Raw genomic sequence first — 72,089 nt, forward strand, 5'->3', positions numbered from 1 at the left:
AGTTAATTATATCGCAGGCGACTTCGTAGGTGGTGGATACTCCAACTCTGCAAGGAAGAAACATCTGAGGGCGATTCAGTCCGTCCATTCAACTTCGACACATAAACGTCCACACATACCTCCAATTACCTTTACTGATGACGACTTCACCGCAATTGATCCAGCCCAAGATGACCCCATGGTCATCACGGTGGACATAGACAAATTTGCAATAGCGAAGGTCTTGGTGGACCACGTTAGCTCGGTCGACATTCTGTATTGGGAAACCTTTAAGAAGATGCGCATTTTGGAAACATAGATACAACCTTATGATGAACAGATAGTGGGATTTTCAGGAGAACGTGTGGACACCAAGGGATACATTGATCTGTTCACCACTTTCGGCGATGACTCTCTCAGGAAGACAATTAACATCCTATACCTATTGGTTAATGCCAATACCTCCTACAACATACTGCTCGGACGTCCTTTTATCAACAGATTAAAAGCTATTGTTTCTACCCCTCATTTGGCCATGAAGTTTCCTTCCATTAATGGAGATATTGCAACGGTGCATGTTGATCAAAAGACTGCGCGGGAGTGCTATGTGGCTAGCCTAAAAGTTGAGCCGACTAGACAGTTGTACACAATAACGAACGAACGATCGCCCAGCAGGAGAGGGCGGTCGCCAGAGAGGCGTTCTAGGGGTCAAAACTTCAGAAGGCACTTAGTTTTCCTTGTAGACCTAGATCCACAGCTGGAGGACCCTCGGATGGAGGTTGGAGAAGACCTTCAACCTATATTCCTCCACAACGACCGTAAGACGTATATAGGAACATCCCTAAAGTTGGACGACCGAGAAGTGATAAGTACGACATTGGTCAAGAATGCAGATCTTTTTGCCTGGACCGCCGCGGACATTCTCGGGGTTAACCATAATGTTATTACTCATAGTCTGTCTGTATATAAAGAGGCTAGACCGATAGCCCAGAAGAAAAGGAAACTAGGCGAGGAGAGGCGTAAGGCCGCCCGAGAAAGACTGATAAATTAGTACAAGCCGATTTCATCCAGAAAGCCCACTATATCACGTGGTTAGCTAATGTGGTAATGGTTAATAAGTCTAACGGTAAGTGGCGAATATGCGTAGACTACACAGACCTCAACAAGGCATGCCCAAAGGACTCTTATCCCCTGCCGACTATCGATCGGCTGGTCGACGGAGCAGTTGGACATTAGATTCTCAGTTTTCTTGATGCATACTCGAGATACAATCAAATCCAGATGCACCCACAGGATAGAGAGAAAACAACATTTATGACAGGCTTCAACAACTTCTATTATGAAGTTATGTCGTTCGGCCTCAAAAACGCCAGAGCTACTTATCAGCGTTTGATGGACTGTCTTCCACGACATGATTGGAAGGAACGTCGAAGTATATGTTGACGACATTATTGTCAAATCTAACTCATGCGAGCAACATGTCTTAAATCTGAAAGAAGTTTTTCAAGCTTTATGCAAGTATCACATGCGCCTAAATCCCGACAAGTGCGCGTTCGGTGTAGAAGGAGGAAAGTTCTTAGGTTTTATGCTCACCCATCTGGGCATAGAAGCAAACCCTGAGAAATGCAAAGCCATCACATAGACGCGGAGTCCCAACAGTATTAAAGAAATCCAAAGGTTAGTCGGATGGCTCACCACCTTGTCTCAATTCGTGCAGAAACTTGCGGAACGAACGAGACCAATCATCCAGTTGTTAAAAAAGGCGTCCGGGTTTGAGTGGACCGCTGAGTGTGAACATATTTTTCTTCAGTTGTAAGCATTTCTACCATCCCCGCCTGTTATCCAAAAGTTGAACGCAAGAGAACCAATCATTGTTTATCTCGCTGTTTCAAACGAAGCAGTGAGTTCGGTCCTAGTGCAAGAGATAGAAGCAGAAGAAAGGCCAGTGTACTTTGTCAGCCGAGTACTCCACGGCGCGGAAGTGAGATATCAAACGATCAAAAAGGTTGTGTTGGCCTTAATTATAACCGCACGACGGATGCGGATGTATTTTCAGAATCACCAGGTCATAGTTAAGACTAACTATCCTATTATGAAGATTCTCACGAAACCATATTTGGCAGGACGAATGATAGGATGGGACATTGAATTATCAGAATTTCATATCCAGTACCAACCCAGGAGTGCAATCAAATCCCAAGCCCTTGTCGCAGCTGACCTTGCTCCACAACCAGTTGAAGAAGAACATTCTCGGTGGATACTATACGTTAACGGTTCTTCAAACAGCCGGTCGTGCGGAGCAGGAGTGGTATTGGAAGGACCGGGTGAGATTTTCGTGGAACAAGCTTTAAAATTTGAGTTTAAGACCTCGAATAATCAAACCGAGTATGAGGCTATCATAGCCGGTCGTTATCTGGCTACTGAGTTAGAAGTAACTAAGTTAACTTGCAAATGTGATTCACGGGTAGTGTCGGGCAGCTCACAGAGGAATACAAAGTTCGAGAAACATTACTTCAGCAGTACTTTCACTTTGTACGGAATCTGTTAACCAAGTTTGAAGAGGTATCATTCCAACACGTCCGACGAGAAAATAACACTCGTGCGAACGCGCTTTCTCGATTGGCAACCACCAAACAAAAAGGAGTTCACCGATCGGTCGTACATGTAACTTTGACTAAACCCATTGTTGGTAAAGAGGAGTGCATGACGACTGGCGCCTAACCCAATTGGATGACCCCCCATCAAACAATATTTGACTGACAGAATATGTGACCCACACTTATAGAAAGCAATGAAGAAACATGTTGCCCGGTTCGTACTCATTGACCAAGACCTTTACAGGCGAGGGTACACTCGCCCACTCTTAAAATGCCTCACTCCAAAACAGGTCACCTACGTCATGAAGGAATTACATGAAGGAGTATGCGAAACTCATTATGGAGCACAAACCATGGCTGCCAAAGTATTACGGACCGAATATTATTGGTCGACCGTACATGGAGATTGCACCGAGTTTGTTCGGAAATGCATAAAATGCCAAGAGTATGGCACCTTGTCACACCAAAATCCTGAGAATTTGCATTACATCTTGTCTCCATGGTCGTTCGTGAAGTGGGGAATGGATATAATTGGACCATTTGCGCTCGGCAAAGGGCAATGTAAATTTCTGCTAGTCGGCATCGATTCTTTCACTAAATGGATTGAATTTGAACCTTTGAGAGCGATAACCGCACAAAATGTCCAAAAATTTCGTGTGGAAGAATATTGTGTGTCAATTCGGCCTACCTTAGATTATTATCACTGATAACGGTCAGCAATTTGCCGAACAAGGATTAGCGGAATTCTACGAGAAACTCAATATTAAGCACATTGCAAGTTCAGTCGAACTTCCGCAAACCAACAGTTAGGCAGAGGCTGCCAATAAGGCCATCCTCAACAAGCTCAAAAAGAGACTTGGTCCAGCCAAAGGAAATTGGATTGAAGAGCTTCTTGAAGTCCTATGGGCCTACCGATGCACCCCGCAGTCCACGACTCAAGAAACACCCTATAGTCTGACGTACGTCACTGAAGCCATGATTCCTGTTGAAATAGGCGAACCCTCACTGCGGTGGCAAATGCTGGATTTAGACTTAAATAAAGAAAGTCTACTAGTCGGCCTCGACCTTATCAATAAGCTAAGGGACAAATGCAGAATACGGGAGGAAGCATGTCAGATACGGGGGGCAAGAAGATATAACTCAAAGGTAAAGCCACGCATCTTCCACAAAGGAGATTTAGTCTGGCGCATGCGTAGCGATGCCCGAAAGGATAGCGGAAAGTTTTCAAGTAACTGGGAAAGACCATTTCGTATTACCGACGCAACGGTCGGAGGAGCGTATCGTTTAGAATATTTGTCAGGGAAAACTGTACCGAGAACGTGGAATGCCACACATCTCAAATTTTATTACAGCTGATAAATAAAATTTATGCACTCTTTCCTCGCTCGGTTGTTTTATCCCTAAGGAGGGTTTTCGACCGAGAAGATTTTAACGAGGCACTTTAAAAATTCATCAGTATAAATTACCGAATCGTTCGGCCAGCGCTTCATAACTTAGTTGTTATTCACCAAACCCTTGGTCTGAAATTTATTAATAACGTAATTGTTATTTACTGAATCATTCGGCCAACACTTAATAACTTAGTTGTTATTCACCAAACTCTTGGTCTGAAACTTATTAATAACGTAATGTTATTTACCGAATCATTCGGCCAACACTTAATAACTTAGTTGTTATTCACCAAACTCTTAGTCTGAAACTTATTAACAACGTAATTGTTATTTACCGAAGCGTTCGGCCAGCACTTAATAACTTAGCTGTTATTCACCAAACTCTTGGTCTGAAACTTACTAATAATTTAATTGTTATTTACTGAATCATTCGGTCAGCACTTAATAACTTATTTGTTATTCACCAAACTCCTGGTCTAAAACTTATTAACAACATAATTGTTATTTACTGAAGCGTTTGACCAGCACTTAATAACTTAACTGTTATTCACCAAACTCTTGGTCTGAAACTTACTAATAATTTAATTTTTACTCACCGAAGCGTTCAGCCAGCACCTTGTAATGTAAAAGCTATTTACCAAAATTCTTGGTCTGAAATCCATTAATAGCTTAATTATTATTCACCGAGCGTCCGGCCAGCACTTTATAACTTAAGTTTATTTGCCAAGTTCTTGGTCTAGAATTTCATCAGGACATTAATTACTGTCTATCAGTTGTTCAGTCAGGAACATATCAAAACTTAATAACACTTATCACATTTATGGTTATAATATTCGTTCGGTCGGATATTAATGATAAAGTTTGTATGAATTACTTAACAAAAACACATATATAAAAAGGCAAAGTCGTCAAGCACAATTGTTCGAGATAGTTGAAAGTAAAGCATAAAGATGCAACACATTGTTTAAAGCCCACAACCCGGGTCCAGGTATTTTCCTCATTTAAATAATCTCGACCGAATGATCTGGTTGATTGGCTTCGGTCTGTTGGTCTTCCATCACGTGGTCGGCACCACCTCCAAGTGACACCAGCTGACCGTTAACCACATCTTTCTCCAAATCATACCACCAATCTTCACTCGGTACGCCATGAAAAAAGGAGGTTTGTCGAACACCTTGGTAAAAGTTTTGCAACATAAACTCTTGGCATTTCTCCACCTCGGCAGCCAGAGATTCTCCTTTAGCTTCGGCATCAGCTTTTTCTTTCACCAGCAGATCCCGTTCGGCCATTACCTTGGTGAGTGTTGCCTTCAATGTTTCTTGTTCCTCTTTGGCCAGCCGGTCCTTTTTTTGCATCTCTTCTCTGCAAGTTTCCAAAGTCTCTATGGCGTTCTTTAAAGAGAGGGTCGACTCCTCCAATTCGGCTTTCAACTTCAGGACCACCACCGTTTGGGTCCTACTTAGCTCATCACCAATAGCTCTACCCACGACGGTCGCCCGACTTTGCAACTCTACCAGTTCTTCTATTAAGTCCTTGGTAGGGATGGCCGCCAACACACCTTCATCTTCGGGACGAAGCTCGAATTACATGGCGGAGGCCACTCTCATTGAAGAACCCAACATAGTGAGCGGCCTGTCGGACAATGGACCTACTTCAGAGCCAGCTTGAGCCTTGGGTGGACGTCCTCTCTTCCAGTTAACAGTTAGGGCGGCCACTGCCACGGGCGGTGCTATTTCTTCCATATCAGCTTTCTCTTTCTCAATCCCGGCGAGATTGTTGAGTTTTCGTTCGACAGCTTGCCGTTTCAGATTGTTCATGAAGCTACTAAGGGCGGGGTCCATCTTTATGACAATATCTGCAAGGTACGAACACAATTAAACCACATTAACATAACGAGTAGCACAGTCGGATGTAAAAAATCCACATACCATTAAAATCCTCCCACTTCTTGGTCGACCCATACAAAGCTATCAGTTCGGGTTGGCAACTTATAAGGCAGCTGGTCGATAACGACTAAAATTTCTTTATCAAAAGGTGAAAGAGCCGACCACAACCGGTTATCAAGTTGCGTTAGTTTTTCTGTCCAATGAAAGGGAAATTTGGTGGTCCCATTGGTGCTATAAAAATAGTTTTGGTCATTCGGCTCCACAAAATTTTTAAAGTATCTCTCTTTGAAATTTTTATACGAAGTTGTAAAAGCAGCAAATCAAATGTTCCCCGGTCGGTTAGACAAAGATAACCAACTCACAGGAGTGCTTGGACGTGTATTGTAATAATATAAAAAAAGGCTTTGGGGGTAGGCTCTAATTTAAACAAGCGACACAATACTCGGAAAACCTGAAGGGCTGCCCACGAGTTGGGATGTAGTTGTGTCGGTGCTACATTGAGGGTCTCAAGGACCCCCATGGTAAAATTATCAAAAGGAAGGGTTACATGCAAGTCAACAAATAAGGTACTATACACAAAGAAAAAGTCGACTGGAGCATTCTCCCAGTCGTGACATACACGGTCGGTCACACCGCATATATCAGCCATTATGGCTCCAGACGGACAATGGAGAGCTAGAAATGAATTTTCAGGCAACAACACATCTAATTTATCAGAATCCGTTAACCTAGTGGGAATTTTCAAAACAACGGGGTCAACCCAATCGTAACTTGGGTCGTCCGACAACCGACTCGCACTACCAGATGCAGTGTGAGTTGAGGATGACTCGTTATCTACAACATTACCAGAGGAATCTACAGAAGAAGACATTACTAACCTCAACCTGACAATTCAAGCAATGAACTCGGCACTCAGAGCAAATGGCACAAAACTCAAAAGGCAGAAAAAGTATGTAAACCTTTTTACCCACCAATGAAGCGCTATTTATAGCCAACATAGTAGGAGAGAGAATTCCCTACCATTCGTCCAACACCGTTGGATCTAATGTAATCTAACGGTCAAGCCCACTCGGCATACGAACGACACGAAATCTCCACCGTTGAGGACATCTGGTGAAATAGTGCATCATGAAATGGCGGCTCTGCTAAACGTCACATCTCTGCCATGCATTCGAAATTGCCAGCTATCGCACACTATCTTGGAATCCCCAACCATCCTATACAACTCTTCGGAGATAAATCTCCTCGAGCTTAGGGGGCAAGTGTACTGGTCAGACACCGGACGACCAAGTCAAATGATATTTAAAATATAACAAATACGTAATAAAGAAGTAGTTGTAAATGGCGTTGAATGAGTCAAAGACACACTTCAAGATACACCCCCGTGATACCAGAAAGCCACTACACACGTTCTGGTGACCATTACACACGTTTTAGCAAACTGATTACCTGTCACCACACACGTTTTGGTGAACGGATCACTTAGCCCACACAAAGGGAGGCTCATGTCAACCTATAAAGAGAATTCCAAGAGGGAGAAAGGTATGTTTTTCATATCCTAAGAGAACAAACCAAATACTAACACTGACTTGAGCGTCGGAGTGCAATCGCAGGTACCCCGACCGACAGAACACACACAGCGATCTGATTTTTTTAATATGAAATAATGAAAATACTCTTAAAGAAAAGGAGGTGGATATAAAACTACATTTCAGAATTTTTTTTTAGAATATTTTTTATTTGGATTTTCATAACACTTTTATAGATTTCATAAGTCTTCTTCTAAAATACATTTTTAAATTTCAGAAGTCTTTTTCTGGAATACATTTTTAAATTTTATTTTATGGAATTTTTTTCCAATGCGTAGTTTTTTAACTCTGGAATTACTTTATCATAATAAGATTTTGATTTTCGAATTGTGTTATGAAATTTCATTTCTAAAACACAATAATCTATTTTAGATTTGATTTTTCAGAATATATTTTTTTAATTCCAGATTTTTATTTCTGGAAGAAAAGGTATTTTTGGAAATTTAAAAGTGTATAGTGCTTATGTTAAAAAAAGTTGGGTGTAGGAAGAATTTGTCTTCTAACACGTAAAATGTTTCAAAAGTTGAGGGATCATGGATCAATTAAATGGTATCCTTCTCCTTGCAACATATCAATTTCAATTTGCACCAATATGTTATTGAAAATAACAAAATATTCTTATGACCTGACGAAAATAACTTTAAATAAAAAGGTGTGAGAAAAAAATTACTTCTGAAACCCTTTTTTTCTGGAAATATTTTGGATTTGGATTTCCATAACACATTTTTAAATTCTGAAAATTCTTACCTAGAATGCATTTTCAATTTTGTGTTATGGATTTTTTTTTTCATAATTTATTTTTTTACTTTGAATTATATTTATTAAATTCCATATTTTCAAATCTAAAATAAGGATAATTTTAAAATTTTCAAAAAATAATAGAGTGCATGTTAAAATTGATATGGTGCAGGAAGAACTTGCCTCCCGATTAATAACCATTAATTCAATTGGGCTAATCTCCAAGGGTAAAGGTTTTAGGCTAGTTCATATACATTGATTTTTCCACTCCAATATTTTCTTTATGCACCACCCTACCCTTAGATTGTAACGATGAAAATGAGTTTTCAAATTTGTTACAATTTCTGAAAAATATTTTATTCATTCTATTAAAATTTTTCTGAAGTATATGTTTCAAAAGTATTTTTAAATATAGATTCTAAAAATCATCCAAAATATATAATTATAAATATTTTTTTATCTATTTTAGATTGATTATTCTGTAACTATTCACAATAATTTTTTTATTATGAAATAATATTTTCAGAAAAATTTAAAATATTTGTTCTAGTATCACAAAAAACTGAAATCTTCTAAATTATCCTTTCTCGAAGTTTTCAAAAAATTTCTACAATTCTCTTTTTAGAGTTTTGGGTTTATTTTGTTATCAAATAATCAACATGGGATGAATTATTAACTACAACTAGTTTCTAGCTTGTTTTTTTTCATTGTCACTTTATATTTTAATACATTCACTTATTATTCTTGTTTTCTTTTTTCCTATTAATATATATGTTAATTTATAAAAATAATTATTTATTACACAATTTTTGGTGAATTTTTCAATTTAACTACTAAAGAAAAGTTGGTTGTGCATCACTATCACAGGCATGCTATCATATGCCATACATCACACATATTTCCAACATTTAAACAAATTTAACTGATTGTCTACAAATGGATGCCATACATCACACCTATTTCCAACATTCAAACAAAAATTTAATTGTTTGTGTGCAAATGGAGTGGAGGTAGAGCACTAAAATATTTAGGTTGGAATATTCATAACGCCTAATTGGATATACAACAAGTATAAATAACAAGAAAAAAGTTACAAAATATAACAAAGTTACCCGAGATTTTTTTTTTTTTTTGTCTTTAACATTATCTTTAGTTATAACTTTCAAAATAAGCGTCATTTTATTATATTTTTATGAGTTCCATAATAAGACTTGGATGGATTATTCAAGCTTATATGAATGCTCAATTCCAAACTTGTGTACTCTTATAATTTGTTTTGCAATTGATGAATGACAACAAACTAACAAAATGAAGTTAGAGTTTTGTATCTTAGAGGAAGTTCCTTTCCCTTTGAACAATTTTGACAAACTACATAAAATTGTCATGAGAGGTCGAATTAATGATAATTAAGTCACAAAATATGTGTGATTGATCAATATGTAGAACAACAAACATGAACTAATATTGATTGGTAATCTAATGCAAGCACCATTATTCCACACACACAAGAATACATGTTATATTGCCAATTCCATCTATATTTTGTATGTGTCGCAACTACTTCAAGATCTAAGAAAGCAATATCAAACTCCATCTCCCATATTCAAAACAAATACCTCTTCCACTAAGTCTTATCCAGTTCATCTAAAGCATCCATACCCAATTCCTGAGAACATGATGTCTCCACCATAGTCAACTATGAATGACAAATGAAATTCATTTACGTCAAACTGGTTTTTTGTCAAATTTATTTACAACAAATGTTAGAACACAAACTTCGACCCATGTTTGCATGCAATCCCATTACTCATGAGACTTTCATATTGAAGGTAATAATTTTAGTGTTCCATTTGCAAATTATGGAGCATACCAACTTATGAATGTACAAAATTCATGAGTGTCCAATAATAACTCATATCAACCTCTACTCAAAATACAAAACCATAAAAAAAACTAAACACATAATAAATAATAAATATCATTCTTATTGAGATATTAAACACTATTATAGAAAAAAAAACTTCAAAAATATATTATAGTGTTAATGTAGTTAAATATAATTTTTTTAATTAATAAAAAACTTGAGTAATATTTCTTAAAATTAACTTTACTACTAAGTATAATCCTCAAAATTTCTTTTTAATCATAAACTTATACCTATAATATTATTTTCACACCACCTAAATATTTATAAAACAATCAAATATATGCATTAATAATACTGATAATAATAATAACTTCAACATTAGTACTTGTTAAATAACATAAACTACAACTTAAAAATTATAATAATATAAAAAATAATATTTAAAATACTAAAGATTTATTTTAAATATTAAATTTAAATTATTATAAAATAAAATAATTTTTTGTTAATTATTATTATTTTAAATATTACTTGTTTTTTAATATTAATGATTAATTTAATTATTTAAAAATTTGTGAATATAAATTAAAATTAAATTAATTATTAATTACACAATTATATTATTAATAAAAAAATTATAGTCTACATAATTTATTAGAGTAGTAGTTTTTAATAATTAATATAAAATTAGATCATTCATTCTTATTAATAATGTAAGCATAATGTGAAAATAAATATTAATTTTTTATCATTAATAATTATACTTTATAATATTTTATAAAATATTAAATAATTTAAATTAAATATTAATGATATTATTAATTTTCACATTTTAAATTTAGTTATTAATTTTATATTAAAATAATTTGAAATATTTCCATATTATTATTATTAATTGTAATTTATATATTTTTTTATATTATTAACAAATCTAAAATATTTTTAATATTAAAAATAGTTTCTACTTTTAAAATTCATACAAATTTTTTTAAATCGTAAAAAAATATTAAAGGTAATGTTTAATAGAATTTATGTATTATATTATAAATATTAATTCATCAAAGATAATTTATTTTTATAATTCTTATTATAATGTTATTTTATGAATTGAAAAAATACATAAAAAAAGCCTGCGTGAAAGTCAATTTACAGTAGAAGTTTTGTCCATGTCAAATCGTATAGTTGGAAATCAATTTTCTTTCAAAGATGATGTTTTTATCTGAAAGAAACGTGACTCTTCCTTGGTGAGTCTATTCTTTCTATAGATAAAAGATTTTCTTATTCTTACAATCTAGCAAATTAATAGGAATATGAAAATTAAAGAAATTATAGATAGAGAAATCATAAAGTTCTGATCATAAAATGAATAATATTTTAGATAAGGTGAATAATCATAATAATATTATCTAAAGGAATTTGAGGTCTATAAATTCACATGATTTTTGAGGATGAAAAAACATACCAAATACAAATTCTCATTGTTTTAGTCTTCAAGAAAAAATGAAAAACGATTTCAAGACGAACCTTTGTTACCTTTAACCTTGACTTGACTGTGAAACTCGTTTTGATATACTACTTACAAGTTAAAACTAAAAATAATTTAACTACACTTTCCTCATTTTATTTTTTAAAACACCACAAAATCATAATAATAAAACTGTAAGCTCGAAAACGAAAATATATTACATACTGAAATTACGTTTATCCAACATACTTTGGATTATGCTATTTTGATATATATTTTTAGTTCTGGTTAATTTCTTAAAGAAAAAAAAAATCATTTCTTCCTTGGTGGTGGGGTTCTATAATAAATGCAAAAGAATAAAAGAACAGGGATGTGTGTGCGATATCCATGTGAAATTCTCAGCCAGAAAAAAAAAATAGCAATAAAAATGAATAAATAAATAACGTCTTCAGACTGAAATCAGAAGTGTGTCCGATCGCGCGGTGAGTTCAATAAATTGAATAATCAAAACCGGCTTTGATCAATCACCGAACCGTTGTACCATTCTCTAACGTAGCGTGTGTTTCACTCCGTTCCGTTCCAATGGCGGAAACCTCTGCTCTATGCTTCTCCACATTCAGATTCTCTTTCGTTCCGTTCCGTTCTCCTTCCAAGACCTTCAACTACTCCTTCCCTTTCTCTCCTCCTTCTGCTCCTCATCCTCGCCTTCTCCATTTCGCTCCCAAGGCCTCCCCCGCCGGTAACTTCTCCGGCGACGATTCCTTCGCTTTTTTCCCCTGGTCCGATTCGGTTAACGGTACGCTCTCCCTTTAACATCGCTGATTCTGAATTTCAAAATTTGAGGTTCCTTTTCAATGTTTTCACTTTAAGCATGGCAATTGGAATTGATTCTGCCAATAAGTCAAAGCAAAGAGCTGTAGCCTTTTTTAAATGTTTATAATTAGAGATTTTTGTGAGTGTGGATTCATTTCACTTGTGATTTTATCCCAATGTTTGCATTTTAAAGCAATTAGTTGAGGTGATCAATATCAGATTCAGGAATTATTATATATGTATTAATTAATTGATGAGTTGTTTTCCTTTATGTTTGCGACTTCTCAGAAATTCAATGGGTTCCTGAGGAGAGAATTACGTTGTTCACTGCTGATGGACTGATCCAGATCGGTGGCTCCATGGTTCCTCGCCGTGTCCGCTCTTCTGATGTATGAATTGTAAAATTTTATTCTTTTCAGTTTACAAGTTAACAATTAGAACGTAGATGAAATCTTGAATGTGCTGCTGGTTATGTTTAGTCCACCACATCTATTTAGCTCCAAAATCTTGATTCATGTTGAGAAAATCCTAACAGTCATTTTTATTGATGATTGATAACTTTAACAAACATTTTAAAATTCACACAAAAGCTCTTGGGGTTGAAGTTTGACCAAACAAAGCACGTGTCTACCTAAAACTCATGTTGAACGTTTAATTCAGTAAGAACAGGGAAAGGTCTGCATTATTGAAGAGGCTTGGAAACTATTTCAAGAAATTAGCTATCTTAAAAGCTTAGACGGTTATAGGTGGAAGTCCAATTTGCTTCTTATCATGTTTATAAGGTTTTCATTCTCTGCTTGCTAATTTTAGTATACTACATCTACACAGTTAGGCTCGTTGCCCTTTTACTCCTCATGCTGAAAGGTATCTTGGTGTTTCATATTGAATACTTGGCCATAGAATCAGCTTTTTAACCCAAGACAGTACAGACACAACATTCACTTTTTTTAACCTTTCTCATCTTTGACCCATGCTTGTTTACAGTACATTTCAATGCTTAATCTTCTTTTCGATTGGCTAATATATTGTTATGCTTCACAGAAGAAGCAATGGAAATCAAAAACTACACAAAAATTCCAACGGTTTCAAGAAAGTAATTACATGGATCCAAATCAAGGCCTTTGTCTGGGTGCACTCTTTGATATTGCTGCTACTAATGTGAGCACTCGATCTTTTAACTAAACCTCCTACTCAAGAGTATAAGTCATCCTTTGCCATCTCATAATATGAACTGCCCTCTTTCTAGGGACTTGATATGGGCAGAAAACTTTGTATTTTTGGTTTCTGCCGTTCCATTGAGATGCTTAGTGACGTTGTGGAAGACACTGTTTTAGAGCATGGTGGGGAGGTATGCTATAGTTTTTTCTTTCAATAAAGCTCTTGCATTCTGGTTCTTAGATATGTTGAAGAAAGTTTAGTCAAAATTGCAAACCATTGTTAAAATTTGACGAGACTACCTTGTCTGAGGATAATCTCTAAAAAATAATGCTATAGAGAAAAAATAGGGATAAAAAACCCTCATCTTGCTGCACCATTTCATTTAACTCTATGGAGGTATTTGGAAGAGCTTTAATGGAACTTATTTAGTTATTTGAGCCTGTGAAAATAGCTTATGACTCCTGTAAACTCTTTTTAACTTTATTCCATAAGCATCTTAGTAAAACTTATTAGAATAAGTTATTTTCAACTTCTTCTTTCTATAATTTATTGGCTAAAATTTCTCATAAACTCTTGTGTGATAAGAACTTGATAAATTGTTAGCGATTCCACGTCAAGGAGAGATATGACCAAATTATATTATACAAGTGGATATAAAACTTCATCTTATGAATAAGTTTTGTAAGGTTAAATAAACTTAGTATCAAAACATATCCTAATGATATTTATTGGACCTATATTGTGGCATTTGCTATCAAGCTGCTATTGGACCATACAAAAATATTTAGTTTTATATTTGGGATGTCCAGTCCTTGAGTTGAGGGGACATGCTAGTTTAATAAAGTTTAGTCAGGCTTAAATCCACTTTATAAGATAAATAATCACTTGAGGAAGTTATTTGCTCCAATGTAACCTATTTCCGGGCTCACATTAATATAATTTTGCAAATGTACACAAGCAAGCCAACGGCTGTGCATAATGATTGTATTCTTTTGTTTTCCAACAAATTTCTACCTACAATATTTCGTGTCTTTAAATATACCAGTCTTTTTCGGATCAACTTTCAATTCTTGTTATCTTGTTGAATTGAAAAGTACATGTTAGACAATTGTAGAAGTTGGAATTGGAAGACCATTCTCCTGCCAGTATCGATCATTAACTAGATTTAGACTGGGTGCTTGTGAATGAAAATTGTATTCAGCCATTTTCGCTTGGTTTTATCAACTTACCTATTAATGTGTAACTGGATTTTTATGGGGAATTACATGTCTGGTAATCCTGGAAGCATTTTACGAAGCAACTTTTCCATTGATGTATAGATGTTTTCTTCTAATATAGTTTCAACCCAAATTCTCAGAACATTAGAACCCGTTTACATGGCAGGTTATTGCTGCAGAGAAGGCAAGCAAAGGTGATTTACATGAAAAGCTAACCATGACTGTTGCAGTGCCATTATTGTGGGGGGTTCCACCAGCTTCTGAGACACTTCACCTAGCTGTTAAAAGTGGTGGAGGGATTGTAGATAAGGTCTATTGGCAATGGGACTTTCTGTAAATACATATTTGAGGTCCCCTAACCATTCTTTCCGTGCTCTGTACATAAAATTGTATCTCTGTATATGTACACAAAATTAATGTCATGGTATATCTCTACTTGTACAATAAATGATTGTCATGACAGTATCGAGTGTCCGTTCATTGGACCATAATGAACAGTACTTCTTGACATTCTAAACCTTGAACTTGAAATTTGACTCTAAAAAGTTATTTGCAATACATCTGCCCATAATTGAAAGGTCCGATGGACTCCAAGAGTAGACGAAAACCAGGGCAATCAACTAGCAATGCAAATGGGTTATGGAATTATAGAACTAAATGCTTAAGCTGTTGGAAAGAAATGGAAGTGCTGTAATTCATCTCTTGATAGTGTAAGATTTTGTTTTTCTCTCTCATGTTATTATTGGGCTTGTGAACATATAAATGGGATAAATTTTTATGGCAAATGCTCATTGCACCATATCAATTTCAACATGCACCCAACCTGGTAAGGGTGGGCAAAAAATCCAAATTACAAAATCCATAATTATCCAAATCCATATTTTTGGATTTTAAATCCAATCCATTTAATTGGATATGGATTAGATATAGATTAGATACATTTTTGGATTATCCAAATTGCATTTTGGGTTGGATTTTGAGTCAAGACAATTCGGGCCCAGGTTGAGCAAAGTCGGCCCAAGTCCACGTCAAGTGAAGTCGTCCGGACCTAAGTCGAATCGAGTCGGTATGGGCCAAAGTCGACCAAGTTGTTATGGGCCAAAGTCGAGCCGAGTCAACCCTGGGCCAAGTCGAGCTGAGTGGTCAATATTAAGTCGAGCCGAGCAGGCCCGAGCCAATGTCGAGCAAAGCGGGCCCGGGTTGATATCGAGTCGTTCGGGCCCGATCCGTTGTCGAGTGTTTGGGCCTGGGCCGATGTCGAGAAGAGCAGGCCTGGGCCGATGTCGAGTGTTTGGGCCTGGGCCGATGTCGAGAAGAGCAGGCCTGGGCCGATGTCGAGACGAGCAAGCCTGGGCCGATGTCGAGTTGAGCAGGCCCGAGTCGATGTCGAGTCGAGCGGGATTGGGCCGATGTCGATCCGAGCAGGCCTGGGTCGTTCCGAGCGGGTCCGGGCCAATGTCGAGTCGAATGTCGAGTCGTACGAACCCAGGCAGATGTCGAGTCGTACAGGCCCAGGACGATGTCGAGTTGTACGGGCCTGGACCGATGTAGAGTCGTCTGGGTCCGGGCCCGGGCTGATGTCTAACCGTCCGGGCCCGGGTTAATGTCGAGCCGTTCGGGCCTATGCCGATGTCGAGATCAGCAATCCCAGCCATTGGTGAGTCGAGCAGTCCCGAGCCAATGTCGAGTCGTCCGGGCTCTGGCCGATTTTGGGTCGTCTGGGCCCGGGCTAATGTCGAGTCGTTCGAGTCCAGGCTCTGGATGTCGAGTGGTCTGGGCCAAGGTCGATGTTGAGCCGAGTTGGTCCACGTCCAAGTTGAGTCGGCTTAGGCCCAATTCGAGCCAAATTAGTCTGTATCCATATCAGGATTTAGATATCTGGAGCACATTTTTTAACTCCACAAATTTTTATCTGGAATGCATTTTTAATTGTGTTTCGGATTTTTCTATTCGAAATGTATTTTTTTATTTTTGAATTATTTTTACTTGATAGGGTAATTTTGGAAATTTTGAAAAATGATAGGGTGAATGTTCAAATTGATATCGTGCAGGAAGAAATTGCCAATTTTTATTCGAGATATATTTATGAAGTTAAAATAGAAGTTATTAAAAATCATTAAAAAAATTCATTTATCTATGATTCCATTAATAAAAACTATGTAACCCATCGATTAATAAGTTTTATGAATAAGCATCTAGTATATCTATAAAATTATTTTAAAAATTAAATTACTTATCTCTTTCTCAGTCCCATTAGTTTATTTGAAGTTATATTTTTTAGTCATATATGTGTTAAGATTCTCACTTGTTACTGAAGACCTGCAAGGAAATATATTTAATAGATACTCTTAATTAGCCAAAAGAAAATAATTGATGATTTTAATTGCATTTTTATTTGAACTTCCTCATAGGCCGCATAATAGACTAAGAAGCATATAAGTAAATGAACAAGAATTTTAAATAAGAATTGAAACTCCTCGATAAATGATATTATCAAATAGTTTTAGCTTCATCTTAAGTTAACGATTACAATCATTATAGTAACATTATCATAAAAATATAGAAAGAAAAACAACAATAATAAGACATTATAAAATAGATGGATGGCTAGAAGTAAAGAAAAATAAAAGTAGGGAAGATTTAAGATATTACGAAGAAAGATACATCACTTATAAAAGTTAAAGATGAATTTTGTGTTTTTTCAAAGATTAGACTCGAAAAAACTCTTCAGATACTCATAGGTGATGAGAACCATTCTCTAATTTAATATCTTCAAAAATTATTTTACAAGAGTCAATCATTACTATTTATAAGACAAATCATCATCAAATTAAAATGGACTAAATGAATTGTATACCCTAACATGTATTGGTTCATTTTTTAAAAAAAAACTTCTTTCATAGACCTTTTGAAATTCTATCTACGAGTTCATAGTCTTTAGTGCTAACAACTTTTTGTGAGCAAAATAACCTCTTGTTTTTTTAATAATTACTAAGTTTCTTCTCTTATAAAGTACTATGACACTTAAACGTTGATCAAACTCCTTCACTCCCACTATGAACACTATTGATTGCTTTCCCATAAACTTTATTCATCAAAGACACTTTGTTAACTTCGTCGAGATGGAGAAGGTTGGATGCCTTGTTCATAGGGTTTTTGACCAATTGATTGGGTTAAGTTCTTGAGTCTATGCAACTCTTGAAACTATGACATCTATAGTTAGTTATAGGTATTAGTTAAGCCCAACAAAGATAGATTCACTATTAAGATGGAGGGGAAGAGAGTGAAAGTGTCTCCTTACTTTGTTGTCAAGGGGACACTTGAAGGAGGAAGGTGTTGTGTCTTCACCAACTAGTAGGATGAAGACTTAGATGTCGCAATTGTGGATTATGTTGTGTGATATGGCTAGATCCAAGTTTGGTGATGTTGTTGTCGTGAGAAGCTTTATCGAAGCTTCAAAACTCCCTCCCTTAAGTAGAATGGTGTAGAATATTTTGTTGAACATTATGCTCCATCATACTAGATCAAAACATCATGTAACAAAGAATGACAAGTTCGTGTTATATCATGTATTGAGATTAGAAAATATGATCTCAAATATGTTGCAATGATATCCACACATTCAAGTCAACAAGAGGTATATAAAAGATAATAAATGCACAATAAATATAAAAGTCTTTGTCTATTGTGACTTTTTTTTATCTATATAAACCTAATTAACTATCCAACTTTGTTCTAATATTAAATTAATATTTGATTTAGTAATTAATCATGTAATTTTCATCATGTTAGTTAATTTAATATAATATATCATTGTATATAAGAGTACAGTAAGTATAAAAAAAATATAAGAATGGCGATAATTATAAGGAGACAGAGATAATTATTATCGAACAATAATAATTAAACTTTCTAATGAGAATGTAAATATTTTATAACTATTATGATTTTTTTTCAATGATATTTGTTGGATAAATTTTTGTGTTTGGCGGAGAGAGAATGCTATATTCTTCATTTCTCCAGAGAGATAACACAGTTAAATAATATATTTTTATAAATAAATTAATTTTTTTTTTGTTATTAAATAAAAATAATTTAATTAACTCTATTTCATTTTTATTTTAAAATTTACGGTTAAAAGTTAAACAATAAAGGCTATGCCTTTGACTTTTGGTACGTACTTTTAAGAATAATGTTTATGCTGAAGTAAAACCACATGTTTATGTGAATTCAAATATTAAAAAGTGAAGAATATAATAATTGACATATTCAAGGAAATAATCAAATCATCGTGGCTTACTTTGTACAACAACTATTAGAAGAAGAAGAAAACTATATTTTTCTTTTCAACACCTCTTAATCCTCGTGTTCATAAAATTAGAAACATGAAAGTTGAATTTATAGAAAAAAGAGAAAGAAATATGAAATCAGGAAAACATTTTGGAAACTAATTTCATAAAAGAAGATCTTAGTCCAAAAAGATCAAGATTTTCTTGAAACTAGAAAGGTTAGGAATTCAAGAATAGGAAACTTCATATTAAATAAAATAATAATAAATTGAATAATATAAAAAATAAAAAATATTACTTTAGAAATATTAAGTTAAAAACGAAATTTTGATATTTTATATAAATTTTTTTATAATTCATCATTATCAAATCTGTTCTCTCAAAATAGCTATTAAGAAAATTAAAAAAAAAATTGATATATCGATCACTTTTATTGAAATATAAATTTTAGATGAAGAGATACACTACAAGAAAATTCAGAAATAGAAACCAATTTTTAGAGACAAAATTTAATTAGTTATTATAGTGACTAAATTAGATATTATTTTAGAGATTAAAAAAAATTTGGTTTCTAAATTAGTTTCTATTATTTTTAAATAGTTTCTAAATTGGTGTCTAATAAGCAACCAAAATTTTTCTACCAAATTTATAATTTAAATAATTGGTAGCAAAAACCTTATTGCTATTTAAACACTAATTTAGAAACCATTTAACAATAATAAAAACTAATTTAAAAATCAAAATTTTTGTAGTCTCTAAAATAGTCTTTAATTTAGTTCCTATAACAATTAATTATTTTTTATCTCTAAAAATTAGTTTTTATTTTATGATTTTTTTTAATAATAATTTTTTTATTACAACAGACTATGTTAATATACACTTGTTAAAATAATATCTTTTAAAAAAATGTTTTTTTTATAATATTTTGACTTTTGTTATAGTATATCAAACACTATTCAACTTTAGATGTAAAACGAATTCTCAAAATTTACATGTAAAACCATATACTAAATTTTCTTGGTCATATCTCGTGTGAATGCAAACAAAAATGGTGAAGAAGTCAATGCATGTTTTTGGCTTGAACTTTTCCATCACTAATTTCCTTGGAAACCAAACTATTTATTTTTTTATTCTGAACAAATAAGTAGCAGCCACCAACCAATGACTTATCCAAGGCACCATTATCTTATGCTCATATATTTTGGAGCCTTTTGGGTAATTTTCCATAACTATTCCTTCTTCATGGGATGCATGCTTTAATTAAATACTATCTTTTAAATCTCTGTCCCCCTTCTTTGATTTCTTTATTATTGCCTCACTTTCAACTCAATATTTATGGACATTTTGTTTGCTATTATATCCAAAGGGTATTTTTAATCATTTAAAACAGGATTATGTGTGTCTTAAATTCATAAGCTAACCCTAAATAATTTGGAATGTATCTGTACCGGTAAAGAATAAGGAATAAGAAATACGCATTTAAAGAAGATATGTTTCCCGGGTATTCCGGAGTACGACTGGCAAGACTTATCCATAACCACCCTGAGTCCAAGGGATAGAAAGCCCATTAGACAATCCTATAAATATTGTGCTTAAGCCAGAGAAAGGTACATTTTCATTCACTTACTAAATCACACTTAGAATCTCATACTTACTTGAGCGTCGGAGTGCCTTCGCAGGTACCCTCTCCCGCTCGACCGAAGGAGGCACCAAGAAGGAACGACCGACCGAAGGAAAAGAAGATCGACACATAAGCAATTATACTACGTCAACCGACCATGCCTGACCCCATCTCTCCACTCAGGTACAATATCAAACAAAGGACAGGAAACATTTCTCAACAAACCAATTGTATAAACACTAAACTTTTTTTAAATATTGAATACTCTTTTCAGTCCTTTATTTATATATATATATATATTTTCTTCTAATCGTCAAAAATATTTTTTAAAGATAAAATTATGATTAAACTGATATTCAAATTCAAAATAATGATTAACTCTAATTATATTATTATTTATCAAAACTTAAATTTAAAACTTCTGCATATGTATAGTATAAGTAATCTAATATTCTATTGTTTTTCACCATGTAAATATATCAAATCAACATAAATTACAGTACTATGAAAAAAGATTAGTTTTTATAGTTTAAAAAATTTGACAAACTCAAGATGTAAAAAAAAAAAAAAAATTAATTAAATTGATTTATTTATACTTTGATTTCAATTATATATATAAAAAAGAATAAATGAAAATAACGTGGGAAAAGAAGTCTTACGTAAATTCTAATAATATAAAAAAGCTATGATTTTTAAAATATAGATTATATTTCAATTTGCATTAAATTAATTAGTATTTTTTGCATTTAAATATACAAATCAATTCAATTTTTTTGTTCTTTTTAAATTAGTCAACTATCATTTTTTACTTGGTCATTTTATAAGCAAGTTTGACATGGCTACTAGCCAGTGATTTTCTACTTATATTGTTTTGCTAGGTTAATTAATTATAAATTAATTTCATGAAACAGTTCAAAGGATTTAGACAGCATCATTCAATAATTGTTGAGTGATTTGTTTTAGGAGACCCAATTTTAGTCTCACAAAAGATCTAAGATTACATTTTCTTGGAGACTTTCTATTTTGTTTAAGTTTTACTGAAATTGTTTGTATATATTTTTACTTTACTTTATTATTTTAAATAAATTTAACTAAAACGAGTATTGAAAAATATGTTAAAAAACATGTTTCTTTTAGTTGTTGAAACGTGTAGAGTATTGTCCTAATAGGTTTTGAAATAAAAAATTTAAATAAACTTTTTAAACTTAAGTCACTATATTTTTTTAATCAAAACAAATCAGTAAAATACATAATTTATTATTATTGTTTCTAAATTTTATATTTATTATCATTACACTCTATAACAAAACCAACAATAAGGTTATCCCGACTAACAAATTCAACTTTCACTAAACAAAATAAACTAATTTTAGAGACAAAAAAATAATTAGTTGTTATAGTGACCAAATTAGAGACCATTTTGAAAACTAAAAAAAAATTTGGTTTCTAAATTAGTTTTTATTATTGTTAAATGGTTTCTAAATTGGTATCTAATTAGATAACAATGTTTTAACTACCAATTATTTAGATTCTAAATTTGGTAGCTAAAACTTTGGTAGTTAATTGGATACTAATTTAAAAACTATTTAACAATAATAGAAATTAAATTAGAAACAATTTTTTTTAATCTCCAAAATGGTCACTAATTTGATCATTATAGCAACTAATTATTTTTAATTTCTAAAATTGGTTTTCGATCAATGATTTTCTTGTAGTGTCAATGGAGTTATTTATCATTTTTCTAATTTAAGAAACTTATATGATATTGTCTTATAAATTCAAGGATTAAAATCAGGTTTACTTTTTTATAAAATATAAAATTAACAAATAATTATTAAGGTACATAATATTATCTCAATAATTATAACCATGTAAAAATTATCTAATTAAGAGTATATTCTTGCTTGAACCCAATTTTTAGAAGTCAACAAAATATCGAACCTCTTTTTTAATATACAAAATATATGACAATAGACAATAATGGAAACAAAGGAGCACAATTTTTATTCTGAGTAGCTATTACTATTATTTATTTTCGAATTAATTAATTATATTAAATGAATGTAAAATTATTCTTTAATTTTTTTGTGAATTATCCATACATTCTTTCAATTAAAAACTAATAATTATTTAGCTCCTAGGTTTAACCTTAATTCTATAAGTTTTAGTTTTATCATATAAAAATATGGTATTCAATTCTAAAACCCTAAGTAAACTACTAAAATTTCGTGAGATTAATCAACAAATAAGTAAACTATTAAGAAGTAAATTTTTAAGTTTATTCAATCTTATAAAATAATTAATTTATAAGATGAAATTTGTATTTATTTATATACTCTAAAATATTATAATATTTAATTGATATGTGATTTTTAATATAAACAATCTATGGTGATAGAGGATGAAGTAAATGAAATAAAATGGGGGAAATAATAACAATAATAAAACGATGATGAATAAGCTAAAGCAAAAGTGCTTTTAGGTGCATGATTGGAAGCCAAAATTGTTACATAATATTAAACAATAGAAGTAGTGGATTGGTGGTGCAATCCTCTTACTAAATGTGGTGGAAGAAGGATTCATAGGAACTCTACTTTACAAGGCTTTCTCATTTCCTTTCTGATTCATCTGTTATTGGACACATCCATGGTGATGGTGGGGTTAATAATACCTGCACCAAGGAAATGATACAAAGGAAACTTCCAACATGTACTGTAAAAAAAGTAAGTGGGCCAATCAAACACCACCTTTCCCACAAAAACACACACCAACTCCAATTCTCAATCTTCCCATTCTACTACTCATCCCCTTCATTACCCTTCAAATATTCTTCATTTTTGCTTGTCACCATCAGTAGTACATCACCATTTCCCCTGTCTTGCTGTCATCAAACATAAAGTTGTTGCAACTACCTGTGCTCATTAGCTGTTTAATTTCTTCTAAACCATAGTCTAATGGACTTTCTTCACCTGTCCACCCACTAGCCCTACCAGCATTGGAGGACACCAACTTTTGGGTATCTTCCACCCCACTAGAGAGGTAACTAAGGCCACCTATTTGGTCACCAAAACCTCCAACACCAACATATCCAACTTCTCCTTCTTTCACATCACTCATCTGATTCTTCTTGCAGCTTCCATCTGAAGAAGAGCTGCAACTTGTTTCACCCCCTAACATAAAACCACAATTAACTTGGTAAAGTCTCTCAAAACTGGAACAAGCTGGAGTAGAAGAAGAATTGCCACTCAGAAGACTTGCGTATGAAATGGCCTCAGAGCCTGTGAAAGGCACATAGGGTTGTTGATAGTTCGAGTTGTGATTGTTTTTTAATGAGAATGAAGATGAGGAGGAGGATGAAGAGGGTGTTGAGTTTTGAAGCATGGATGAAAGGGTAACTTGGTGAGGCTTCTTCAGTGCTGAAGGGTTCATTGTCCCCACCATTTTTTTCTTAAGCTTTGTGTTCCAGTAGTTCTTGATATCATTGTCAGTTCTGCCTGGCAGCTGAGATGCTATTATGGACCACCTACAGTTGTCACAATGAGTTCCCAAAAAAGAAACATGTAGCAGATCTAAAAGTACAAGTAATCAATATCATGTCGATACACCATCTTTCATCATTTAGTCTGTGAAGTATATCCAAGGTTGGTATGAAAAAAAAGTGGAAATTAAGTGAAATAAAGAATACCTGCTTCCAATGCTACCAAAGAGAGTACATATTATTCTATCTTCATCTTCAGAAAACTCTCCATGCTTAAGGTTCGGCCTCAGATAATTAAGCCATCTCAGTCTGCAACTTTTCCCACATCTTTTCAAACCTTTTTGAGACAAATTAACATAAGCCATCAGGAACACAGGATACAAGAAAGAAATTGACCATCTAAGAACCCTGTATGTCAACATATATTATAATTACTCTCATCAGCCTGAAGAGAGCAATCAAAGGTTTTAAACTGTGATCACACTTGCGATTTCAACGTGTTCTTTGATATCACTGGAAATTATGCACAAATGTGGCAATAGACATTCCAAAAACCTTAGTGTTTGGTCGGAATACCAGACCATTTTAAAACCTTAGGCCTAATTTCTGCAAGCTTCATAGATTAGAAACTAAAACAATAAACTTGTGAATAAGGGGGAAAAGGGTTGAAAGAAAATCTTACCAGCTTTATGTGGGAGGGAAATCCAGTTTCCTCCGGTACCATGTTTCTCTATGAACCCTCTTAGCTTTTCGTCTTCTTCAGGACTCCATGGCCCTTTCTTTACATTGGCCTTGTCACAGCAAGGAGCTCTTCCCATCTCTCTCTCTCTTTTTCTCTCCCCACACACTCACACACTTAGACTTAGGAGGGTGGATAGGACACAAGAGAAGAAATTTATATAGCTTGAGTCAACGGAGGAACAGGGTTGATTGATCAAATTTTCAGCACTATGATGCTTCTAAACCCATATATAATTGAGTGACAGAAGTTTCCATCACTATATATTGGACCCTCTTGCAGAGTTTAAATTGGCACTGCTATCACAATTTGTATATAAAGTACAAAGCCTGCTCCTCGAGTTGTGTATAGAATAATTCATCGAAAACAATTATATATTGATGGGCCAAGCCTTCCAAAACAAATGTCAACTTGGAAGTCCAATTATAACAACCTCTTTGTTCTCATCACCTCATAACAATAGCCTCCTGGTGCTTCCAACTCAAAGTATAACCATGCTTTTAATCAAGCCTTGCTTAGTTTGTAGTATAATTTCTTCAATCAAGTTAAAAAAATAACTTACAACAGGAGTTATAAATAAGTCATGCTTTTATAAACTTAATCAAATAAATGTTTTATGGGTTCATAATAAAATGAGTTTAAACAAACTTAATGATAAAAGTAAGCGGTAAACTGCAATTGGTCTCTCTTAAAAGATACTTAAATTATATTTACTTCTCCTCTGATTTTATTCTTCTAGATATGAATAGATATTATATTTGAGATTTTTTTTTATACAAATGAGCTTTTAAGAGATTTTCTTCTCCGTGTATCTTAATTGTTGACATAATTGACAACTAATTTTTAATATTTAATATATATATATATATATATATATATTATGCTTTTAAAAGATAAAATAAAAACATTAGATAAAGTTCCAAGGTCAGCATAAGAGGTATTTTAAATTTTATTCTAACGTAAAAAATATTAAAATAAAATATATCATATTCAAAATTAGCTGTATCCACTTGTTTATATTAAAGTAAACAATATAAATATTTAATAACATAATTGTTTAACCAAAAAACCTTATATGATAATTGTTTTTTAAAAAAAAATACCTTAACACAACCAAATAACAATCAAATACAATTAAAAAAAAGAGCGAGAAATATATACAACCACGAGTTCCATTTCTCTTCTTAAGCTTTCATTCTCTCACACTTCTTTTCACTAAAAATTAAAATATCTCAATTCATGAGTTTTCCCCTTCTACTCCAGGTTTTTCAATTTTCCACTACTAGTCACCAATCGTCCTAGCTCCACCAGTAGCAACGTCACACTATCGATCCCGTGCATATTGTCAATCACCCCATGTAACATTTGGAATTATCATTTAGTATTTATGTTTTGTATGTATAATAAGAATAGTTATTTGAATGTTGTGTGTCTAATGCATACCACACATAATGTATTTATACTAATTTACATAATCAAGTACAATAAATTTGTGCATTATAATCACGGACCAACAATATTAATTGCTTTTGACACATAACAAAGAACTTCATAAGTAGATTCAGTAATACACCATTAAGAAAGATGTTGTGAATATGGATAAAATTCCTTTATCTCTTTTCTTATTAATTTCATAATTTGCTTTACCGATTTTTCTAATTTTTTAAATGTATTTGTAACACATTCACAACGTATGGAATTACAAAACATACTAAAAGCGGGGAACAACAAAGTCACACAATGGTTGGATGACTCCTCGAGAGTGAAGTTGACTATTGCATGAGACAACGACCAATGATAGGGATATATGACAACAAATTTTTTCAAGTCGATCAACTTCGTGCTTAAGAAAATAAGGACCTTCCAATCTTTTCATTGGACATGACAGTATACATCCGTTGTACCAAATTCTTCATACATATAGGTAAGGATGTGACAACCATGATTGTAGCTAGTCATATCTACTCTGAAGTGCCAACAAAGGCATTTGAAGATGCAAACAAAGACATTGGAAGATGCAAACAAAGATAAAACTCATAGTGTGCTTACCTTTGATAGGAGGAACACGGGATTTATAGTTGAGGAAATAGAACATTCGATAGAAATCCAACCAATAGGGCGATTCTTAGTCCGGTTAGATCAATTGTGGTGTGAATGTAGCAAATTTCAAAAGCTTCACTTGATATGCTCTCATGTGCTTGTTGCATGCAATCACGCACACCATGATTTTGACATGTGCATTGCTCCCGTGTACACATTGGAACACGTTTCCCATGGGTATGAAGGACTCTTTGTAGAACTTAGAAATGAAAGAGTATGAGCCTTTTTACATTGAATCAATACTTTGTTCAAATCTTAAAATGAAAATAACTTCAAAGGACAGACCTAAGTTAAGCCAAATAAGAACTGAAATGGACATTAGAGAACACAATAGTCATTCAAACAAAATGTTCCTATGTCACACACCTGAACACGCAAGAAAAAACATATCCCAACCTTGCTTGGGCATCGACTTCACACCATTGATTATGTTAGTTAATCAAGTAGTATTCCATGTATTATGTTCTCAATTTTTAAATGAATGCAAATTTTATCTATTTTTCTTCCTAATTTATAATTCATTATTTAACTATTTATGATATAACAAATACAATATGGTAATTACAAATAACATTTTAATAAGAAATTTTAACATATAAGTGATAATAATGATAGTGATGTGAGTTGATTTTATGTTGATTCATTAGGTGACACTTTTTAGAATTAGAATCAGTAATTCTTAAGCAATTAAGGTGAGAAGTGCAAGGAAAATTTGTTGAATCAAGTGTGTTCAAGCTTTGAAGAATCCAAACCCTTTGAAGGTTGATGGAAGACTGGTTGTGCTTGTTGTTGCTGAGCTGTCTTTAGATAGGATCTGTGATAGATTTTATGTGTTAAATCCACTATTGATTGAATCCAAAGCTTAAGCATTCTCAAACCTTTTAATTGAAAAGTGTTTTTCAAACTAAGTGAAAAACAACCCGTTGTTTTGTCGAAACAACCGATTGTTTTATACTTAGGTGTTTTTAGAAAGGTTGAAAACTATTTTTGATGGTTGACTTGCTGTCAAATCAAAACAACCGATTGATTCGAGCATTCAACCGATTATTTGTTTTGGGACCATAACATAAAACTTTTTTGTGCTTTGACTGAGCATTAAATGATTTTATAACTGATTACGCTCCAGTTTTAAATGCTTTGACCAGTCTTTGAATGCAATAAATAGTTTGTTCAGATTTTGTAACAAACAAGAACTGAGTTTTAATCAAAGAAAAACAGATTTGAGTTTTTCACTGATTTTGCTTTTGAAGAGTTGAAGATTGCTTTTGAGATTGCTTGGATCAAAAAGAGTGTGATATAGGATTTTCATCTTGTATTGATTTCAGATCTTTTCTGTAACAAGTGTAATCCTTTGTACCTTTGAAGAAACTCTGTGTGTGAAGCTGAGAAGTGTTGTGTGTTCTTGGGGTTGTCAAGATCAACATTCTTAGTGGTGTTTGTGCTGAGTCAAAGGAAGTGTGTGTCTTGAGGGGATCAAGGTCACTTCTTTGGTGGTGTTGTAAGTAATCTAGGGTTGATTGCTTAGTGGATTCCCTAGTGGTTTCTGGGAAGACCGGATGTAGCTCTTGGTTAAGAGTGAACCAGTATAAACCTGTGTGTTCAATCTCTCTATCCCTTGAACTCTTTAAATTTAGTTTTATATTTGTGAACTGGTATAAACAACCGATTGTTTCTGTGAAACAACCGATTGTTTTTCTGATGTTGTGCTTATTTGCTTTGTGTTTTTGGCAAACTGATTTCTTAATCAAGTTCTCTCGAAGTAATTTCATTCTAGACTTAAAAGTTTGTGAAAACCCTCTTTAAACCATTCACACCCCCTCTAGTTTAAAGCCATACATTCTAACAATTGGCATCAAGAGCTTGGTACTTGAAAGATAATCAAGTTTGATCCGAAAATCTTTTTCTATGGCTGGAAAACTATCTTTTGAGGAAGGTGCTTCAATCTACAAACCACCTTTATTCTGTGGATTGAATTACAAATATTGGGAGGCTAGAATGAAAATATTTGTGGAATCTATTGATCAAGGAATTTGGGATTCAATCGAGAATGGCCCTTTTCATTCCAAAGCTTAAAAGTAATGGTTCTTTTATTGAAAAACCTTGGTCCCAATGGACCAATGAAGAATGTAAGATGGCCAAACTTGATTGTACTGCTCAAAACATAATAGCTTCTGCACTAGATACTAATGAGTTTTTCAGGATATCAAAATGCAAAACTGCTAAAGAGATGTGGGACACACTCAAAGCTACTCATGGGAACATAATGAATCAAAGGAAGTAAGGTCAAGAAGTCAAACACGAAAGAAAAGGAGGCAAAACAGAAAAAGCCTCAACCTCTACTTCATGGCCAAAAAGGAAGATGACTTAAGTAGTGTAAGTTCTTCTAACTCCTTAAAATCTGAAAATTACAGTCAATTGCTTCAAGCCTTTCAAGAAACACATGAAGAAGCCAACCGATTGGCCCTCTTGAACAACCGGTTAAAGGGAATGAATAGCTAGCTTGAAAACATAGTCAAAACACTGGAAGAGGAATTGGAAAATTCAAAAACAGATTTTGAAAACCTTGAAATAGTTTACAAAAACTCCTCTTGCAAGTGTGATACTCTTATTTGTGAAAATTGCGAAAATCTTGAAAAGAAAGTCCATTATTTTGTTAAAACTGTGGATACGCTTTCTAAAGGTCAATCCAACTTTGAGAATGTCTTGACATCTCAAAACGGTGTTTTTGGAAAAGCTGGACTGGGTTTTAACCCACAAAACAAGCAAGATAGATTTCAAAGTCTTTTTCGAAACTGCCAGAAAAACAACCGATTGGACCATCGAAACAACCGGTTGTTACATGCTTCTACTGCATGAAAAGAGGTCATTCTATCAGATTCTGTAAAATCAGAAAATATGTTGTTCCTAGGGGCTTTATGAAGTGGATTCCCAAGTGTAGTAAAGGTTGAAATGATGAATGTAAACCAAATGGACCCACATTTATAAGGGGACCAAATCTTTGTACTTGAAAATCTTCTTTGTAGGAAAACTTGGAGGAGAGCATGCAACAATGATACTTGGACAATGGGTGCTCCAAGCACATGACTGGGGACAAATCAAAGTTTCTAAGCATCTCCTTTAAGTAATAAGGGCATGTTACCTATGGGAACAACAACAAGGGGAGAATTCTTGGGAGAGGATTGATAAGTGTCTAATTTCAGTAATATTTCATATTAAAATATAGGCACTTATGAGGATTTATTGCTAATTTACATATAAAATAATCCCTAATTTATGAATTTATACTTTTTTACATTTTTTATGATCTTTATTTGAATAAGAGTATTTTATTCCCAAATTTGGTGTTAATTGCATATTTCTAAGGAAGATTGGAGATTTGGATTAAAGATGAATGATTTGAGCTAAAAAGATAAAGATAGAAGGTCCCAGAATGGAAAAAGATGCAAAGAAAGATTGGGCATTTTTTATGTTTTATCATTTAGCCCATTAGCGCGACACAATAAACAACCTAACCCTAGAAAACTAGGATAAATAGAGGGCTAGAGGCTCAACCTTAGGGTGCCAGATTGAGAGGAAAACATCATAGAGTGAATTGTAACCCAATTGGGAGAATGGAAGGTGCTAGAAGTATGCGTGGCTAATTCTACCCTTTGGGGTTGGGAGTAATCTGCTTAAACTCTTATGTATTGAGGTGATATCTTATATATTAATATTCAGTATATAACTTGTATCGTCACCCATTCATGCATGCTTTATCTTTCTTCAAGGCACATTGATCAACAACTTGTACACACATTAGGAATCTCATGAACACCCGTGTTTTCATAATACATACATTATTTTGTGTGTACAATTTACTATGCCCATTTTGGTATATCTCTTCTATACCATTCATTTACCAACTCACACGTATTATGCTTATCTATCACTCAATTATTTTTCGTTTATAAATTAAGGCTACTACCAATTTACTATAGTTAAAACCCCACCATTTGCACTACACACACAAAGTTATCTTTCCCTCAACAACACAAGAGTTCATCTTCAAATGGGCCAATTTTGTATCACAAATAATCAAAATTATTTTAATTCTTATTTTGTTGTTGTGTTTGCAAATGGTCATATATGGATGTAGGAGTCCACTTTCAATGTGTGTCTCCTACATTGGTTCAAATTCCCACAAAATTGTACCTTTGATGAATTAAGGGAAAAACTATGCATTACTTTGAGACTTTTGAGTCACACAAATTCAACAAGTTATTGTACCACTGACCTGAAGTCAAGGATCCCAATCTAATTATGTATCATGTTGTTAACATATTAATTGAAGTCCATGTATATAAAATGTTAGTTTGTAAGTCAATTTTCCACTAACATATTTATTCAATTGTGAGCTAAGTTTAGAAGAACTACGAAAATAATTATAAGGCTTCTAATCCCACCCACTACAAGCTCTTCCACAAATCCTATCTCTATAACTTTTCACCAAAGCAATACTTTACTTTGGATGACTTATCTAACGAGCCAACATTATGTAAAGTCGAAATGGTTACTATCTAACATACAAATGTCGCAACCCTAAAAGAATGACAATTTAGCACAATTGGTCTCTTAATAAACTATTTAATAAAACACCACAAATATTATAATAAAAATACCGTAAAAAAGTCACCAAAATTAACTATTAAGTACTTGTTGACAATTCCATAGAAATCAAAATTAATACTAATCTCGAACAAATAATAAACTGTTAAAAACAAAAATAAACTTCTTCATTCAAAAATGTGCTATACATAACCAACATTAAACTATTTATCCAAACTAAAAGTTTAGGCAAAACACAATAAAATAGTACATTATCGATCTATCCATTCACATTTCACTTTTGAAATAAATTTAATTTCACTTAATATTTACTAAATATTTAAATTTACTTTATTAAATATGAATAATATCCATATAATTTAAATATTTTTTCATAAATATATATAAAATACATATTATATTAAATAATTATTAGATAATAATTATAAATACTTTTTTATTTTAAATTTTAATCTGAAACTTTTATAATAAAATTTATAAAAATAATTTTTTTAATATTCATTTTAAATAATTTTACCTTTTTCAATACATTATTAAATATTTATAAAATTATTATTATTATTATTTGTATCATATATAAATATATTTTTAATATTATTCTTAAATTTAAAATATTTTCAAATATTAACAATAATTTTAAACTTTTTATATATTTTATTAAGTTATGAAAACAAATAATAATATTTAAATTATTAGTTATAAATAGTTTATTAATTAAATATTTATAATTTTATTTATATATTTTTATTAAATTTACTATATACAATATAAAAAAACCGTACACACGGGAAATCGATCTAAAAAAGTCGATTTCTAGTGGGGAATGATTTTTTCACCCACGTATACAACAGTAGTGAGGTTGATGTTGGTAAATAAATTAGAAAGTGCTATTAAAGTAATTTTTAAAACTTTTTATTTGTGGTTTATTCGAGAAAGAAATTGGTTGATGGGAAGCAGGTGACACGCCGCTAACCCCTGGCAGCAAGCTGACGGTCCTGATTCAACACCAAATCACCTTTTAACGATCCAATGATGAAGTGGTAGCAAATCCCTCCAGCATGTTAAATTCCAATCAACTTTTATTTAAGCAAGAAACTACTCTCAAGTCTTCCACATTTGCTGGTGCTTCTTGATGTGGTGAGGCATAGAATTAGAGAAAAGAAAGAGACTAAGTAGTCGTTAAAGAAGTGGAAGTGTAAATGGGAAGTGTATGGGTGTGTTACTTCCCCACCTGCACCATTCTTCCTTGTCGCCACTGCATTTTCTCTCCAAACCACCTTCTTCGTCACTCCACCACTCTCTCTCTCTGCGCACGTCCTTCTCAAACCACCGCCACCACCGCAAGAACCAGAACAAGGTTTTCTCTCTCACTCACTCTCAGTCTTTGCTTCTTCATTCAATTTCTGCGTTTCTTGATTCGCTCTCTTCGCGATTCAGAAGAAGTCGGAGAATCAAGACTGACGTCGAGATCTGCAACGATATCCGCGAATTTCTTGCTTCGGTTGGCCTTCCGGAGGACCACATTCCCTCCACCAAGGAGCTTCTTCTCCACGGATGGTCCTTTCGCTTTCCTTCGAAACTCTGCGTTTTGTTTGCGCCTTTTGCGTTTAAGAATGAGCATAGTTAACTCGCGATATTCAATTGCTTCATTATTTTGCTTCTAAAATTCTGCAATATTAAAGGAATTGAGTTGTGATATTTTGTTTAGCTGGAATGCTATGAAATTGCGAATCTCCTGCATGACTGCTCTGCGTAAGTTTTCTTTTAATAAACCATCAATGTCATCCCTAATCTCGTTACTGGTAGAGTGGAGAAAAAATAGAGTGGACTAAATGAACATAATAAATGATGAGTGAAGATAGGTGAGAAATAAAATAGAAATTAAAGTTGTTTAGGGAGAGAAATATAGAATTGATGAGGCGAGAGTGAGAGAGATGGGTGGAAGTAAGTTAGAATTATTACATTCCAAATTTAAAATTAATTCTTCTCTAACTTTATAATACCGACACCAACTTATTTCTATTCACTCAATGTTATTTCCATCATAAATAGAAATTACATTAAATAGTTCCCGAGAATGAAAAAATCCTCAAAACAATACATCAAAGCAGGGACTAGATTGACGGATGTTTAATATTTTAATGACTAGTATAATTTCATTACTTTAGGGTAATACTTGAGCCACCGAATTGATGATCTACTCTTCGTTTTATAGTTAGAGGTTGTTATTTATTTTTATTAGCCTAGTCTCCTCTGTTTATAGGAATGACCTGGCAAACATTGTCAGAAGGAGAGGGCATAAACAGATTCAGGAGCTTCTCACTAGCAGCTTATTAAAATCTGACGCTGATTTTTTAAGTGCTGAAACTAGTTTAGACGAGAGATTGGACGCCGCAGATGATTTTGAAGATCCCTTAACAGGTCAATTAAATTTCTTCTTTATGAATGGGTATTATTTTGTGTTGCTCACGACTGATGACTTAATCTAATGCAATTTAAAGGTCAGAATGAAAAGGTGGACAGTTTAGTCGACAATGTTGAAACATCATCAGAGTATTTTCTGGGAAGTAGTTCTAGTAGTTTGTATGTTAACTCTTCTCACAGTTTAGGTGAAGGTACTGACATCGTGGAAGAAGCCTTGGCTAATTTGACCATAGAGGATGGCCTAAGAGAAGTCAAAGATCATGCTGAAGTGGTAAGCAATGCGACAGAGGAGAATTTATACCCAACTGAAGTGACTATTGTGGATGATGATTGCGATAGTCTTTATCCCAACTTCAGTAGCCAAAGTTCCATCATGCCTGCAGAAATCTCTGGTGAATTACCGTTTGAGACAGTGTCTTCTGGTAACTCTGAGTCTGAGGATAGTTTAACGGGAAAAACAATTGGACAGTTAACCTTGTGGACGGAAAAGGACTCTGGCACTTCATTTAATGATTCCAATCTTGGTGCTGAAGAAAAAGAGTTCAGTGATTTAGAGCAAAAGGACTTCGGTGCATTAGAAGGTCAAGATGATGACAATGATGATATTGTTGAAAATGTTACAACAATTTCTGAAGTTTCCATTAGGGAAAATTTATCTGGTGATGGCAGACTTGAGTCAATTGTTCATTCTGCTGACAGCAGTTCTACAAATCTCGACACTTTGGCCAACTTGAAGGAAAAGGTTGCAAAATTTATTCAGAATGGAGATTTGGATCCAGTTGAAGGTAATTGCTAATTGTAGTGATGTATTGTTTGTTAAAATTATGGGGTTTTAAATACAGAGGAAGATAGATGAAAGAAGATGAAACACTGAATTGATATTAACTAAGGTATTATAGGGAGTGAGATAAAAGAAAATGAAACACTGATTTTGATATTAACTAAGATGTATTGCATTGTATTGATGTATTTAATATATTCACATTCTTAACAAATTTGGGTAACAAAATCATCGTAAGATAAGGAAATACATATGAGAAGATATATTCATATATTCTAACTGTTATCATGAATGGCTACAGTTATGAGTTTGACAGAAGTGGTTTCCGATTTTCAACATATTTAGTAAAAAGAAAACAATGACGAAAAAATAGATGATCTACCTTACCTTAACTCAAAATTTCTCTCTAAATGTTGGCTACTAAATGAAAAAAAGTTCTTTGGCAACGAACAAGTGACTATGATTTAGTCAAACCCGTTCTAATCAACAGATAAAGTTCTAATCAACAGATAAAGTCAGCATATTTTCTTCGTTCAGTGCAAATTTTATGTACACCTTCTATTTTTCCCTTTTTGACAATGCCCCTATTGTTTGATTCTTAGATCATGTCTCTGGCATTTCAAATGGGGATGATCCCAAGGAAAGCAAAGAGACTATTGAATCAGAACTTGTCATGGCTCATGTGAACTCATTGACATCCAAACTAGATCTATCTGGGCCATTGGATTTGGATAAGCCTCTTTGGTCAGTATTTTATAATTGTGTGGATGTTAGTAACCAACTGGGACTATGAGAAGTCCATTGATGTTTTCATTTGAACTGAACCCCTCCTTTTTTCTGCATTCAAATCATATATAGGGATGATCACTTGCCACATGAGGATCTAACTACTCATTTTGACAAGGACGCAGATACTGAGGTCATTTTGTGTATAAATATCCATAAATTGTATCTATCAACAGCTTCTTGTGATCTTAATTCATTTTACTTATTTTGATTATGCAGACTTCAAAGGTACCAAATGAAAGTGAGATAAATCATCTCAAGTTCATGCTGGTAGTAATTATTTAAAAGTCTTTTTTGTGGTTTAGATGTTGATAAAGCTAACTATTTTTTCTTAGAATATTTATGAATATAACCTGTAATCACACTTTTCCTCTTCCGTTTGCAAATGTTTCAGAATCAGAAGGAGTTGGAACTTTCACTGCTGAGGGAACAGATTGAAAAGGCAAAGGTAAGTGAGTAGTATCTGAAAACTGGCACTACAAGATGTGTGTGTATTTTGCTAAGATCCTACATTGGCTAGGTGCTAGACTACTTGTTATTTGAGCACTCGTCCTTTCTTGGACTAGCTTTTACAGTTGAGTTTGAACCAATCCGTTCTCAATTCTTATGTACATTTTCTGGCATCAGCCTAGTTGTTAGCATAAAAAATGACATTTCTCTGGACTTTGGCCGCTTTAATTCACCAGGTTAAAAAAATACATTTCTTAATTCATTTTGACAGACCTAAGAGTAAAGATTATAGAAAGACAGGAACATGTGTTCCTGAATGAGTGATAAAGAGAGACAAAGATTGAGAGGCAATGTAAAGTGTAATAGGGAGAAAGAGATGACTGTAACGTATTTTGTACTGTTTACTTTCTCTCCTTTTTTTAAGAACTACCTCTTTGGATGTCTCCCTATTTGATTTTACATAAATTCTGTGATGGAATGAATGAAGTCCTGTTTGCTTAATGTGTACATATGATCAGGAGATAACTTTGTAAAGATTCTCTAACCCTTTGGGAACTTGGATATTATGGGGTACCTGGTGATGTGATCTTGATTGGGTCAATGTAATTTTGGATTTTCTTATAATTTGTGTTATGTTTTTAATTAAGAGTACCAAAGGATGCACTTGGAAGAATATGAGGAATAAAGGAAATTGACTGATTTGTATGATAGGCCCATGAAAATATATCATTTCTACGTGTTGATGAAGACTTGGGCCCAATTTGAAGATAAGATACGAAGTCCAAATTCACATGATCTAGAAAAAGGATTGATGGCTGGAGTTTAAATAGTTGGGCTAAATAATTGCTTAAGCCCATTTTCATAATTTTTAATCTATTTTTAGTATTTTTTTTATTTAAATATTCAGATGTCTTTTAAGATGCCCTAGGTCAGTTTTTTAGGGTTCTTCAGCTTCCTAAACTATAATGATAAGTAGTGGGGTAGTGAGGAGTCAATAATAGTGAAAAAGAAGTTAGTGGGAATTTAAAATAAGTGCTAGTGGGAATTTATGTGGAATTTATAGAGGATTCGGTGGAGTATTTAAGTGTTCTCATCTCCTAGTCCCACATCAATTAGTATTACATGCACGGTGGAGTATTTAAGTGTTCGAGTATTCGGTTTTCCCTCCTTAATTGTTAGGTTTTAAGGGTGGGTTCCCCAACTATTTGAGTACTAATCACCCTTATCCTGTAATGAAAGCATTTGAATCTCCTGAATTTATATCATAACTGCAAGTTATTTCTAGGAATGATGATAATCCAAGATCACATATGTGAAAGGTTTTGCTTTTAAAACTTGAATAAGTGTAGTTCAATCTGAAGTTGTGTCCCACATCTGACGAAATTCAACATATTTTTGTTAGTGTGGAAGTGTTAACATGATCATAGCAAACTAGAAGCAATTGAACGTTCAGCCTTTCTCTCACCCTTTTATTCAATATAAGAGAGTTATTCCATAATCCATACAACTCAGTTACATGTATGTTGTTGCTTTCAGCTTGCCTTGTCTACGTTGCAAACCAAGGCAGAAGCAGAAATCAGTAAAGCCCGAAAACTTATATCTGAAAAAGATGAAGAACTACACTTTGCTGAAGAAAGTCTTTCAGGACTCAAGGAGGTATTGCCTTTGTCTTCTTGTTTACTTGTAATCCAGTAATGTATTTGGAGCACCTTGCATTCTTGGGGTAGTGGTTATCTTTTCCAAAATTTTAAGCAGTTTCAGTAGGAATATTGCTTACAAAATTGAAGAGTAATTGTTTTAAATTATTCATACATTTGATTAGAACATTCAACATTCCCTAAACTTACAGTTGCAAAACAAGTCTTGAGTATCGCATGATAAAACCACCTGATCCCTGCTTTTATAGGGTCGTGTTCTAATTTTGCAAAAAGAACAATCAAAGCTGATGCCATTTACGAAGCTGAGTTTCATATGAAAAAAAAAACTTTCAAACGCCATATTTAATTATGTGTTTAGGGGTAGCTGCTGTAGTTTTAATACTCCCTTTATATGGAAGATTTTCGTATCTGTCCCTGAATATACTATAGTTCATATGAAACTGTATACACATTCCTTACAATATATGCAAAGGATGCGCCAGAAGCAACAAATCTGGGGGCTGTTGGACAAGGGGGAAGTGTAGCCTAGAATATATATCTGCTGCTCCTGGATCTTCAAGTATCATTGGATCGATTTACAATTTGACCAGAAACTTCATATTTGATATTATGAGAATCTATAGTTGAATTAAAATGTTAATCCAGCTATGTGGTTGTCTGCTTCAATGAATGCATGATGACAGGAGTGTGTTTTTTCACATGGAAAAGAAGGTTCTATTTGATCCCATATATGGTGTATTTGGTAATCAATACGAACTAATGACTTTATATCCAAACAGATGAAAAATAGATTATTTAGATTAAAACTTGTATGCATGATGATAGTTCTGTTGTAATCATATTCCAGATTCAGATTGAGTTCTGTGGTGATGGTGACATTGTGGAGGTGGCTGGTAGCTTCAACGGTTGGCATCACCGAATAAAACTGGATCCTCAACCATCAACTAGTGCTGTAGACCTTGGGGGATCAAGGTTTTATTAGTTACTTTTAAGTGATTAATTATGTGTCATCATTCTGTCCTTGTTGATTACGTATTGTTTGTTGATCATACCAGAGGGAATGTGTAGAAGATTCTTTGTTTGATGCTGATCAGTGTTAAGGCTAAAATTGGAAGCATCATTTCAATGATTTGTTACTGGAATCAGCCAATGTTATCTATAGGATACAGAATAAAAAACCCGTTGCATATCGTGATAAAAATTATATTAGAAAACTTAACTTGTCTTAATAATAATACTGACCAATGCTGTTCAATGTAATAATATCCAGGAGTTCCAGATTTTGGTCAACAGTACTTTGGCTTTATCCTGGTGCATATGAGGTGTGCATCTTCAACGATACTAATTAGAATCAGTAATAATTAGAGTCAGCATCTTTCTGGTTCCTCTTTCCATTTTTTTCCTTTTTCATTATGGGCTTTATTTTGTCTTTTCGTTTGGTAGGGTAGCAGTTGGAATAGGTTGTTGGGTGGTTTGTTACCTATTTGTTTCAGTTAGTTACCTTTTTTACTCGTAAAGCATAATACTTATAGATGATTTAATACCTGTATTTATTTCTTGTAGATAAAATTTGTTGTTGATGGCAAATGGATAACAGATCCTCAAAGGGAGTCGGTAACAAGGGGTCACATATGTAACAACATTCTAAGAGTAGATAGATGATGCATTACGACTCAGGTCAATTGTTAGATGTATATAATCTGGTAAGCCGATGGTTTTCATCTTGATTGTTCTTAATCATCAATTTAAAAAATGTTGCGAGATACACTGGAAATTACAGAGTCGAACTATGGATTTCAAGTGAAAATTGAAAATCGTGGATGTGCAACATTCTAAGAATAGATTACTGATATATTCAAATATTCAATTATTGTCTTGTTTTTTTTATCATTAATCAGTTAGGGCTTGCTTGCACTTATGTTAATTTCAGCATAGTCTTATAACTTCTTAATTTTTATACAATACAGAATTTTTGTTTGGTTTTTATTAGTGTCCTAATATTATGATGAACTACTATAGGGTACATAAAGATTGAAGAAAATGTGGTTTGCTGTGAATTTCTAAAATCACCAGGCTTGACAGCTAATGGACCAGGAGGGGAGACGCTAGAATGAGCAGAATCTTAACGAGTGTCGTTTGCTACCGTCCTATTTGTACATTTGTGTCTAAAATTTTAAAAATTAGGAAATTTAGGGTGGGTTAGTGGGGAGGATTTGGGAGTCCATAACTGAGAAGTCGTAGCTTCAGACCACGCAATCATTGTATGAATCAGGGAAGAATTGTAGCCTCCTTCGTTTTTGTATTCTTTTGTTGTCGAAGCCAGGATATTTTACATGTGATATTTGATGACTTCCTACGTTTTCAAGTTGGCACGAAAGAAGCGAAAAAGGGTTATGGAGGGGAACAGCAACCGGCGCATAAAACCTCACTTGCACAATTATATACGTAACATCCCTTCATAATCATTACACAATTTAGAATAGAACATACAGTGCGGTAATGAAAGATATATTTAATAGTGTTTAAATATAAATTTAAACCTTCAACCTTTCCAGGCAGATTGTCTGATTCTTCCTCACTTTGCAATTTCTCTTTGGATATATAGGAAAGAAAAAGGTGGGCCATATGGTAGACTAAAATAAAGAAACCAGAAATAAGTAAAAAAAGAAAGAGACTGTAAATTTATCTTTAGTTAAAAATTGATAGAACCTTGATAAAGATTCATTACAGTTTATCCCATCATCATCTGATAGTCTTGTCTTGAATGTTTCTTTCTCCATATCTAGTATTTTTTCTTCTTGAACACTCACTTCACTTTATTTGACAACCTTGTGATTCCTGAGTAGATCAATAAGTGTTTGTGTTCTTTTTTTAAGATTCAATCTCATTTTTCATGGAAATCTGTCATTCTTGACCTTCTATAACTTCTATGGTTTCTTTAAAGCTTTTAGGTTGAGAATCTTTTATCTCTTTAATTGTAGTCAAAACATAATAAATAATATCAACATGCCTAAACCTATGTACATGTTTGATTGTTTCTGCTCTTCCTATCAACCTTGATAGTTGGAATACAAAAGTACACCTTTTGACCTTCTTGAGTGAGAGATAAAATGTTGATTTTCATCGTTTAATGTTCCATCGTCTAACCCCACCAAACAATTTGATGCATCACTATAAGGTTCTACCTCATCCTTTCTTTGGATCTTTTCACAACATAATCATCGAATGTGATATCCTTGCTACTGGAGGCATTTAACTTCTGTAGGTTCCAACCTCTATAACTTATACCCCTTCAAACCTTCAATGTATCTAATGAAGATACAAGCTCATGCTTTCAATTTATCTTTATTCACATGTGAAAATGTCAAGGTGCCAAACGCTATTAGACTATCATAATCTATTGACCTTCCACATATCCATGAGAGTTCTACAATTTAGAAGGGACACCGACTCCTATAAGATAAACGATATTAATGAAAAAAGAGAAAAAAATATCTTTATCATTAACAACCTGTTTGTTTCTAAGTATCACAAGTGAGGAGGGAGGGGTGAGTGAGTGTAATGTATGTTTAGTTCTGTGTTTTTGAGGGTGTTCAAGCGGATGGGGGAGCAGGTGAGAGCGTTGTTTTTTACTCTTCACAAAAATGAAGAGATTTGTGTTGATTCCACGTAAGCACAATGCTATTTTACTTTGATACCTTGGATGCATTCTGAATATATTAAAAATAGTGAATACATTGGTGGGTAGTTGTGCATGCATTCAGAATACAATGGTGTCAGTTTGTGAAAGTTGTGCTTGCCGTGCTTAGAGAGAGTGAACCTTGTATTGTGAGAGCTGGTTTTGTTGTGCCCAGAATGAGTGAACGTGAGAGCTGGTTTATTGTTAGAGTTGTTCAGTTTTATGTGCTTGAGGAAGAAAAAGAAAAAAAAGAGGTAAAATCATGAGTCTCTGTTGATTTTTTTACTAGAATCAATTTCGCTATACGTCTCCGGAAACAAGCATAATCAATTTTCCAATTTTTCCAAATGGTGCATGTTGGTTTTATAGAATAGATTATATAGTTTTTAAAACTAGAACGAGAATCGATCCTCGTTATGTGACAAATGTGCTATAATTGATTTTGGTTTATCTATAACTACATACAAAGTTGATTTTGTGAATTTATAATATTTTTTGTTGTGTTTTTTTTTTCTAGATTGGATCTTGGGTGTTGTGGTGGTTGGATACCCCTAGCAGCCCCATCATTGTTAATTTTAACCCAGTCTCGTGAAGGAAACTCTCATCTAACAGGAAGAGGACGAAGAACTTTACCACTACGAGTATTAATACCAAAAAACTTAATCACGTTGAAATTCAACATATCATTCTTCATTGGACCTTTAAACGAATTTTCCACTAGACAAGTTAAATCTTTAATTACTGAAATAGCCCAAAAAACCTCAATCTTATCCTGAAATGTAGCATAATTCCTCATACACCATATCATCTGTACCGGTGAGACCCATACGAATGAAAATACATCTCCTCATCAATGGGCCGACCGACACCACGAATCTAATTACGCTTAAGCAAAGTTAATCAAGCTAATCAATGGTTAAGAGCTAGGTAATGTATTCCTAAACGTGACCCAAACCCTTTAATCTGGCCCAAGAACCAGGTACGTCATCATATAGTGTTATGACTATCGAGTGCCGTATACTAAAACTGACTTGAGCGTTGGAGTGCCTTCTGCAGGTACCATCCGAGTTTGGGCTACGAGAAGACCGAGAGGTGGAACGAGTAGAGGGAAGGAAAGATCTTGCTTGGAGAGGAAGTGAAGTGTCATCCGATCGACCGATTAAGGAAGGACAAGAACAATCTCAATAGTTCTCTAGGCCTCAACCTTGTTCGAGAACATCATCCAAATAGAAAAATTTATCACAACAAGCTTAATCAATTTAATAAAAGAAATAAAATCATCCTTATTAGAGAAATGAGAAGTAAGAAAACTCTTCCGAGCCCAACTCAAAATATGCAAAGCATTAGAACATTCAAAAAATAAATGTTGAATAGATTCCTCAAGCTTTTCACAAAGCGTACACATAGAACATATATGCAAACCTTTATTCTGAATATGTTGATTTGTAGGAAGCCGCCCATGAAAAACTTTCTAGAGTACTAGAGTTTTGGAAGGCGGAATAGATGAAGGCCAAATGAATTTACCCTAACCACAGGGAATTCCTGGTTCCAAGAAAAAAGTCCTAGCCAATTTAAGATTGAAATGACCAGACTCATTTAGAATCCAATTAGGAATATCCTGTTCCTCCCTAACCATGATATGATTAAAAAAATGAGGCATCTGCTGTAAAGATAAGGAAATATTCCAATCACAACCTGTCCAAAACTGAGAGGCTGTATCCGGAATGCTAACACCATAAGATAACCTTGCAATATTTGCTAAACAAGTAGTAGAACACCATTTATCATTCCAAAAATTAATAAAAGAACATGCACCAACAGTCCAAGAAATATAATGAAGTATAATAAAATAAATCTTCTTAATTCCAGGCCAAAGAGATGAAGATCTATAAACCATTCTAAACTTATATTTTGATTTAAGAACCCTATCTTTCAAGAGCAAAGACCAAGACCTGTTGCTATAAGCAAAGTTCCAAGCAAGCTTAAGAAGATATGCATTATTTTCATGATGAAGATTAATAATCTTCAAACCTCCATTCTCAAGAGGAGAACAAATCGTATCCTAATTCACGGTGACTACGCGTTTTTTCATAATATCATCAGTCCAAATAAAATTTCGACACCACTGCTCAACTTGGTTAAGAAGTGAAATAGGTCATTTATACATATTACAACTATAAGCTAGAAATCCAGTAATCATCGTATTGATCAACTGAATCCGATTCATCATGCTAAAAGATTTACCTTTCAAAAATGTTCTAGCTTCAATTTGACTCTATCAGCCAAAGGTTGAAGAATTCGACACTTTGGAGCACCAACAAAGATAGGCACTCCAAAATAATTGAAAGGTAAACAACCATGACTACAAGAAAGAATACGTTGAATTTTGGTGACAAATCTTGCAGAATTATCCATGGTGAAAAAACTACTTTTAGAGTTATTAACATAATGACCAAAAAAATCACCATATATTTTAAGAAAAATACTCAAATTTCTAAGAGACTTAATATCCCCCTAAAAAAAAAAGTATGTCATCAGCATATAAAATATGAGAGGGAGTGAAATAACCGTGCAGACTAGCCATATGTAAACTTTTCTTATCATTCACAAACTTAGAGATACCTCTACTAAGAATTTCCTCTGCAAGACAAAAATGTAAAGAAGACAAAAGATCATCTTGTCTAACCTCTACTGCAAGGAAAAAACCCACCAAACTTCCATTTATTCCAATAGAAAGCATAGATGAATGAAAAATTGTACTAATCCAACCGAAAAACGAGGGGTGAAAACCAAAGCGTGTCAAAAATAATAAAAAGAACTTTCAACTCAGAGTGTCAAAGGCTTTATGAATATTAACTTTGTAAGCCACATTACCTCCTCTAACCTTTTTAGAAATCATGTTAATAGCTTCAGAAGCAATACCAATGCAATCCTGAATTTGTCTACCCTGCACAAACTCATATTTATTAGGAGAAATGATTCTAGCAGCCACAATTGCAAGCCTATCCGCCAGTATCTTGGAAATAATCTTAAATTTGAAATTAGCAACAACAATTGGCATGTAATCTTTAATTGAGTTAGCACCTTGAATCTTAGGAATAAGAGATACCACATTACTGTTTATTCCAGGGAGAACCCAATTTTGTTTAAAAAACTGTTGAACAACATTGCAAACATCTGTCCCAATAATGTCTCAACAAGAATGATAAAAAAAAACAGCAAAATCATTAGGATCAGGAGCACTATTACCATTAATAAAAAGAACAGTCTTGATTTCCAAAAAATCAGGACATTTAATCAACATCATATTCTCCTCAGAGGAAACTCCCAGGAATATAAGAACCAATAAAATTTTCCATATTACTTGTATCCGGAATATAGAAATAGACTTAGCATAAAGATTTTTATAAAAGTCCAAAATATGATCCTAAATGAGTTTAGGATCCTCAGTAAACTCATTATCAATCCGTAGACGATGAATCATTATAATTATTTCTCCTTTTGACCACATCAAGGAAAAAAACAATATTTCTATCTCCATCTTTGAACTATAACATCTTAGCCCTTTCTTTCCATAACAAATACTAACAGTGAAGAGCATGGTCAAGCTCCTCTTAGCAATCTTTTCTTGACAGAGAAGTCCATCTATATCAGAAAAACTAGCAGTCTCTAAGTTTTGTTGAATACCAAGGAGGAGACCTTGCTTAAGAAGAACTGCATTGTGAACATTACCAAAAAAAATTTATTTCAGTCTCAGAGCTCAATTTTCAACCTTTCTAACTTATGTTGCAAAATAAGCATAGGACAACCAACAACCTTATTAGTCCAAGAATCATGAATAAGTTTTAGACATGAAGTGTCCTGAAGCCACGTAGAAAAGAAATGAAAATTGCCAACCTTCCTCAAAGAATTACTAGCAAGACTAGCAAGAATAAAGGAATGATCAAAACAATTTTTAACAAAAACTTGATAAGTACAAGAATCCCATTCATCCAGACACATTCCATTACATAAAGCCCTTTCCAGTCTTCTATGAATTCTATGCAACCCTCTCCTTCCATTACACCAAGTATAACAAGATTCAGCAAAAGGCATACAAAAAAGATCATTAGTATTAATCTAATCAAGGAATTCATTTCAAGAAACCTGATTAGGAGTCACCCGCCTTTATAGTCATCCGTCGAGAGCACAACAGTAAAATCTCTAAAAATACACCAAGGCCCTGTGAAGAAACTAAGATCCCTCCACAAAAGCCATCTAGCCAAGCATGTGTTAGCACCATAAACACCTGCAAAGCTAAAAATTTTATCATGCATAAGACAAGTTACAAAAATAAACTTTATTAACAATAGGATATATAGCCACCAGATGCATATTAACAGATTTGAAAAGGACATCAAAAGCAACAATGTACAACATCATAGGTTCAGCAAGAAAAACCAGGAGGAGTTTATATAGTTTAAGTAAATGATAAGTGCCTAATTTCAGAAATATTTGATATTAAAATATAGGCACATGTGAGGATTTATTGCTAATTTACATATAAGATAATCCTTAATTTATGAATTTATATCTTTTTACATTTTTTATGAGCTTTATTTGAATAAGAGCATTTTATTCTCAAATTTGGTGTTAATTGCAGGTTTCTAGGGAAGATTGGAGAATTGAATTAAAGATGAATAATTTGAGCTGAAAAAAGAAAGTTGGAAAGTCTCAGAATACGTAAAAGTGTCGAAAAAGCCAGTTTTGCAACAGGGATTCTCGCTCAAGCAAGATATTCTCGCTTGAGCGAGAATGCTCCAAGATAGTTTTTGAAAATGGACACCTTTCTCGCTAAAGCAAGAATTCCTCGCTTAAGCGAGAATGCATCATACAAATTGGGCATTTTTTTTGTTTTATCACTTATCTCATTAGCGCGACACAGGAAGCCACCTAACCCTAGTAAATTAGGTTAAATAGGAGGCTAGAGGCTCAACCCTAGTGTGCCCGATTGAGAGAAAAACACCATTGAGTAAATTGTAACCAATTGGAAGAATGGAAGGTGCTAAAACTATGTGTGGCTAATTCTACCCATTGGGATTGAGAGTAATCTGTTCGACCTCTTGTGTATTAAGGTGATATTTAAATATTTAATATTATGTTCTTGATTGATTATTGGTATTGTTGTTTTGCTTCTAAATAGTTGTGACATGTTTGAGAATCTTAAATCTGTCTGAGAGGTATTTTTAGGGTTTTGACCTAAACAACAATACTTAACATATTTGAGTGTTAAAGATAGACTTGAAATGTTAATTGCCATTAACGTCTGAGTGTGATTCTAAGTTATTTTTATATGCGAAAGATCGATATTTAGGAAACATTGTTAAGAATTTTATATGCGAGAGATCGATATAAAATAGTTTTCTACGGGCATCAATTTTAATCAAAGAACCTAATATGAACATGCTAATCAAAATACATAAGAGTGAGAAAGATGAAACCTAATCCCTATTTTCCAACTTGAAGCAACCAATTGTTTGTCTGTTTTCTTATTGATCATTTCCAACACAATCACTATCAACACACTTTTTATTGTTCTGTTTATATTTAGCAAACATTGTACTTAATAATTCACCTGTTTCTTATAGGATCAATATCCGTTCTTAGGGACAATTATTACTTCTGACAAAGCAGTGCACTTGCCGTAGAAAGTCATTAGTAAACTAATCAACATCTCCACAGTTTTGTGGTTTTCCAGTCCTCTAACATTCTAGAAAATGAAGAGACCTTTATTGCGACATTGTAGAGAGAACTGCCTTAGTATTTTTTTTGGATTTACTAGTCCCCTTAGGTGGTCTCCCTAGTTTTCTTTTAGTGCAAACTATTTGCTCGCCAGTATCACTGACATCCTTCTCCATCTATTAGGATCAACCCAAAATTTTGAAACAACATCTGCAGTTTCCAAACCTCCAAGAGAGGAAAAATGATTTTGCAGGACCAGCGATAGTGCTTTAACATCCCCAAGAGATTTAGCCTTCCGAGGGATTGGTATGAGGCGACGAAGATGGTACAATCACAATAGCAGAAACCTCTACATGATGACTATTAATGGAAAAGAAAGAATAGGGTAAATCCCTTGTGTATATTGAACACATAGGGTTATGTTTATATAGGAAAAGAAACGTATGGACTAAGCCCATTACATAAATATGAGATATCTAACAATATCTATAATATCTCATAATATCTCATAATATCAAATAATATCTAATAATATCTAACACTCCCCCTCAAGCTGGTGCATATAGATAATATGTACCCAGCTTGTTACAAATGTAATCAATCCTAGGCCCTCGTAAGGGTTTAGTAAAAATATCTGCTAATTGATTATTTGAATTAACAAACTCAATCTTGATATCTCCCGATATAATCTTTTCTCGAATGAAATGACAATCAATTTCAATATGTTTTGTCCTTTCAAGAAAAACTGGATTTGAGCTAATATGAAGAGCAGCTTGATTATCACATATAAGTGTCATTTGAGTAACCTCTCCAAATTGCAATTCTTTAATTAATTGTTTAAGCCAAATAAGCTCACAAGTAGCCGAGGCCATAACTCTATATTCTGCTTCTGCACTAGATCTTGCCACAACACTTTGTTTCTTGCTCTTCCAAGAGATCAAGTTATCACCAATGGAGACACAATAACCAGAAGTTGATCTTTTATCAGATGGAGATCCTGCCCAATCAGCATCTGAATAACAAACTACTTTAGTATGGTTATTATGACCATATAACAAACCTTTTCCAGGAGAGCCTTTAATGTACTTCACTATACGAATGACTGCATTCCAATGATCTTCACATGGAGAATTAAGAAATTGACTCACCACCCTGACTGCAAAGGAAATATCAAGACAAGTAACAGTGAGATAGTTCAATTTTCCAACTAATCTCCTGTACTTCTCAGGATCTAAAAGAGGCTCCCCTTGATTGGGTAGAAGCTTGACATTGGGATCCATGGGAGTATCAACAGATTTCGAATTCATCAACCCAATTTCCTCCAAAATATCTAATGCGTATTTTCTTTGAGAGATAACAATACCAGTATTGGATTGTGCTACCTCAATCCCCAAGAAATATCTGAGTTTGCCAAGATCTTTAGAATGAAAGTGTTGACAAAGGTGTTGTTTTACTTGTGAGATGCCATGGTGATCACTGCCTGTAAGAACAATGTCACCAACATATACTACAAGATAGATACACCCACCACTCGAGTGACGATAAAAAACTGAATGATCTCCTTCACTGCGAGTCATACCAAATTGTTGAACAACATTGCTAAATTTTCCAAACCAAGCCCTAGGAGACTGCTTGAGGCCATATAAGGATTTGTGAAGACGACATACCAATCCATAAGACTCCCCTTGAGCAACAAAACCGGGAGGTTGCTCCATATAAATTTCTTCCTGCAAATCCCCATTAAGAAAAGCATTTTTAACATTCAGTTGATAAAGAGGCCATTGTTGAAGAGTAGCTATAGCTATGAATAAGCGAACAGAGGCCATCTTTGCTAGAAAAAGTATCACCATAGTCTAAACCAAAAATTTGGGTATAACCCTTAGCCACAAGACGAGCTTTGAGACGATCAATAGTACCATCAGGACCAACTTTGATAGCAAAAATCTACCTGCAACCAACAACAGATTTCCTAGATGGTAAAGGAACAAGTTCCCAAGTTCCATTATTCTGAAGCGCATTCATTTCATCAAGCATGGCCTGACGCCAACTAGGATGAGCTAAGGCATCACCTACAAATTTTGGAATGGATACAGAAGAAATAGACAAAAGGCAGGTATAAAAGGGTTGAGATAGTCTATGGTAACTCAAAGCAGTATAATGTGGAGAGGGATTACGAGTAGAACGTATACCTTTACGGATAGCAATAGGAAGATCAGGTTCAACAGTCAGAGGTTCAACTGTAGGAGCCGGAGGGGGATGAGGTGTTGACCGGAATAGAGTCTGCTAATGGACGATGAGACTTTTGACAACGACTATACACCTGAAGAGTTGGTGGCGGTGGTGAATTGTTAGGTGCACTAGGCACAACAAGAGGAATATTAACTTGATTAGATGAAGAAATTGAAGGAGAAAGACAAGACTTAAAGTAAAGGGAAGATTCACTGAAGGTGACATCTGCTGAAATAAAATAACGGTTTAAAGACGGTGAGAAACATTTATATCCTTTTTGTGATCTAGTGAACCCTGAAAAGACACATTTGTGTGACTTAGGAGATAATTTATCAAGACCAGGACTAAAATTATGAACAAAACATGTGGACCCAAAAACTTTGGGAGGTAAAGAATGGAGAGGGTCATGTGGAAATAAAATAGAATGAGGAATTTTGTTATCTAAAACTGAAGATGGCATGCGATTAATGAGATAACATGCACTAAGAACAACATCACCCCAAAAACGCTGAGGAACATCACCATGGATTAAAATAGTACGTGTTGTTTCAACAAGATGTCTATTCTTGCGCTCAGCTACCCCATTTTGTTGAGGTGTATAAGCACATGAAGTTTGATGAAGAATACCATGAGAAGCCATACAAATTTTAAAAGAATGAGAAAGATACTCACGTCCATTATCACTGCGCAAAATTTGGATGGAAATTCCAAATTGATTTTTAATTTCATTGTAAAATATTTGAAATATAGAAAACAACTCAGAACGGTTTTTCATTAAAAATACCCAACTACATCTTGAATAATCATCAATAAAAGTAACAAAATACTGAAATCCTAAATTAGACTTAATACGACTTGGTCCCCAAATGTCAAAGTGAACTAAGGCAAAAGGAGATGAAGCACGTTGTGAGACACTACTAGGAAAAGAACTACGAATGTGCTTCCCTAACTAACACGACTCACACGATAAAGTAGACACATTAGACAAACTTGGAACAAGCTGCTGCATCTTGGCAAGACTAGGATGACCCAACTAAGCATGAATGAGAGATGAAGAATCCATAATTGCGCCAACATGTGCAGAGATCTATAGTTGATAAAGTCCATGAGACTCACATCCGGTGCCAATCATCCGTCCCAAACTCCAGTCCTGTAAAGTAACAAAATCTTTGGTAAAAGAAATAACACAATCAAGGGAACGGGTGAGACGACTAATGGATAATAAGTTAAATGGAGACCCAGGGACATAAAGAATATTATCAATAGATAAAGAAGAAAAAAGATTAATAGTACCAACACCATGTGATGGTACCCTATATCCATTGGCCATGGTAACCGAAGGTAAATAACCCGTAGTAGATAAGGAAGAGAAAAAAGATTTATTACCAGTAATGTGATCAGTGGCACCTGAATCTAGAACCCAAGGGCCATGGGAAGTGGAGTGAGTGAGGCCAACAAAAGATGTAGGAGGATGACCATGTAAGGCATAACATCTGTCAATTTTGTGACCAAGTTTGCCACAATGGTCACACTTGTGACGCCCTTTGCCCGACTTGTGAGAGCGAGTACGATCATTATGTTGAGAGACTAAAGCAGAAGAGTCATCAACATGAGACGTTATATCAGTGGTGTGTTTACCTGGCACGCGCAAAAGGGTAGAACAAGTGGAAGTAAAATTGGGCACAATAGGAGATCCCAAAACTTGATCACGAACGTGAGAATAATCATCAGGAAGGCCATGTAAACCCAATAACATGAAGAACTTGGATATTTGTTCTAGTTCTTGAGAAGGAGTAGAGGCAGGAGGTAATAACTCATTAAAATCATGAAGAAGAGCATGAAGTTTACCTAGATATTCTGCCATTGTACCATCAAGACGTTTGGGAGCAACAATTGTGAGAAGATTTTGACACACACCATAAAGACATTGAGTATCATTGGTGTATAATAATTTTGCTTGTTCCCAAACTTCTAAACATGTTTCATAGGTACGAAAAATTTGTTTTAAAGATGAGTGAATGATCGATTTGATAAGAATGCATAATTGAGCATCAATTTTCAACCAACGAAAAACCTCATTTTCAGCAAGAGTAGGATGAGTAAGATGATCAACATAACCTTGACTCTTAAGCCATAATTTAATATTTGATGCCCAAGTGTCATAATTGGTTCCATCCAATTTGTCAATGAAAAGATGAATATTGACGTAATTAGTATAAATAGATGAATCCAGAATAATGACTGCAGAAGAAGCCACAGTGGTAGCGGCAGCGAAAGAAGCCATAGTGGCAACGGAAGCGGAAGAAGCCATAGAAGATAAGGACAAATCTAGTCACCGGTTAATTGGTGACAACAACAAAGATGAAGGCTTCGGCAGCGTCTCCAGCGGAGGCTCCGATGAGATTTCGGCGACGACTCCGTCGAGATTCCGATGGCGGCTCTGGCGAGATTCTGGCGGCGGCTCCGGCGAGGGTCCGACGGCTGCTCCGAAGAGGTAGTGGTATCTCCGACGAGACAGTGGGGTGGTGGCTGGAAAATTCCAGTGAATAGTGTGTTCACCAATAAAAATTGAACCTTAAACCCTAACCTTATGCTCTAGATACCATATTAAAGGAAAAGAAAGAATAGGGTAAATCCCTTGTGTATATTGAACACATAGGGTTATATTTATATAGGAAAAGAAACATATGGGCTAAGCCCATTACATAAATATGAGATATCTAACAGTATCTATAATATCTCATAATATCAAATAATATCTAATTATATCTAATAATATCTAACAATGACCATCAATTGGAGTCTTAATTGGTGCTTTAGAATCTGCAGGTGATTTAGCCCTCCGATGAGAGGTAGGATGCAACAGAGATGGTACAACCACAAGAGTAGAGACCTCCATAAGATGATCATCAATAGTAGTGGTAACTGAATGTGACTTTGAGCCCTTGGCTTGCATAACAGCAGGTGAATTCCTTAGCATCCTCGGTTCTGGAAAATCCGAAGTGGGAGTGGACAACCCCTACCTGGATAGGGACCTATCATGATCTGAGGCATCCTTGAGAGGAGGCATATATGCAAAATCATCCTCCCGTCCACCTATTTTATCAAAAGTAAGGTGACCTAAGAGTGACCCTGCATTAGCCTCGCCAAGAGCATCAATTTTCAATTTATCAGTGGGGCGTTCCATGAGCTTTGGTTGCGGATCTTTCAATGATTTTCTTTCATTATTGTTTGGTTTTGAATAACATATTCATTGTTGAATTTTTATGTTTTGTAGGATATAATGACAACTCAGGAAAGTAGTCATGCAACATCTTTTTGTGGATGATAAGGTTTGATTTCGAATATGCTTAATTTTTTTAGGCATACAATGACATGACATTCTTAGTAAACTGTACATGTATTTATTAATGCAGGTCTTTAGGCATTATTGCATGCCAAAATTTTTGGGAAGTTTTAACAAAACCTTAAGTGCTGAAGAACAATTTATTATTCAGTCAACCCTCTTTGGTTGGCTAATTGTGTCGGATGGGAACCTGAAATTGAGTCGCTACCTTTTAAGGGAGTTATGTACTAGGTGGGTGGAGAGAAGTCATGGTTTTGTAGTAAGCTCTACAGTTGTCCCATTTACTTTGTTAGATGTTTTTTTAGGTATAGGTCTTAGAGTTGTGGGAGACAAATTTGACTTAGATAAAACAGAAAACAATTGTAAGAGTATGAGTTTTTTTTCAAAACTAGTCATGTATCTGTGAAAATGATTTATGATGAAATTGTTAAGCATCGCAACGAATGTTCCATACATGACTTTTTCAGGTTGTACTTCTTGTTAGGAATGTGAGAGTTTTTATTTCCAAGTAGAATGGGTTTAGTTCTTGGTGGGTTGTTTAGGGTTGTGGATGATCTGGGTGAATTGGGTAGGTTTAATTGGGGAGGTTTAGTTTATGACTTTTTGGTTCAGAGTATGTGTTTAGCTTCAATGTGTATGAGGAGGAAAACTAATGCTACATATATCCATGTTTGTGGTTGTGTGTACTTGATGCAGGTAATTTAAAATGTTTCCTTCGTATGTGTAATGACTTGCCATACATTTTCTAGTTAGTGGCATTAATTTGACATGAGTTGTGTAGATATGGGCTCTTGAACATTTGTTCTCTTACAAGCGGCAAGTTCCGAGGATTGGAAATATATATCCTCGTATCACACAATGGATGGATGTTAGGCTGAGTGACATTGAAATTGCATTTGGACTGCAACAGAATGTGGTGTGTAGAATATATTGATTTTTTTTAAATGTACAATACTTATTTTTTTTTCATTTATGTTGGTATTTTTTGTGTGCATGAATAGGTTATTGTGTACTTATCTACGTCCAATGAAGAGTTACAAAATGAATTCGTTGTACAAGCATTTGAGGTAGTTCAACGTGGGTTTACAACCGACATGTCAAACAAAAAAGGATTATGGTAAAATGAAGGTGAAAGTAGTTGATATGCTTTGTCAAGCGAAGGAACAACAGGTAGTCATCAACAATTTGGAGAAGGAATTGAAAGAGTTACAAGAATTTTTAAGTGCACGTGCAAAATCTTATATGCGTGATAGTCCTTCTGCAAATGATGACGAACATCTGCAGATGTCTTATGTTGATGATAAAGATGTACCCGATGAGCTAGGTGTACCCGAAGAGCAAGGTGTACCCGAAGAGCAAGACGGACCCGAAGAGCGAGATGTACCTGAATAGCCAGACGTACCCCAAGAGCAAGATGTACCCGAAGACCAAGACGTACCCGAAGACCAAGATGGGGGAGAAGAAAAAAGTAACATATTCACCCGAGTCAAGCATAGAGGAAGGAAACATGTGATGTTAGCTGTGATGAAATCACCATGGACTAGGTATGGAAGGGGAAAAAATGATTTTGTTAGTCATAATTGAAAGGGATCGTACATGACGTGCTTAGTACTTAAGTATGTTAATTATGAAGTAGTTGTTAGAAATGATACATGTTTATTTCATTGGGTGTAATGTGGTTAGAGAATTTAAGACATGTATCTAGCAACTGCGTTCTAATTTTACTAACTGTAAATAGGTTGGACTTTTTGAAGTGTTTTTGAATTTTAATTGTTTCCCATTTATGTGGTTGAAGTGAACATAATTTTTAAATTTGAATGTATGGTAGTGTCAACACACAGAAACTAAGTTGATACAAACTAAGAAGGACAAGTAACCAACAAATTAAGTTAAGACATGTAATAAGCATTGTTCAAACATGTGCTTATAAATTATAAATACAATTGTGTATCATCAATTATACAATAATAGTCTTGATTATGCATATAGGCATGTTTGTAATATGTGGAAGTTTAAACCAACCTTGAACTTCAGATTCTGTCTTCCTCCATCTTATTCAATAACTCCAATTGCTTTGCATCTGAATATATTTTGGATATTGAAATGTGAATTACAATAGTGGATATAGGACATTGTTTTTTAAGTATAGACAATTTTTGGAATTGTACCTAAAGTCAGTGGATCGCGTATTATTGGATGACAACAACGAGCTTCCTCTTCAGATGGTGGACATATGTCAAATTTGAAAACCTATAGGCACAAATCAGATGGTGGACATATGTCAAATTTTAAAACCTATAGGCATGAATATTGTAATGAAAGGCACACTTGTTTGTACTATAGTTATAATGAAAGTCAAATACCTTAACAATGTTGTTTACGGTTATATTAAGGTAGAATGCTCTTTGATTCGGACTAAATATGGCTACCTATAATAACATTAATGCTTTCATGAAATATGATATGGAGTTATTTGAAAAAAGAGTTTTTTGAAGATAAATACATTCTTTAGCACTAAGACTAATCCTACTACAATTTGTGGTCCAAATATCAGATCTTTTAACACCTTTGTGTGTACACTTGCTCTAACTGTTTCTATTGGATCCTGTAATAAAGAGGTGTATAATTGTCATTTTTGTGTTGCATAAACTGAAAGGATCGAAAGAGTACATAAGCCATATATTACCTTAATAATTATTAACATGTCTCCTAAACCATTTGGTTGAAATTCTTTGACATTACTTCTATTTAAGCGAAAATGGTCCATTGCTGAAGGGGTCCAATTCAGCTTGCACAAAAAAATTTAGATTGAGCGAAAACAGTCAAGTGCTGAAAGGATCTAGTCTAGGTTGCACCAAAAACGTTGGTTTGAGCGAAAACGGGGCAGTGCTGAAGGGGTCGATTTTAGCTTGCACGAAAATATTTGGATTAAGCGAAAACGAGGCAGTGCTGAAGCGGTCGAATTTAGCTTGCACAAAAATATTTGGATTAAGTGAAAATGGGGCAGTGGGCGTCGATTTTAGCTTGCACGAAAATATTTGGATTAAGCGAAAACAGTCAAGTGCTGAAGGGATCCAGTCTAGGTTGCACCAAAAAACTTGGTTTGAGCGAAAACAGAGCAGTGTTGAAGGGGTCGATTTTAGCTTGCACGAAAAAATTTGGATTAAGCGAAAACGAGGCAGTGCTGAAGGGGTCCATTTTAGCTTGCACGAAAAAAATTGGATTAGACAAAAACGGGGCAGTGCTGAAGGGTTCCATTTTAGCTTGCACGAAAAAATTTGGATTAAGCAAAAACGGTTCAGTTTAGCTTGAACCAAAATTTTTAGATTACACGAAAAAGGTCCAGTGCTGGAACGAGTTCACTTTAGGTTGCACTACAAATATTTCATTGATCCAAAATATGCAGTGGTAAAAAAGTTGCCAAATTTTGAACTTTAACTTAATATTGTTAACTTTAAACTTATTTTAGTGTAGGAAATTGAGCAAATGTAAATATTTATAACTTTTTTTTACTGAGTCCAACGAACTAATAACGAAGTCATACTTAACCACGGATGACCGTTAAATTAACCTTCCACAGAATGTGACACCTGGTAATGGATCCTTTGGGTTTGAATACGAATAAAATCATTTGTGGGAAAACTTGTCATCATAATTACAAATGATCGAAAGTAATATTAAGTGTAATTAGAAGGTTTGTTGCATCATATGGTACAACAATATTCGTCTTCAGTTCTTAGCATTAAAAAGTTCGCACATTGTTCAACTTAATGGAAGTGCATGTAATCCATTATGTTTCTACAATTATGAATGCTCCTAGGATCCACTAAAACATGTAACAAATAACTACACAGAACATGAAGCTTCACATCCAACGCAGTCTCAACCACCATCATTTTGAAGTTCCACGAAAGTTGAACTCCCTCGACACATTTTCTCATTATGCATTACGTGCATCAAAGATATTGTATGAGTTTCTACAGGATGTCAAGGCCAACATGTTGAACAACCCAAAGCTACTCCTAAAAAATTAATGTTAGTAATTTAAAACTAAATAAATGTAATAAAGTTAAAGTTCATAATTATTTCTCATAATTACCACTAACCTACAGAACAGGAACGCAACCAGCCAAATAAATTTCACGGCCATTCGTTTGGTTGTTATATACCTCAGATGATCGTGTTAAACTGGAAACTATTAAGTCATACACTGCACCGCCCCAATTGTATCTATCCAATGCATCTAAATTATCTAAAACCTTAAAAGGAAATGAAGAAAAAGTTCTATAAGTCCTAGGCAAAAAGAAAACATGTAATAAAAGAAGTATGTACAATCAACAAAATTCATCAACATTTTTTTTCCTATAAACTCTGTTCCCCAATTTTTCCAAAAGAATGTTTATCTTTATGTCCTATCCTCCAAAGACCTTATTCACCAACCCACCACCATCATTCTACAAACATAATTCTTCACCCACCACTCGCAACCCCAACGCGAAACAAACATCAACAACCTTAAAAGGTACTAAATGTTGTCTGATCCTAAAACAATTATCATCAACACTACACCTGCTAATCAATTCGCGAAGAAGAGGACTTCATATGTTCAATTCTTGTTCTAAGTGGAGCATCCACTTAAAGGGGGTTTCCTCTATTCTTTGTCGCAGCAATGACGTTAAATTTCTATTGATGTTAACAATATGTTTAGGTTGCACTCTATGTCTTACTCGAATCTACAAAAATAAACGTGCAAGGGAAATGTTTATTACAGATGTTCCTACTTGGGTCACCAGATGTTCCTACTTGGGTCACCACATACTGCAATCCTCTAAGTTGAGTGAATTATTGCTCACTTGACACTGCATGACACTCATGCCCTCTAAAGACCTGATCTAACACACTTTCTTCCCACATCATGCCCACCCCAACCAACACGCACTTCACATTTCCAGAATAAGTTCGCATTGGGTCTGTACAAGAAGTCTAATGTGGGTCACTAGATGTTCCTACTTGGGTCACCACATACTGCAATCCTCTAAGTTCAGTGAATTTTTGATCACTGGACACTGCCCTAAACTCATGGACTCTCAAAACCTGATATAACACACTTTCTGCCCACATCATGCCCAACCCAACCAACACCAACACGCTCTTTACATTTCCATAATAAGTTTGCATAGGGACTGTGCAAGAAGTATAATGTGGTCAATACATATTCCTACTAGGGTCACCACATACAACAATGCTCTAATTTGAGTGAATTTGTGATCACTGGACATCGCCCTACATCATGGACTCTAAAAACCTGATCTAACGCATTTTCTGCCAACATCATGCCCACCCCACCCCAACCAACACCAACACACACTTCACATTTCTAGAATAAGTTTTCACAGGGACTGTGCAGGAAGTCTAATGTGGTAACCACATACAACAATCATCTCAGTTGAGTGAATTTGTGAACAGGTATGGTATTAAATTCTAGCTCAAAATTTATGTACAGTGTTGAGTACTATAGAGAAAACCTCTGATTTGTTATACTATGTATTTTCTCAACCCTTATATTACTTGTTACAATGCTTGACAGATTTCGGAGGTTGTCAACAACATGAAAGACCTAATACATATATGTGCAGAACTCAGAGTTGGGGTAATAGGTAATTTGCGTGTAGTTTTTATGATGAGGTTACCCTATCGTGTTCTATTTTCAATTAATCTAGTTGTACGAAGCTGTTTTAATTTGGGCTTTTGGAATTATATTTTTACATTGGCCATTGGCCTTGCCTGCAAAGTGTTTCAAACAATTATCCTCTACTAACAACAGCCTCAAAGCTTAAGATGCAATAGATGCAGGAAATGGAGCACATGGCAAATGTTCATGGTCTCCCAACTGATACAAACACATTTAATAAGTTGATGGACTCTAAAAATTTGATCTAACGCACTTTCTGCCCACATCATGCCCAGTCCAACCACATATTCCTACTAGGCTAACCACATATTACCAGTCCCTAAGTTGAGTGAATTTTTTGCTTACTTGACACTGCCATACACTCAAGGCTTCTAAAAACCTTATTTGACCCACTTTCTCCCTACCTCATGCCCCATCCCAACCAATCGGAACAGTCACGTGACATTTGCAGAAAAAATTTTCTTGACATACTGCCAGTGTCTCAGTTGACTTAATTTTGTGGTTACTTTTCCACTTAGGAAGAAGATGGTTGTTATCTAAAATACTTCATCGTAATACAAGTGGCTGAATCCAAGGAAAACATTGAGAAATTATGCCTTGGATATCCTACAAAAAACAAGCTTAATGGATTGTAAGCTCATTGACAACCCCATCGGTCCAAATCAAAAGTTAGCAAAGCAATCTTAGACAAAATGAAATCCTAAAACGTCTTGGGGAACAATTGGAAAACTCCTTTGTCTTAACAATTACCAAATATTACCAACAATTACCAAACTCGTTTGTTCAATGATTAAAGCATACAATTTATATGCTCTACCTTCATCACTGTGAAAAACATTTATCAATTTTATATCAGTATGTCTAGTAATAACAATAATACCAACAATTCAGCATTCATGGGAGAAAAGCTTCAAACTTCCTTCAACAGGAAACTCAAACTAAAGCTGAATCATCAAACCATACTTTAAAGATGCACAATACATGTTATTGTCACTCTAACAACTGTTGTAACATGACAATCCTAGTCAACGGTCTAGAACAACATCAAAATCACACAACATCATGAAAATCACAGACCAACAATGTTTCACTTCATAATCCATTGAATAAAAAATGTATTACCTTTATCACCTAACCACCGTGAAAAGAGATGGAGGGCGTCCACCTTGCAAACACCGACCCATGACGATGACAGTGAAACTTGACGAAGAGCAAGGCATTGGAGAACTGAAGAAGAGCACGAAACTACGAGACAAGAAACCAATAAAAGAAGAAAGTGAAAGAGGTAACGGTGCATTGGAGAACCACATATCAAAAGAAGAAGAAATTGAAAAAGGGAAGGTATAGGTATATGTAAATCCCAATTTCCCCTAACCCTAATTTCACATTTGTACCAAAGATTAAACCTTTTCAAAAAGTTTCGTGGCCCCACAACAACAATTAAATATAACTTTTTTTCCCACCTACTAGAGCAACTACATAAGCAGTTGTTCAACCAACATTTTCCTTTTTTTTAAGTGTTTACTGTTTTAATTTTAATAATTGTATTTACGTTTTTTTTAGGTTTTCACTGTTTTGTTTATTTTTTATGTATTTAATGTTTATAATTTTTACAAATGTATTTATATTTTTATATTTTATTATGTGTTTTTATTTTTAATATTTATAAATGTATATATATATATATATTTTGTTTTGTTTTTGTTTTTGTTAATGTGTTTACTATTTTCTAATTTTTATAAGAATATATATATATATATATATTTTATATTATGTGTTTACTTTTTTTTATTATTTGTGTTTGCTGGTTAGTTTTTTACTTTATGTGTTTACTTTTTTGAATTTTATAAATATATTTTTTTGTTAATATGTATTTACTACTGTTTTTAAATTTTTTTATTATGTGTTTAGTATTTTTAATTTTAATAACTGTATTTATTTTTTCCGGTATTAATTGTTTTTTTTATGTGTTTATGGTTTTTAATTTTTGTAAATGTATTTAATTTTTTTTATTATGTCTTTATTATTTTGAATTTTTAATTATTATGTGTTTACAATTTTTACATGTTTTATTATTATGTGTTTTCTGTTTTTAACTTTTATAATTTTGTTTAGATATATAACTAAATTTTTAATTTGATTTTAATTTTGTTAAATAGGCACTCTTATTTTGTATTGCAATTAAGTTCACGTTATTATGACTTTAAATAAATTTAGAATTAGTTATAAAAATATTGTTTAGTAGTAATAAAATAATTAATCATGTATAACTTTAATTATAAGGATTAAAGTAAATCCTAACCCTAACACTATCATTTACATAACCCTATTCCTAATTCAATTGCAGTAATTTTAACTCAAAGTGGTTAGAGTTATTTGTAACATAAACTATTTCAAGCGTATCCATAAACTATTTTATGGTTGTCAATGACAAGGTCAAGATTACATGTATAACGAGAACAATTGTCCACCACTTTGGGACGACGACGCCATGTAAGAATTTGAGGATGCAATTGCAATTTATAATGATCTTGCTCGTGTGAACATGAATCTAATTGAAAAAATATAAGAAGAATTGAAAAGAAATACTGAACTTGAATCAGTGATGATCCTTTGCATAAGTGATGATCCTTTGCATCATTGCTTTTGGTTTGAATTTGTTGCGTATGTTAAGTGATACTGTGAATTCTATTACTGAGTTCGAACCAAGAAAATAGTGTCACAAACAAGAATTGATAGAGTATTCGGTGACATTATTTGCATGAGACTAGAAACATTCATTCAATTATGTGAACGAATTAGGGCAACCGAAGTTGTTAATGATGCATATCGTTCAACACTTGAAGAACAAGTTTCTATATTTCTTCATATTATTGTATATAATGTCAAGAATCAAAGTATTTTATTTTTTTCCATCGGTTTAGAGAAACAGTTTCTCATCACTTTCACAATGTATTAAATGCAATTTTGATGTTGGAAGGACAACTCATAAAACAAGCAGATGATATTCATGTTCAACCTCAAATCTTACACAATAACCAATTTTTTTTCGTACTTTAAGGTATGTTTGTTACAAATTTTCTTTACAATTCTCATAATTTTTTTGTATCTGTATTTTGTTTAGACTTGAAATTTTGGTTACCATTAGGATTGTTTAGGGGCCATTAATGTCACTCATGTACGTGTGAAGGTCTCACGTGCTGATACACCTCGTTTTCGAGGGAGAAAAGATTGGCCAACTCAAAATGAATTCGCAACTTGTGATTTGGACATGAAATTCACAAATGTTCTAGCCAGGTGGGAAGGAATAGCCTCAGATTTGAGGATATTGAAAAGGAAGCTTTCATAGGAGAGGATCCTTTGGTTATTTCGGAAGGTAAGTTTAATGTGTTTGAGAATTCATAAACAATAGATTCAAAGTTCATAATATACATAACTAATGGAGGCTTCCTTGGAATGTTTGTAGGAAAATACTATCTTGGAGATGTAGGTTTTATGTTAAAACCACAAATATTAACACCTTATTATGAGGCTAAATGCCATTTGAAAGAGTACTCTCGAAGAGGACCACAAAATGCGAGATAATTATTTAATCATCGACATTCGTCGTTTAGAAATGTAATTGAAAGGACATTTGGTGTCATGAAAAAACATTTCCCAATTATAGCAAGCAGGATTGAGTCACATTGCGATTTGCATACTATGACAAATATTGTTTTAGCTTGTTGTATTTTGCATAACTTCATGGGGTGGACAATGATGAGTTTTTGGTAGAAGAAGTGGATCGTGAATTGTTGCAACATGATATACAAGTTTCTGCTTATCAAGCCCGTGACGATGATCATAGACTAGGTTCACACATTAGGGACACTATAACGAAAAAACAATACGGTAAGATTATGTAAACAATTGATATTGTAATAAATGTTGTTTTATATTATGCTTACTCTATTTGATACTAACTTTCATAATGCTTGTTTAGATGGATCGCAGTAAAAGTGTTCAGCCAAGTTCATCCACTAGGTTCACACAGACAACAAAGTGGACCACAAATATGGATTTTATTTTGCTTAGTCATGGTGGATGAGGCACTACGAGGGTCGAGAATCGATGGCAACTGGACAACTCAGGGATATAATAACATTGTATAAGACTACCATATTATGAGACATGGTCGGGGTTTTTTTTATTCAAATCTTCATCTAACGACATAGGGTTACCTTGCTACTCACATCAATACATACAAGATTATAATTATACATAGGGATTAAATGAACGTGGCGAATATGAAATATGATGGTCTATTGTTAACCCCTGGTACCATCCCTGAGGACATACATTTTGATTGTCAACATGCCCTATTAACCATGACAAGAGAAGAGGTGCATGGTCAAAACGTAAGAAATGTAGGTAGTTTGACTATGAATGACATACTACTTCATTACATAAAAGTGCACATGTTGTGTCCTTGGGGAAGCAACTTCTCACAGCTGGTTCATGAAGATGTTTTCATGTTATAGTGCCTGAAAAGTAATGTAATGATTAACTGACCTCATTGTATCATGCAACACATGATAACATGCCGTGAACATGATATGTCTCTTCCATATAGTTGTTTAACCACACACCTCATGTTGTTGTATGACATGAACTTGACGGGAGAGTCATCAATCACGTTAGGGTGGAATAACTTCTTAGAAAAAATAACCATGAAGAAAATTAATATCTTTGAGGTCAATGGTGTGTGGCAATTTGGAAGGCCTCGCGACGAACAAGAACAAGAACACAAAGACATTCCATACCATAAGAATATGTTGCAGGCGATCATCCTTAACCCGAAATCCCCTATGATTCGGCGATGTTGATAAGTGTCAGATTTCAGTAATATTTCATATTAAAATATAGACACTTATGGATATTAATTGATAAAATAATCATAATATAACTCCTAATTTATGAATTTAAACCTTTTTACATATTTTGTGTTTATAATTTGAATTAGAACGATTTATTCCCAAAATTGTGTTAATTTCATGATTTTAGGGAATAATGAAGATGAAAGGAAAAAAAGAAAATAAGCTAAAAAGGAAAAGTTGGAATGACCAACACTCACCCAAGCTCGCCCATGCTAGAAGCTCCCAAAGGATCTCACCCAAGCAAGATCACTCTAGTAACGTTGGACCTTTTCTCGTGCAACTCGCCCAGGCGAGCGCAATAACACCCATGCCCAATAACGCCTAAGCGAGAAGTCACTTAACCCAAGTCCAACTAAGTTAAATATGAAGCTTGAGCACAAACCTACTAGGATCATCGAGTGGATTGGAATCCAATTGGGAGAATAAAAGGTGCTAGAAACCCTCGAGGAGGCAATCGTCAAGGAGAAACATCTTGGTTCTTCTTTTCTTGCTCTTCATGCTTGTAAAAGCCAACATGAATGGCTAATTCTATCCTTTGAGATTGAGAGTAATATGTTTAAAATCTTATGTATTGAGTTAATATTTAAATATAATATTTTGTTCTTGATTGATGATTGATATTGTCATTTTATTTGTAATGCTTGTTTCTATGATCTAGATCCTTAGATTTGACTAGAAAGTACTTCTAAGTTTCTGGTCTAAATGATAATGCTTAACATATTTGAGTGCTCGGAATAGATTTGAAATGTTAATTGCTATCAATGTAATCGTAATGATAAGAAGTTTTTATAAATATACGAGGAATCGATATTTAGGAGACTCTCTTAATAATTTTGTATGTGAGAAATCAATATAAATGACTTTTATACGAGCATCAACATCAATCAAAGGATAAAATATTACCATGCTAGTTAAAATACAAAAGAGTAAGAAGGATGACCTCAATCCCAATTTTCCCAATTGAACCAACAAACTCTTGAATTGTTTTCTTTTCAATCATTGCAATCATAACAAACTCCCAACAAATTTTATTATTTTATTTTTTATTTAGTAAATATTTTACTTAATTATTAATTGTTCCTTTTGAATTAGATATCCGTTCTTAGGGAAAAATTATAACTTCTAACCACACAGTGCACTTATCTTAAAGTAGTTATCAGATGTTAACACAAATTTGGGGATAATTCAACATATACAAGAAAGTATGTCAAGCATGAGGTTGGATATCAACACACGTTTGGACCGAATCGAAGATAGACTTCATCATCTTGAAGGCAATGAAAATCATTGATTGTATTTTTAATGTGTTATTATTCTTTTTTAAAAACACAATATCATGTATCTCCATTTTGATTCTAATGTAATGACTTATCTATTGTCTACGGTAGTCATTGACTATTTCATGTTTATTTAATATTTATTAATAATAAATAAAGGTTTTTATTTTATTTGTTTTATTAGATACAAAAGTGAAATAAAAAATATAGATCAAAATAAAAATGATTAATTAATGTAAGTATGATTATGATATGATGTTGTGAATATTTTGAAATAGAGTATTATTTATTTATGAGTAGTGATAATTTAACATCCAATGCTCCAAATTACATCTATCTTATGCATATTATTTTACAAAAATACTCCTATCACATAAGTAATTCAAAGGTGTAATTTGGATCAAAGCAAAAATGGGGTGTGAAAAAATCATTTTTCTTTATTTATATCCGAGAAAGGGAAGAGAGAAGCGTGTGGAGGGCACGCGGAGAGGCGTAGAGTAGTAGTAGTAGCTTCATAGTAGGCGTGTCTGTTTCCACACCTTTCCACTCCCAATTCCTGTCAACATCATATCTGCTACTGCTTCACCTTTTTCTCATTCTAACTGCAACACCACATTGCTTCTTTTCATCATTCTCCACTTTACAAAAATGGCCATGGCAGTTGCTTTCTCTCTCTCTTCTCCATCCTCAGCTCTGTTCCAGTCCCGCCACTCCTTCGCCAAGTGTCTCGCATCAAAGCAGAACTCACCCCTGCAACTGGAACACGTCAAATCCAGAGACAACACCCAAATCACCCTGCACTCTTTCTCTCCGTTCCCATTGCTCTGCGCCGCCGCTCTCTTACCCGGAGGTAAACTCTTCCAAACATTTCTCTTTTTTATTTTATTCCTAATATTCTATCATACCAATTTCTGCTATCTATCACAGGTGAAGCCGTGGGTTCCGTTTTTGGGCCTTTCGTTGACCTTGTCAAGTCCTGGAATCTTCCAGACTGGCTCGTTCATTGGGGTCACCCTGCCAACATGGTAACTAACACTAACTTAATGGAGTACTTTTTCCATTATTATCACTTCTGAGAATAAAATAATTACAACAAAAAATTTAAATTAATTTCTCTTTAATTAGTACAAGTTATAGTATCTTTCCATTATTTTTATTTATTTTAATTTTTGTGCATGCTTATGAAGAAAGTTAGTTTGTTAATGGATTTTGCTGTTTTGACCTTCAGGCAGTTGTGCTCTTTGCCATGGGTGGCTATGGCACCTATTTGGGATTTCGGATTCGTTATTCTGATAATGTGGTATGTAATTCAAATCCTTTCCCGTTTCATTACTCACTGTAGATTTTTTATGTTTTGAATATTTTGCAGGAGGAAAAGGCTAAGGCTAAGGATTTACACCCTAAGCTTTTAGCTGGTATGTTTTTCTTCTTTGCTTTTGGAGCTACCGGGGGAATAACAGCTCTACTCACTTCGGATAAACCCATTTTTGAGAGGTCATTTTTTAATCTCCGTCTTTTTTTTTATTGCAAGGTTTGCTTATTCATTTTCAACTGCAAATAAAACGAATAAGAATCATGTTGCTGTTTTTATGTTCTGTTGTTTGCTCGCAGTCCTCATGCTGTTACAGGCGTCATTGGCCTAGCTTTGTTGACAATACAAACTATATTGCCCTCACTCTTTGAGGTAATTCATTAATGCTTATTTCTTTCCTCTGTTACTTGCTAGTGGTAAACACTGAAGTTTGTTTATGAATATCAAATGAGTTTATAAATGAAATTAGAGCTGTCTTGTTTTGAGCATTGTCAAGAAGCAAGTAAACCAAATTAATTCATGAACTGGATTATAAAGCCTTACATAATTCCATTTGTTTGTCCTTACTCTTGGTTCTTGAAAATGATATGCAGGGAAATCCCGGACTAAGGAATGTTCATGGTATCTTGGGTAGTGGTATCATGACACTTTTTCTAGTTCATTTTGCCCTTGGACTTCAATTAGGATTTAGTTACTAATTGCGGCTTCCATTGGACCTGTCTTGTTATGTTGAGGTTATTTATTTTAATTATGGTCTACATTCTTTCTTGCAAGGTTCTTAGTTCCAATTGTGAACTCTGATTACCATGATTTTTTGTTCTAGACTCTATCATTTTGTTTTTAAAAATAGTTCAGAGATTGGTTACTTATCCACACACTATTTATGGAAAAAAAATTGATACAGTTACAACCTATCTCAAAACTCACCATGAGAGAGGGAGTTGGAACTTGAGATTTTAGTGTAGTAATTGTAGAATCATTGATTGTCTATGATTCTAATTACAACTTTTGAACCGAGAGATCTTTAAGTGGTCAAAAATACTGAGCAGATATTAGTGGCTTGTAGCAGCTAACTCGGTAAAAAACTAGAGTGAGATAATGAGAAGCGACACTAACTATTTTAGATATTATAATAATACAACTTAAATCATATATAGTACATATATAAAAATCAACTTAGGAGAAATAAGAATATTGTAATGAAGTCAACAAATGATGGTGAAGTATTCCACTCCTATCAATGCTCACCCTATTCAACACTTTGATCCCAATAACTTAATAAGCAATTTGGCAATGAGGTAGTGGTTCTTCAGAAAGATTTCCAAACTTAATGTTAGCAACACTGCTGGTGAATAATAACTTGGTCCACAGCGACCCTGGCCATAATTTCAGGACATTATTCGGCTACACTCTCGGAGATGGCAAGACCATATCAGTAGTAATAACTTGCCACATTCCAATTTTTTAATGCTTTTTGTGTAGGAAATAATTTTTTTTATTGTCATTATTATCCTTAATTAAAATATGTTCAATTACACCCAGCCTGAATTTTTAAAATTTAGGTGCTGCGGCTGGGGATTTTGCACCCATGTACTACACTACCTACAAGAAATTGGACCATTAGTGTGGGATAAAAGTCCACACAAAACCAAAAAAAGTTTATATTAATTGCTTAATAGTGTTTCCAAAACATAGTGATCATAAACGCTAATACTCTAAATGTTAGACATTAGCTACCGGATGTAATAGACTTGGTTAAATTAGCGTTAAGAAAAGTTTAGTTTAATACTAATTCAATCTAATGTCCACTTAATTCACTCTAAATATTTTAAATTTAAATATTTATTAAAATCTAGTTTCAGAGCTAACCATGATGACTATTATTTGACAAGTAAAGTAGAATAATAAAGTTTATATATGTATTAATTATTAGTGAGAATAACGTATTTTTTATAATCCTCATTTAGTTTTCTATATTATATAGTCTATTTCTGTGTTTTAAATACGAAAAAGTTTATTTTGACACCCAAACATTAAACCACACACATATTTGACAAACAATTATAATAATATTAAATAAAAATGAAATAAAATAAATATAATTAAAATAAAAATTTATTATATGGGATCAACACTCTTTAAATATTAAAATGAATTAAAATGTAGGGTAAGTGAGTAAAGTGAGGCTAGAAGTTAAAGCAATGTGAGAATACCATTTTAGGAGTATGAAATGTAAACAATAGTTGCAGAATTAAAAAGAAAAATAGACATGTGTTATAAATAAACAAAAAAAAATTAGATTAGACACGAAATAAGAGAGATAGAGAGAAGATGAAGCGAGTCTTTCGTATACGTAATCTCCCCCTCACTGCCTCTTCTCCCAAAATATGTTCATATAACACAATCCATCTCAACTCTTCCTCCTCAATTTCGCATCTCATTTTCCTTCTCAATTCAAAACCAAAATAAACACGGTATGTATTTCTCTCCCTAATCTCAATTCAATGCATGCTTCTTGTCCTTATTCTTTCTCTTTTGCCATTTTATAAATTCGCATTTAGATCTCACATTTCATTTCGTTTCTGTCATAACTGAATATTCATATTCATTCTTGTTAATTATTTTATAATGCCAATACGAAATGATTACAAATTACGACGCCTTTGATCCTCGTTGGGTCTGGCATTTGTGAATCCGCGATGTGATTCTCTTTTATGCTTGTGAATTGTGATTGTAGATTATGTTAGAATATGAGATAATGCAGTTTCTGTTTAAGATGTTAAACGAATATAACATCATTTATTCCCTATTATACGAACAAGCCGAATTTGAGAAACATAAAATTTCCAGCCTTTTTTCAAACGCTGCATTTAAGATAAATAATTTATGTTTTTTACGCAATTTACGTGAAAGCCAATGACAAGGTTTTGGGATTAAGATAAATAATATATGTTGACTTTTAAAAAATCATCCAATCACAAATAATTCATATTTAGCTATAAATTTTATATTAAAAAAATAGTATATCCTAAAAACATTTGCATATTATTATCTAATTACATAAAGTAGTGTATGATGGATTGATTTTGGTTGGAATGACAGTATAAAAATTGTCCATTTTGTCAATATATACCTAAATTGGAAGTGTATATTTGGATTTTCTTTGAGTTTATAAAAGTATTTTACTTTCAGTGTACCAAATTATTCCTTCTTTATTTTGTATACCAGAATTTGTTATTGTACATTGAAATTTGTAAAAATAATTTTAAACTTCAATCTAAAGCTAGTCTATTTATTATTATTTTTACTTATAAATGTAGGTTATTTATATACTTTCTTAATTCTATATATCACGCAATGATAAATATTTAAAAGCACAGGAAGGAGTTCTTAATCATTATTTTAGTTATGCATGTTTTGGAAATAGTATTTGTTAAAAATTAAAAACATCTACAAAAAAATGTTTCCTTCAAAAAGCTAATCTAGACTCAAATTAACGTAGTTCTCTTTCCATTTTTTTTCTTTTTTAATTATGGGCTTTGTTTTGTTATTTTAATTTTTTTTAGTAGGAGGGTAGCAGTTGGAATAGGTTGTTGGGTGGTTAACTATTTGTTTCAGTCAGTTACCACTTTTACTCCTAAAGCATAATTAGATTAGTCACAGATATAGATAGGGAGAAGATGTTACAAGTCTTTCGTATACGTAATCTCTCTCTTTGCCTCTCCTCCCAATATATGTTCATATAACACAATCCATCTCAACTCTTCTGCTTCCTCTTCCTCTTTCTGCTCAATTTCACATCTATCTTCCTTCTCAATTCAACACCAAAATAAACACGGTATGTATTTTTCTCCCTAATCTCAATTCAATGCATGCTCTTTATCCTTATTCTATCTCTTTTGCCATTTTATAAATTCACATTTAGATTTCACATTTCATTTCGTTCCTGTCATAACTGAATATTCATATATCCACTATTGTTAATTATTTTATAATGCCAATGCGAAATGATTGCAAATTACGACGTCTTTGATCCTCGTTGGATCTGGCATTCGCGAATCCGCGACGTGATTCTCTGTTATGCTTGTGAATTGCGATTATAGGTCGCGTTAAAATATGAGACAATGCCGTTTCTGTTTAAAATGTTTAACGAATATAACATAATTTATTCTCTATTTATACGAACATGCTGAATTTGAGAAAAATAATAAACTCCAGTGTTTTCGTTGAAACGTATGCTCTAGAAGTTGCCTTTACAATTTGAAGTTAATTTGTTTGATCTAAGTCAATTAACATGAACGTAATGCACCACACTGTTTTATTTGAATTGAACAACAGAAATGGAAACCTTCCTCTTCACCTCAGAATCTGTAAACGAGGGACACCCCGACAAGATCTGTGACCAGGTTTCTGATGCCATCCTCGATGCTTGTCTGGAGCAAGACCCAGAGAGCAAGGTTGCCTGCGAAACCTGCACAAAAACCAACATGGTGATGGTGTTTGGTGAGATCACAACCAAGGCCAAGGTGAACTACGAGAAAATAGTTCGCGACACTTGCCGAGGCATTGGGTTCGTGTCTGCTGATGTTGGTCTGGATGCTGATAAGTGCAACGTTCTTGTCAACATTGAGCAACAGAGCCCTGACATTGCCCAGGGAGTTCACGGTCACTTGTCCAAAAAGCCGGAGGAAATTGGAGCGGGTGACCAAGGGCACATGTTTGGGTATGCCACAGACGAAACAGCTGAACTAATGCCACTCACTCATGTGCTTGCTACCAAACTTGGTGCCAAGCTGACGGAAGTGAGAAAGAACAAGACATGCGCGTGGCTTAGGCCTGATGGTAAAACCCAAGTGACTGTTGAGTACAGGAATGATGGTGGGGCCATGGTCCCTATCCGTGTGCACACAGTCCTCATCTCGACCCAACATGATGAAACCGTCACAAATGAACAAATTGCAAAGGATTTGAAAGAGCATGTGATAAAGCCTGTGATCCCAGCTGAATACCTGGATGACAAGACCATCTTCCACCTCAACCCTTCAGGTAGGTTTGTGATTGGAGGACCCCATGGAGACGCAGGACTCACTGGGAGGAAGATCATCATTGATACCTATGGTGGGTGGGGTGCTCATGGTGGAGGTGCGTTCTCAGGCAAGGATCCAACCAAGGTTGATAGGAGCGGTGCATACATTATGAGGCAAGCCGCAAAGAGTGTGGTAGCTTCTGGTCTTGCACGTCGCTGCATTGTGCAGGTTTCCTACGCAATCGGAGTGCCTGAGCCATCATCTGTGTTTGTGGATACCTATAAAACAGGGAAGATTTCTGACAGTGATATTCTGGCTCTGATTAAGGAGAATTTTGACTTTAGGCCTGGAATGATTTCCATCAATCTTGACCTCATGAGGGGAGGCAACTTCAGGTACCAGAAGACTGCTGCTTATGGCCATTTTGGACGAGATGATCCTGATTTCACATGGGAGACCGTCAAGATGCTCAAGCCCACTGCCTAAATGATTAAGGCTAAAATTGGAAGCATCAATTCAATGATTTGTTACTGGATTCAGCCAATGTTATCCATAGGATACAGAATGAAAAACCCGTTGCATATCGTGATAAAAATTATATTAGAAAACTTAACTTGTCTTAATAATAATACTGATCAATGTAATAATATCCAGGAGTTCCAGATTTTGGTCAACAATACTTTGGCTTTATCCTGGTGCATATGAGGTGTGCATCTTCAACGATACTAATTCGAATCAGTAATAATTAGAGTCAGCATCTTTTTGGTTCTCTCCCCATTTTTTTCCTTTTTAATTATGAACTTTATTTTGTTATTATGTCTTTTTGTTTGGTAGGGTAGCAGTACGTATAGGTTGTTGGGTGGTTTGTTACCTATTTGTTTTAGTTAGTTACTTTTTTACTCGTAAAGCATAAATACTTCTAGATGATTTAATAACTGTATTTATTTCTTGTAGATAAAATTTGTTGTTGATTGTAAATGATAGATCTTCAAAGAGAGTCGGTAATAAGGGGTCACATGTAACAACATACTAAGAGTAGATAGATGATGCATTACGACTCAGGTCAATTGTTAGATGTATATAATATGGTAAGCCGATGGTTTTCATCTTTTTGTTCTTAATCAACAATTTAAAAATGTTGCGAGATACACCGGAAATTACAGAGTCAAAGTGATGGACATTGAGAGATAGAATAACCACCGAACTATCTCAATCCTATGTAACAATGATTAGGAGCATGAGAAAGGAACCAGGACCCA

The 72,089-nt window shown here is 34.0% G+C and overlaps 5 protein-coding genes across 11 annotated transcripts; 4 read left to right on the forward strand and 1 right to left on the reverse strand.

Moving 5' to 3' along the window:
• Nucleotides 1-11,888: 11,888 nt before the first annotated feature.
• LOC137828783 (uncharacterized) lies at nt 11,889-15,217 on the forward strand. 2 transcript variants are annotated; one of them, XM_068635464.1, is made up of 5 exons: nt 11,889-12,308; nt 12,614-12,714; nt 13,367-13,483; nt 13,572-13,673; nt 14,867-15,217. In XM_068635464.1, exons 1-5 carry the CDS (start codon nt 12,095-12,097, stop codon nt 15,035-15,037), a joined length of 705 nt encoding a protein of 234 aa, XP_068491565.1. In that variant the 5' UTR covers nt 11,889-12,094; the 3' UTR covers nt 15,038-15,217. The 2 variants fall into 2 exon arrangements, with proteins under 2 accessions (XP_068491565.1, XP_068491566.1); XM_068635465.1 differs by lacking the exon at nt 13,572-13,673 and having other exon boundaries at nt 11,964-12,308.
• Nucleotides 15,218-23,067: 7,850 nt separating this feature from the next.
• LOC137828784 (transcription factor RAX2) lies at nt 23,068-25,195 on the reverse strand. Its single transcript, XM_068635467.1, has 3 exons — nt 24,771-25,195; nt 24,296-24,425; nt 23,068-24,133 (listed from the first exon to the last, which is right to left on the reverse strand). Exons 1-3 carry the CDS (start codon nt 24,904-24,906, stop codon nt 23,461-23,463), a joined length of 939 nt encoding a protein of 312 aa, XP_068491568.1. The 5' UTR covers nt 24,907-25,195; the 3' UTR covers nt 23,068-23,460.
• Nucleotides 25,196-32,450: 7,255 nt separating this feature from the next.
• LOC137828785 (protein PTST homolog 3, chloroplastic) lies at nt 32,451-39,996 on the forward strand. Of its 5 annotated transcripts, XM_068635472.1 has the most exons (14): nt 32,474-32,889; nt 32,970-33,089; nt 33,241-33,284; nt 33,796-33,953; nt 34,034-34,741; nt 35,340-35,481; nt 35,596-35,656; nt 35,743-35,793; nt 35,918-35,971; nt 37,510-37,629; nt 38,479-38,603; nt 38,902-38,953; nt 39,195-39,334; nt 39,651-39,996. In XM_068635472.1, exons 2-13 carry the CDS (start codon nt 33,087-33,089, stop codon nt 39,291-39,293), a joined length of 1,617 nt encoding a protein of 538 aa, XP_068491573.1. In that variant the 5' UTR covers nt 32,474-32,889; nt 32,970-33,086; the 3' UTR covers nt 39,294-39,334; nt 39,651-39,996. The 5 variants fall into 5 exon arrangements, with proteins under 5 accessions (XP_068491569.1, XP_068491572.1, XP_068491573.1 ...); XM_068635468.1 differs by lacking the exon at nt 33,241-33,284 and having other exon boundaries at nt 32,451-32,889; XM_068635471.1 differs by lacking the exon at nt 33,241-33,284 and having other exon boundaries at nt 32,451-32,889; nt 32,973-33,089; nt 34,142-34,741.
• Nucleotides 39,997-65,017: 25,021 nt separating this feature from the next.
• On the forward strand, nt 65,018-66,672 carry LOC137828871 (uncharacterized). Its single transcript, XM_068635612.1, has 6 exons — nt 65,018-65,341; nt 65,419-65,516; nt 65,720-65,791; nt 65,861-65,985; nt 66,103-66,175; nt 66,397-66,672. Exons 1-6 carry the CDS (start codon nt 65,140-65,142, stop codon nt 66,499-66,501), a joined length of 675 nt encoding a protein of 224 aa, XP_068491713.1. The 5' UTR covers nt 65,018-65,139; the 3' UTR covers nt 66,502-66,672.
• Nucleotides 66,673-68,177: 1,505 nt separating this feature from the next.
• LOC137829546 (S-adenosylmethionine synthase 1-like) lies at nt 68,178-71,601 on the forward strand. 2 transcript variants are annotated; one of them, XM_068636369.1, is made up of 2 exons: nt 68,178-68,277; nt 70,142-71,601. In XM_068636369.1, exon 2 carries the CDS (start codon nt 70,144-70,146, stop codon nt 71,314-71,316), a length of 1,173 nt encoding a protein of 390 aa, XP_068492470.1. In that variant the 5' UTR covers nt 68,178-68,277; nt 70,142-70,143; the 3' UTR covers nt 71,317-71,601. The 2 variants fall into 2 exon arrangements, with proteins under 2 accessions (XP_068492470.1, XP_068492469.1); XM_068636368.1 differs by lacking the exon at nt 68,178-68,277 and adding an exon at nt 69,555-69,641.
• The last annotated feature ends 488 nt before the right edge of the window (nt 71,602-72,089 follow it).

This window comes from Phaseolus vulgaris, chromosome 7 (assembly GCF_000499845.2).
Source record: "Phaseolus vulgaris cultivar G19833 chromosome 7, P. vulgaris v2.0, whole genome shotgun sequence".
Taxonomy (NCBI): Eukaryota; Viridiplantae; Streptophyta; class Magnoliopsida; order Fabales; family Fabaceae; genus Phaseolus; species Phaseolus vulgaris.

Coding starts and splice junctions, on each gene's coding strand:
- LOC137828783 (XM_068635464.1), top strand. CDS start 12,095: ATGGCGGAAACCTCTGCTCTATGCTTCTCCACATTCAGATTCTCTTTC. Junction 12,309..12,613: donor CTGGTCCGATTCGGTTAACG/GTACGCTCTCCC, acceptor GCGACTTCTCAG/AAATTCAATGGGTTCCTGAG. Junction 13,674..14,866: donor TTTTAGAGCATGGTGGGGAG/GTATGCTATAGT, acceptor TTTACATGGCAG/GTTATTGCTGCAGAGAAGGC.
- LOC137828784 (XM_068635467.1), bottom strand. CDS start 24,906: ATGGGAAGAGCTCCTTGCTGTGACAAGGCCAATGTAAAGAAAGGGCCA. Junction 24,426..24,770: donor TTCCCTCCCACATAAAGCTG/GTAAGATTTTCT, acceptor TGTCTCAAAAAG/GTTTGAAAAGATGTGGGAAA. Junction 24,134..24,295: donor TTTGGTAGCATTGGAAGCAG/GTATTCTTTATT, acceptor TGACAACTGTAG/GTGGTCCATAATAGCATCTC.
- LOC137828785 (XM_068635468.1), top strand. CDS start 32,732: ATGGGAAGTGTATGGGTGTGTTACTTCCCCACCTGCACCATTCTTCCT. Junction 33,090..33,795: donor GAGCTTCTTCTCCACGGATG/GTCCTTTCGCTT, acceptor CTCTGTTTATAG/GAATGACCTGGCAAACATTG. Junction 38,954..39,194: donor TTTATCCTGGTGCATATGAG/GTGTGCATCTTC, acceptor TATTTCTTGTAG/ATAAAATTTGTTGTTGATGG.
- LOC137828871 (XM_068635612.1), top strand. CDS start 65,140: ATGGCCATGGCAGTTGCTTTCTCTCTCTCTTCTCCATCCTCAGCTCTG. Junction 65,342..65,418: donor CGCCGCTCTCTTACCCGGAG/GTAAACTCTTCC, acceptor TATCTATCACAG/GTGAAGCCGTGGGTTCCGTT. Junction 66,176..66,396: donor TATTGCCCTCACTCTTTGAG/GTAATTCATTAA, acceptor AATGATATGCAG/GGAAATCCCGGACTAAGGAA.
- LOC137829546 (XM_068636369.1), top strand. CDS start 70,144: ATGGAAACCTTCCTCTTCACCTCAGAATCTGTAAACGAGGGACACCCC.